General features: G+C 37.0%; 6 protein-coding genes and 1 pseudogene across 10 annotated transcripts in view; 3 read left to right on the top strand and 4 right to left on the bottom strand.

Moving 5' to 3' along the window:
* The first annotated feature begins 7881 nt into the window (after window positions 1–7881).
* Window positions 7882–10027, top strand: LOC113285639 (GDSL esterase/lipase At1g31550-like). Of its 5 annotated transcripts, none has more exons than XM_026534447.1 (5): window positions 7882–7926; window positions 8125–8221; window positions 8349–8990; window positions 9092–9365; window positions 9625–10027. In XM_026534447.1, exons 3-5 carry the CDS (start codon window positions 8877–8879, stop codon window positions 9996–9998), a joined length of 762 nt encoding a protein of 253 aa, XP_026390232.1. In that variant the 5' UTR covers window positions 7882–7926; window positions 8125–8221; window positions 8349–8876; the 3' UTR covers window positions 9999–10027. The 5 variants fall into 5 exon arrangements, with proteins under 5 accessions (XP_026390232.1, XP_026390234.1, XP_026390233.1 ...); XM_026534449.1 differs by lacking the exon at window positions 7882–7926 and having other exon boundaries at window positions 8038–8221; window positions 8349–8561; window positions 8839–8990; XM_026534448.1 differs by lacking the exon at window positions 7882–7926 and having other exon boundaries at window positions 8038–8221; window positions 8349–8561; window positions 8760–8990.
* A 2515-nt stretch (window positions 10028–12542) lies between these two features.
* On the bottom strand, window positions 12543–14910 carry LOC113290790. Its single transcript, XM_026540377.1, has 4 exons — window positions 14345–14910; window positions 13647–13958; window positions 13456–13537; window positions 12543–13357 (listed from the first exon to the last, which is right to left on the bottom strand). The coding sequence occupies exons 1-4, from the start codon at window positions 14908–14910 to the stop codon at window positions 12605–12607; spliced, it is 1713 nt and encodes a 570-aa protein (XP_026396162.1). The 3' UTR covers window positions 12543–12604.
* Window positions 14911–20097: 5187 nt separating this feature from the next.
* Window positions 20098–20590, top strand: LOC113288985. The gene is made up of 2 exons (XM_026538146.1): window positions 20098–20223; window positions 20313–20590. The coding sequence occupies exons 1-2, from the start codon at window positions 20119–20121 to the stop codon at window positions 20562–20564; spliced, it is 357 nt and encodes a 118-aa protein (XP_026393931.1). The 5' UTR covers window positions 20098–20118; the 3' UTR covers window positions 20565–20590.
* Window positions 20591–28285: 7695 nt separating this feature from the next.
* Window positions 28286–30613, bottom strand: LOC113285637 (late embryogenesis abundant protein ECP63-like). Its single transcript, XM_026534444.1, has 2 exons — window positions 28986–30613; window positions 28286–28541 (listed from the first exon to the last, which is right to left on the bottom strand). Exons 1-2 carry the CDS (start codon window positions 30345–30347, stop codon window positions 28308–28310), a joined length of 1596 nt encoding a protein of 531 aa, XP_026390229.1. The 5' UTR covers window positions 30348–30613; the 3' UTR covers window positions 28286–28307.
* A 4426-nt stretch (window positions 30614–35039) lies between these two features.
* LOC113285638 lies at window positions 35040–45884 on the bottom strand (annotated as a pseudogene).
* A 22380-nt stretch (window positions 45885–68264) lies between these two features.
* Window positions 68265–70364, top strand: LOC113287495. Its single transcript, XM_026536271.1, has 4 exons — window positions 68265–68692; window positions 68793–68869; window positions 69039–69150; window positions 70117–70364. Exons 1-4 carry the CDS (start codon window positions 68418–68420, stop codon window positions 70244–70246), a joined length of 594 nt encoding a protein of 197 aa, XP_026392056.1. The 5' UTR covers window positions 68265–68417; the 3' UTR covers window positions 70247–70364.
* A 490-nt stretch (window positions 70365–70854) lies between these two features.
* LOC113287494 (protein trichome birefringence-like 39) overlaps window positions 70855–71262 on the bottom strand; it is a 2244-nt gene continuing 1836 nt past the window's right edge. The window contains exon 5 of the mRNA XM_026536270.1: window positions 70855–71262. This exon is cut by the window's right edge and continues 115 nt beyond it. Within this exon, the coding sequence (XP_026392055.1) occupies window positions 71083–71262 (180 nt within the window). The 3' untranslated portion in view covers window positions 70855–71082.

The following is a 71262-nucleotide window of genomic DNA, read 5'->3' as shown; positions in this document are numbered from 1 at the left end:
CAAGAATCCCATAGTAATGCGTACTACTGCCCATTATTGAACTTCTTTGTGATTCACCAACAACATTCTTGTAAAATATACAAATGAGATTAGAATAATATTACTCCATGAATCCAAGTGCCCAAGTCCAAGAGAAGTGGAACAAGTGCAACGAAATGGAGCAAACACTAAAAAACAAGAGACAGGACAAATACCAATCTTAGCTCATCCAAATTCAATAATTATCACCTCCATTTTGAATAGAATTCAAACAGGAAGAGAATGCAAAAATAATGAGGACATTCCGAGTTCGGACGAAGAAGATACGGCCAAAACAAGTTTACCGAATATCGACGTCAAGTATCATACGGGTTTGCAAACGAATTTTCGTATCCTAGAGCAGTATGCAGACGGGGTTTGCGAACTTAAACCCCTGGATTTTGGTTTTAAATGATGTTATGCATACTTGGTATGTGTACCATGAAGTCCAAACATCCCGAACTAATGTTTTCAAACCTAAACATTTAAAAACCTTAAACACAGATCAAGTTAGGTAGAAATGAACGATAATCAAGGTACATGGATCATTATAAATACTCAAACAAGTAATAAAAACATAAAACTTGCTCAAGTTTATAGACATACCTTTTTATAAAAGTCCAATTGAATTCTACAGCCTTACCGAGTATAATCTGTGCGCCTCATTTGTCGTGCTTCCCTCACCGTATACGCATTTCTTGGTGAGGATGCACTTACAACACAAACAAGTTGTGCTGAGGTGAATAATGTCTTGCTCACTATGGCACCAAGAAAGAGTTTCTTTCCAATAACTCTTAAATCTTGTAGTGTTGAGAAACACCCAAGGGACTATTTTTATAAGTCTATCAAAGAACTTCAAGAGAACCCAAAAAGATTTGTGTTTTTGATTGCTTGTTTTCCAACTTATAAAAAACAGTTTCTGCAGATAGTTTTTAGTACTGCGAAGGGAAACTCTTTTGATAAAAAGAGACGTCCTAGATTCTTCATAAAATAAGACAGTACTACTATCTTGATAGGAAGTATCAGGAATTGAGCAACGAATCAATTCAGGCTTTGAGGTGATACACTCAGATGACTGAGATTTAAACTCCTATTGTAATTCGTTTAGTTTATCACAACTAATTAGATTACGCGGAGGAGGACCATTTCTCTCACTGATTAGTAAATTAATATCAACCTCAACATGAATATTATTCATCATCACTAGATTTAGCCTGTCAAGAGATTCTTGCTCTTTTTGGAGATATAACTCAACATCAAGAGATGAGCTCTCAAGCCTTTTTTCAATCCCTGAAAACACTTCTAGGGATTTTGAACCTGGTGGAGGCTTAGATAGAATTTCCTCTACAGATTTTATTAAATCAGTCATGGAAGAGAATTCTGAAATCCTTGGATCTGGTGGTGCATTTATTGAGATACCACTTTTGTCCATAGAGTCAGATCGCTACAAACACAGACTTATAAGGTCTTAAACGTGTTTTCCTTCTCTGATACCAATTGAAAAGGCAAGGGTCTAACAACCTCACCCAATATTTCGTTTAGCAATCTGTATGGACAAACTCCAATATAATTCCAAGAGAATCAATTAGACAGTCAGACTCAATCAATGGAAATATATCCAAGAGTTGTATCTCTGTTTCACAATGTAATCAACAAATCAAACATATAGAATCCGCGAGCCTGAGTATTATGTGAAACAACTTGAACGGTACCAAAGACCAATGTTTAAGTGTCAATAAATTTATATCAACAACCAAAGATTGGATAATCTAATTGATTGAACTACGCACAACCTGTGTTATTTCAATTATAGAAACAAATATAATACGGAAAAGAAATAACACAAACACCAGAAAATTTGTTAACGAGGAAACCGTAAATGCAGAAAACCCCAGGGAACTAGTCCAGATTTGAACACCACACTATATTAAGCCGCTACAGACACTAGCCTACTCCAAGTTAACTTTGGATTGGAATGTAGTTGAGCCCTAACCAACCTCACACTGATCAAGGTACAGTTGCGTTCTTTATTCCTCTGAATCCCAGCAGGACTCTACGCACTTGATTCCCTTAGCTGATCTCACCCACAACTAAGAGTTTCTACGACCCAAAGTCGAAAACTTGATAAACCAATCTGTCTCATACAGAAAAGTCTATTGCATAGATAAATCTGTCTCCCACATAAATACCTAAGAGATTTTTTCCGTCTTTTGATAAATCAAGGTAAACAGGAACCAATTGATACATCGAACTTATATTCCAGAAGAACAACCTAGTAATATCAATCACCTCACAATAATCTTAAACGTATGGTAGCGAAACAAGATATTGTGGAATCATAAACGATGAGACGAAGATGTTTGTGAATAATTTTTATCTTGCCTATCGGAGATTAAATCTCGAGAAAATCTTAAATAAGATAGTAATCAATACCATAGAAAACATAAATATCAGAACATCCAACTACAAAGAAATAGTTGGGTCTGGCTTCACAATCCCAATGAAGTCTTCAAGTCGTTAACCTACAGGGTTTTGGAAATACCTAAGGTTAAAGGAGAATCGACTTTAGTCGCAACTAGTATCACACAAGAGGTGTGGGGATTAGGTTTCCTAGTTGCTAGAGTTCTCCCTTATATAGTCTTCAAATCAGGGTTTTCAATCAATGTTACCTTGGTAACAAAGCATTCAATATTCACCATTAGATGAAAAACTGATTAGACTCAAGCTAATGTCTTTCAACCGTTAGATCGAACTTAGCTTGTTACGCACAAATGAAAAGTGACTTCATTTAGATATGAGTAACCGTACCTAAACATGTACACCTTGTTGTCTCAATAATAGTTAACCGAAGTTGGCCATATGAACACTTTTATATCAACCTTATTCATCTTAACCGTAACTAGTTCAAATGACTCAAATGAAACTAGTTCTAGAGTTGTTCAATTATTTATAGTCTCATAGAAGTATACAAGACATAGTTGAAGAAAAATCGATTTTGATTCACTCGAATCAATTCATGAACATTATAGCCACCGTTTGCAAAATATTTCATTCCTTAATATATAAATGTATTAGTTCATGAACAAACCGATTTTAGAACATAACCTACTCAAGTGTGCAAACGGGTACGCATACCTAAGTGGCCGGACTAAGTTTGGGTTCGCCAGTATGCGAATGGGTACGCATACCTTCCAAACTCAGTTGAATTTCCGGACATGAACCTTACGCCAGTACGCATACGGGTATGCATACTAAGTTCCCAGACTTTCATTAAACCAACCAGTGCGCACAAGAGTATGCATACTATGGTTCCCGGACTTGGAATAACTTGCAATAGTTAGCATACAAGTACGCATAATGTGTTATATCCAATCATGGTTATTTGTTCTAAACTCCCATTTCAATCATTGAAACATTCTTAGAAGACGAAAATACTTGTCTCACACAAACCATTAGATTCAAATTAATTTTCAAGTGATCGAATGATCAATACGAAACATTCTGAGTCTATATCAAATGACTGTCTTACACAAATCATGTAAGATGTTACCAGGCGATTTTCACATGATCATATTTTGACTTTCGTCAAGAATATAAGATGAACTTGGTTAAAGCGAAAGCTTACCAACACATATTTCGAGAAACATGTAAACGAGTTAAATTCCGCTCGAAATATCAAATGTGTATAATCGAAGTCTATATAGCTATACCACTTTTGTCTCAAATAGGATATAGAGTAGATAGACTTTTGAGTGATAGATGTGCCCAAGTCTCCGCATACCTTTTGTTGATGAAGTTTCACAAGCTCCTCTTAGTAGTTTTTCATCTTCAGTCGATGAACGCCGTGAAGTCTAATGCGCAACTACATTTTTTATCCTAATCAGAGACTTACCTATAAGTAGACTAGAAATCAGGACTTATAGTTTTGGCAATTAAACTTGACAACAAGATTGAGATAGCAACACTTGCGAGTTCGACCGAGCAGTGCTCTAACACTATGATTATGTATATTCTATGTATCCTGAGACCCGAATGAAAAAGAAGTTGACCTACTGTCCATGTTGGTAGCCTTAGTTCCACTACTTATAGCCATGAACGAGGTCTTTGCAGAATACTCATGTGTACCCATGTCACCAGTTGAAGACTTCTTGACCATATAACATTTCTTGTTTACATTTATGGCAAGAGCTGAATCTTCCACTGCCTTGTGTATTGCTCCCTTGCTGCTTTGACATGTAGTAGAAACTGTTGTATGAACCATCCCCAATTTTTGTTGATGATTGCTCAACATCTCTAACGAAGCCTTCCACTAAAACTGTTGCCTTAGTTGCAGGGATCACAACCTTACCTATTGTGCCTCCTTAAGAAGTTCTTTTTCTGATAGAATGTTCAAAAACCATGCACGAGTCACACTTTGGAGGCTTCCATTGATATTCTACTGGAAGCTCCTAAGTAATTTCCCCATCTATCATTAAGGGTATACTTTCAGGATATTTAAAATTCACATCTACCTCAATACAAATCCTAGCATAAACTAATCTTTCTCTCTCAAGAGGGAAATCGTCAGCTAGAGATTAATCTTAAACCTTCATTATCCCACATATGCAGAGGCACTCCATAAATCATCACCCAAATGGCTATCGTCCTAATACTTGATATCGAAGATTTGATCATGTTGGACCATGGCCTCAAAGTGAACAAACTCTTAGATATGTAGAAAGAACCTAGTTCTAAGACCCTCTTACGGTCTTCATCATCTTTAAATTCAAATACAAAAGCACTATTACTATGTAATTTAATACTTGCTCCCTTCTTGAACTTCCAATGTTTTGTAACAACCACTTTAACTGCTGAGAAGGATAGCTTTTTTCCAACACAATAACCCACTACATATTCTTCACAATGTTTAATTCCTGCCATGTAATCAACTGCAGAGTAATCCACCACCATATTTTTGTTTAAATCAGCAAGGGGTATGAACTTCATTGAGGGTTGAGGGGTAATTGGAATTAGGTATGGAAAAAGAATATTCCAATCTTTTGATTTAAGGTTTGAAAAGCCCCCAATTTCAGTTGCATAGGAACCAACAATTTCATCTTTCTTTCCATTTACTCTCTTTCTCGTGCACTACTAGATCCAAATTTAAAGGATTTAAATCCTTAACTGCATCTTCTAATCCCTTATGAACAGCCGCACCATTTTTATGGTTTGAATCTCTAACCTAAACTGAACCATAAGAGTGGGATAAATAAGTAAAGTCAGGGTTTGCGAAGGTTGAATTTTCAACGGTTGAGGTTAATTGATGAGAGAAAACCTAAATTTCTAGGTTTTTCTCAAATTTCTCCTCACATCTTCTCCTTCCTCACTCTTAAATTAAAAAATGAATAAATAAATTTTTGATTTTCAAACACTAACTCCAAATCAAATAATTAGTTTAACCTAATTACTAACACTATTTAGTTTAGTTAATTTTATCATTAATAATAATTAATCAAGAGCACTCTTTTTTTAGATAACAAGAGAACTTTATTAAAAAGAAACTAATCAGGATCCACAAAGTTTGACAGCAGAGTTTCAGTATGCTCAGAATCTATACCGAACTCTTCAATGGATAACTTATCCTTCATTACTCTCTTAGAAACTAGATCTTCTAATTGATTAGCATTTTTACTGGCATAACTAACTTTAACAGAAGTAAAAGACTCTAACAAAAGTTTTACATCTTTTAATAGCTTCCTATTCTCCCATCGAACAAGAGATGTGTTATTGTTAATTGAATTAACCACTACTTCAGCATCTGCCAATACATGAATTTTCTCCAGCTCCATAACTTTGGCCCAAATCAATCCTTCCAGTATTTCCATGCACTCTCCCGCCTCAGCATCTACTATTCCAGTTGCATAGGTTCCTTTGAACCCTAAACATTCACCTGCAGTATTATATAACACAATACCAGTACCACAATCATTAGTTTCCAGGTCAAAAGATGCATCAACGTAAAAACTAAATGTTGTAGTATCTATATGAGGATTATTATGCAGATTAACATGTGCATGCTCAACATGTAAAGAGACAGAAGTATCTGTAGAAGTGATGTTATCTAATATGTCATGTACAACAGCTGCAAAACTGAGCAGCTGATACTGAATTCTGGAAGCTGTGGCAGAAGGATTTAAGATTTTATCCTGAAAAACACAGTCACACCGTTCTTTCCAAATTATCCAGCAGCCTACCATTAAAATCTCCCTCCATTCTTCTACTTCATCATCACCAACATTTAAGACTCCCTGAAACCATGAGATAATCCATTCTCTAAAAGACTGACAATTACTAATACTTGATCAATATTGACATTGAGAGTTGTCCAGACCGCCTTAGCATGGTTGCAGCGGATTAGTAAATGAAAGAGAGTTTCATCCTCCTGTTTACAGATTTCACAATGGGTTTCAATATGTTGCATAGCTTGAGATAATCTGATTCTTGTGGGAACTATTTCTTTCAAACATTTCCATATAAAAAGTTTGACACGATGTGAGAGCTTCATCTTCCAAAGAGATTTCCAAATTTCTTTAGGGACAACATTCAAGGCTGCTTGTTGTTAAACTTTTACTTCCATAAGTTTTTTATAAGCACTCTTTACAATGAAGTTACCGTCTTTAGAGGGCTTCCATCTAATCATATCATCTTCTTGTGAAGAAACTTGCATCTTCTTGATTTTCTCAACAATTTCAGGGATGAATAATGTGCTAATAAGAAGAATATTCCATCTATTGGTCTCTTGAATAATCAGCTCACTGACAAGGACAAATTGTAGATGTGCGGGATGCAAAAGTGCAACTTTAACATCTAAACCAATAGTCCATCTGTCAACCCATATACTAGTTCCTTTTCCATTGTTAACCTCCATACAATAATTATCTTGAAGAATAGAAAGACCCAACTCAATTCCCTTCCAAGTCCAAGAAGAACTTCTCCTCTCATCTGTGATATGTAAAAATTCATCATTATTGAAGTATTTAGCCTTAAGAAGTTTAGTCAGCAATGATCAGATTGTTGATATATTCTCCATGATAATTTGGTGAGAAGAGCATGATTAAGTTTTTCCAGGTCTCTGAAAGCAAGCCCTCCTAAATATTTAGAAATGCACATATTCTGCCATAAAATTAAGTTCAAACCTCTGTTGGACTTATACCCCCACCATAACTTTCTTTGAATTGCATCCAATTCTTTAAGTAGTTTCTTAGGCATCTTGAAGGTGCTCATTTGATACATAGGAACATCATTTAGAACTGCTTTTACCATGGTTGTTCTTCCAGCCTGATGCATATTAATACCCTGCCAATTTCTAAGTCTTCTTTCAAAAGCAAATTGATTTTTTTCAAATGTTTTGACCTTAGACTTACCAATAAGAAGATACTTCTCATTTTCCTTCATAGAAATAACTGCTAGTATATTACTTAGAGTGTTGCAAACAGATGGATCCATGTTGTTGCTATAAAACACAAAAAATTTGTCAAAATAATGACTTGACCAGATTGGTAACTAAAATCCTGCAATATTTGGAGAAGATTATTCACACTGGTTAAATTAGTTTGAGTGAAAATGAGACAATCATCTGCAAACAACAAATGCTTAATAGGGGGAGCTCCTCTTGTGGTTGTAATGCCTTTAACTGTCTTAGAATCACGAGCAACTAAAAATATTCTGTAATCAAGAACACTCTAGTCATTAATAAAAATAGTTGGATAAGGGGCTTTGTTAACCACACTTTCTCCTCTTATGAACCCTAGCCCTATAATAGGCTTCTCGTTTTATAGATCGTATACACCCTTGAGCAATATCGGTAAGTATCATGTAACAATCTTATTTTTTCCACTCCCGGCTGTCACACCCCTCCCCATAAGAAAGGTAACAGAAGCCTTTTTTTTTTTTGTGCTGTTCTCCTCCTCGTACTATGGCTTCAAATAGTTTTCCATATCTGTATCTTTTCCTGATAATAACCTGTCTTCTTCTATTTACAACTGCTAATCCTGTATTAGGATTTTACAAATCCATTTTCAGTTTTGGGGACTCCCTCGCTGACACCGGAAATGTACTCTTCTCCAGCCCAGATGAATATGTCGGCAAATTACCTTACGGAGAGACCTATTTTCATCAAGCTACTGTCGGTTCTCTGATGGCCGCCTAGTTATTGATTTCATTGGTATGTATCAGATCCATCGTGGTTTTCCAAAAATGGAATCTTCAAAAAGACCTCAGTGATAATTTGGCAACAGTTTCTTTTAGCAAACCATTGTCGTAAGTGTAATAACCCTCTTTTGTCTGTTCAGCCAAATCTGTAGGACTGCCATTACTACCGCGGTATCTAGCAAGTAGCGGTAAGGATTTAAGACAGGGAGTGAATTTCTCTGTAGGGGGAGCTACAGCTTTGGATGCTTCTTTCTTCGAAGAAAGAAAGGTTTCAGTACCTAAGAATGCCTCTCTTAAAATTCAACTCAAATGGTTCAGAGAACTCTTACCTTCTCTTTGCATTCCATCTTCAAGTACGTTGGCTTTCTTTTTGCTTTTCTACTTTGAAGTTGATATAAATTTTCAAAGACTAAATCCAAGTTTCCTTTCCAGGGAATTGAAGTCCAAGTTGACTAATTGACCCATGGATACCAATTATTTTCGATTTTTCTTTTTGTTATGCTGCTAGTTTATTTTGCGAATTGATTAGCTTGCTGTGCAAATATGTTCAGACTCATGGCGTTGGTATAACACCTGCAGTCATTTCTGTGTTGACTTGATAATTACACCGTGTTTAATTCATCATTATAGATGATTGCCAAGAATTTCTGAAAACGTCTCTAATCCTGATGGGAGAAATCGGTACAAACGATTATAATCATCCATTCTTCCAAGGAAGAAGTCTAGGGGAGATTCAAACTTTCGTACCCGAAATCATCAAAGCCATTTCCTTCGCCATAAAGGTAATCAAAGGTATTTAAATGTGACCCCCAAACTTATTGTGCGGCAATGAATGTGTTACTGTACCAATTATGAATACTTAGCAATGGATTAATGACTACAGGTCTTGATAAAGGAAGGTGCTGTAACATTCATGGTCCCCGGAAACTTACCAATTGGGTGTGCAGCACTGTATTTAACTAAATTCAGGAGCCCTGAAATAGCCGATTATGATGAGATTGGTTGTATCAAGTGGTTAAACGAGTTCTCCATGTTCCACAACAAATTGCTTCAGAAAGAGTTGGATATTTTGAGAGTAATACACCCACACACCAACATTATTTATGCTGATTACTACAGTGTCATCATGAAGATTTACCAATCTCCCAAATCATTCGGTATATCTTCCTTCTCTTCCATCGATCTTAATTTAGACTAACAGGCGTTCATCCATTTTATAATTGCCTCGTGTTTCTTGATTGTGTTGATCCACAAGTGCCAACTGATGAAGTTGACAATGTTGATCGGAGATGACAATTAAGACCAGCGTTTTACTTCCCATTAGATTGGCGGTTTGCTGGTGTGCTTGTTTACCTAGAAATAAGTTCAAGTGCATCTTTGTGATTGTGGTCGATAGAAATTTCGGTTTTTGTGCAGGATTTGAGAGTGGGATTCTTAAAGCATGTTGCGGAGGTGAAGGTCCATACAACTGCAACAAATCTGTTCAGTGTGGAAGTGTTGGTGCAAGAGTTTATGGTGATCCATCAAAGCATGTGAACTGGGATGGTTTTCATTTGACTGAAGCCACATACAAAATTATAGCCAATGCTTTGATACAAGAACATTATCGGTTCTTCTTCCCTGCCACCCGTATCATCAGTAACACTACATACATTTTGATCTGTTCATCCGTACTTGTACCATTGCCAATCCTGATCATGATTTATAATAACTTCTCCAAGTATTATTACATTATATTCCCTGACAAGAAAGGGGAAGCCCGTGATGAGGAACTAACGCAATCCATGTAATTATCTTATATACTATTGTGGGAAATCAAATGCAGTACTCTTCATATATCTGAATTAGTTTGTGGTGTTAATTACTTTGTTTTTTCTTGGACAATATGGTGTTAATAATTACTAATTACTCCCTCCGTCTCTAAAAGATAGGCAGGTTTTTGTGCCTATCTTTTAGAGACGGAGGTAGTATGTAATAGTGGCCATAGGTTGCTCTTCATATGTTTACCATTTTCAGGGCCATCACAGTAACCATACTGGAAGCCTGGAGCGGTTCAGCCAAGTCCACAAGCACAATGAGCAGCTTCTGAAAGAGTTGGATGTACTTCAAGAGGTGTACCGACTGCAATGCCCTTTACCCAAAGGTGTAGCCTGATCACTCCAAATTTTTAATGTAAGATTGGCTAACTATCTGGATTCTGGGCTCTGGCTAGACCAAGCAGCTAGCTAAGTAGCATTAGTAGCACACTCATTCATCTCCCGTAGTTTTAGATTCTTCTTTAGAAACCACGCATAAATCCATCCACCTCAAAGATCCATCCACCTCAAAGCTGAGTGCACCTCCTTATTTTAGAAGGTTACTAGGTATCACCCGGCCTACGGCCGGGCTCAACCTTTTTGTCCTCAGCCGGAACGATCCTAGCATAGTTAGGTTAATATTATATACTCCTAACATGGTATTATGTTAAGAAATTTAAGGTTAGATTTAGCCGAGTTATGGAAGAAACTGGTATGAGATATGTGAACTGTAGGGCACTGACATCCTTATATTATTTAAGTTGATACCTCCGGCTTTCGCGTTATAAAGTTTAAGATTACATGCAGATGTCATGTAATGTTTCCCTGATATTTAAATCATTGGTTGACACACATAAAACACACAGAAGTTTTCTTGGTTAATTTGCATACTGATTGCATATTGATGCAACACCAATATTTGTAGTGTAGTTTGATGATATTATAAGTATATAATTAACATCATTCTTCAAAAAGAAAATTGGTGATTGTTTTACAGTTCAAATTAATGCAATTAGTAAGAACTGGAATTGGAGAATGTTGGAAGTTAAACCAAGATATGGATTTGGTTCGTGGATCAACATATGATGTTGATCCAGTCTGAATGGATCAACTACTGCAGTTGATGCAGTCAAGTTGGATCAACAGGAACTGTTGACACACTGTGCGATATTTGGAAGTCCGAGTTAACTAGAAGAGCAAGTTGTGTCGGTTGCTTGTTTTAGAGTTTTACTATATTTAGAATTTCTTTGTGTTTCTAGAAGTGTGCTTTACTTAGAGTTTGTTTTTATTAGGAAAGTACTTTGAGTGATTGTCAAGTTTGTGAGACTATAAGTAGACTGTTAAGCCATGAGAGAATGTACACCAAACTGATTATCAATGTAATTGTTTTATCGCTTCCGCGTTGTGCTCTCCTCTCTCTTGCTCGATCCTACATATAGTATCAGAGCAAGGTGAGAGGAAGGGAGAGGAGAAGGAGAAAGTGTTAGAGAACTGTTTTCATTAAAGGAGAAGAAGTTGTGTGAGTTGTGATGGTTTAACAAATTGGAGTTTGTCAAGCTGTGTTAGGGTTTGAGAAAGTTCACAAGTTTTAAAAAAAAAATTGTGTTGCATGAAATTTGAGCTGTGGTGTTGTGATGATAGAAAAGACCCAAGAAGTTCTGAGTTTGTTGCTGATGTTGGTGGTTGAAGCTCATCTGCAAGGATGTAGGTTCCATGAAGATGATACTGCTTGGATTCAGAGAGGTTCTGTCGATGAAGGTTAATAATGGGTTCGAAGAAGGAAAATATGATAGGTTAGCCGCGAAGGATTAATGTCTTGTTTTTAGAAGTTCAGGCATACAAAAAGCCTGGAGTTTGGAGCAAACAAAAAGCTGAGTCTGCTGATGTTGATTTAGTTAGGGTTCGGAGCAAACAAAAGATTGTGAATGACGTTCTGAAGTTTAGGTTTGGTTGATTTTCAAGGCGAGAAAAGAGGGATAGAGAAATCAACACTACAAGAAAACATGGCTTAAGCAACTAAAATCTTAGCAAGCACCAATAATTTTAGTCGCTTTAAGAATAAAGCTACTAAACTTGCGACTATCAAACTAGCGGCTCGGTATTAATATATATCCACTAATTTGAGCGACCACGTAGAGTAGTTTAGTCGGTAAAATGCTTTTCCCGGTAAGAATATAGCAACCGACGTTGTAGGTTTGGTAGCTACCTACTTCGAGCTAGAATGACCAGCGATTCAATAGGTATTTGGTTGGTCAAACCAATCTGAGCGACTAAATTTAGCGACTACCCGTTCATTAGAGAGATTATATGAGATTTTCCGGTATGTATCGGTTTCCACATTTCATTGTACCTAATTATCTGGTTTGTTAAATTTCTTGTTCTTTTCTCAGATTTTGATTTGAAAATGGGTCCAATGTAATGAGCATTTTTCAAATGGAATTCTCTTTTCATCAGATCAAAGAAGTAAAAGTAATTGTTTGCTTGATTTTGACGATACCAGTCTTCTTTTGTTTATTAAAAAAAAAGATACCAATTTCATTTACGAAGCTAAGCTTCTTTTACAGTTTCACGGCAGTATGAAAGAAAACAAACAACTAAAATTAATCCCAGTCCATCTCATTGTCAGACTCTTCAAATTCGAGCAAATCATCATCATCGCTAGTAGTATAAACACTTTCAACATCAGCATCATCTTCATCGACAGCTTTCCCTCGTCCTTGTTCTGGCGCAACGTAAGTGACGGTTTCTTCCGGAACATCACACCTATCCCAAACAAAATTGTCATCATCATCCTGCTGCGGTTCAAGTTGTACATCTTCCATAGAATAAGCCGAGTACAAATCCTGTGCTGCTTCACTAGGACTCAAATCTGTATTAATATCACGCACCGGCATATCATAATAGTTCCGAGGTTTTAGTTTTATCACTGTCTGCCACTGGGACTCCTCTCCTTCATTCACATACATAACTTGTGATACTTGAGAAGGTAACACATAAGGTTCATCTTGCCAACAACTTACGGTTCTATTAACAGCAGTAACAACTCCATGTTTATCTTTCCTGCATCCCCTATCACTATCTACATCCCGCCAATCACATTTGAAAAGAACAACACGGAATCCACCCACATACCTCAACTCTATAATATCAGTTAGCACTCCAAAATAATCCTTCTCGATGGTTACACATACTCCAGCGTTTTGTGTCGTTCTTCCCTGCTCCCAACGTTTTGTCTGAAAGCGGTACCCATTGACCGTGTAAATGTTGAAAGACAGAGCTTCTCGGCAAGGACCTCCGGCCAATGATAATAGTTCTTCACTCACCTGACTGGTCTCTTTGTGCAGTTGGTAAATCTGTTTGTTATAGAAAAAATCCCGCCGAAGTCAGAAATCATAAGAAGCCTGTGTGGCGAACAAAACATGCATGTTAATAGTATTGAATTGAGACTCACTTTACGTTCAAACCATCTAGGAAATTCTTCGGTGTGATTTCTATGTGCGTGGCTAGTTCCTTCAAGCATAGATTTGTGTTCTCTGTAAATTGCCATAATAAAATCATTCAAATACATGTGCACGAAAACAATCTCACAATCTAGCATTATTCACTGTACATAAGGAGAAAGAGCAAGTAGAGAACACGTACTCCTCATATTGGTGCACTTCATCACAATTCTTGAGAACAGCCAATTTCATTTGTTGGAACTCTTCCTCTGAAAACGAGGCCACACGTTTCTTACCTTGAAATTCACCGGATTGTCTGAAAACAGACAACTTATTAACTGCTGACTGAAATCGAGTGTTATCCTCGTTTCTACCAAGTTGATTAAACTTCGTAACTACACTATTCATATGGCGCTCAATTAATACGAGAGATTCTTCTATTATTTGCCCTTTCGCCATCGAGCCTTCAGGATGAGCTTTATTCCGCACATAACGCTTTAACTTCCGCAAGTACCTGATACATAGGATAGAAAAACTATTGTGTACCCCATAAACAAAGTTCAACTAAATCGACAGTAACCAAAATGAACTAGTGAAAGTCGATCAATCTTTGATATCAGTGTAACTATGACATATATAAAGCCTCATTTGGAAATTCATCCATAGCTAAAATCTGTGATATCACTTAGACAAATCGCATATGCTCCTGACTAAAGTAACAACCATTCACAAGCTATTTACATGTTCGATAGTATTATTCCACAATAGCATATATTATTAAATTTCTAAGTACCTTAAGTGTGTATATATACACTAACCGTAATAGAAAATCTTTACAAATACCATCAGATGACAGAAAAGATAAAATTTCCAAGGAAAATGACATTGATATAGTCGTACCTCTCAATTGGATACATCCAACGATACTGCACCGGACCACCAACCTTTGCTTGTTCTACTAGATGAATGGGCAAGTGCATCATCACAACAAAAAAAGATGGGGGGAATATCCTTTCTAACTTGCACAATGTGATTGCAATACTGTCTTGTAGTTTGTCTAAGTCAGCCATATTAAGGACAGTAGCACACAGAACTTTTAAAAACATAAATAACTCAGTCACTGCTTCACACACATCATCTGGCAAATTTCCACGAATTGCTATTGGTAACAAATGTTCCAATAGAACATGGCAATCGTGACTCTTTAGACCAATAAGCCGCCGCTCTTTAAGGTTCACACATCGAGAAATGTTTGATGCGTACCCGTCAGGAACCTTAATTTCCCTCAAAAGTTTACAAAATGAATCCTTCTCCTTGTTCGACATCACATATGAAGCGTTTGGCACCCTATACTTATCCCCTGTTCTCGTCGCCCATAAGTCCTTCCGTATACCCATCCTTTGTAGGTCCAATCGAGCTTTTATATTGTCTTTTGTCTTCCCATTGACCTTCAATATGGTCCCCATCACAATATCACAAACATTCTTCTCGATATGCATCACATCTAGACTGTGGAACAATAAAATCGTACTCACGTAGGGTAATTCCAGCTGGAAAATGCTAATTTTCTTCCAATTGTGATCAAAGGGTATCTTTTCTACTAGACTTTGTTGATTGGCGTTCTTACCAAACTCAACTTGCTCTAGCTGATCCAACTGCTCAAGTATTTCGGCCCCATTTAATAGCTTTGGTGGTGGTCGTTTCTCCTTTTTCCCATTGAAGGCTTCCTTGTGATCACGCCATTTATGATCCATGGGCAAGAAGCGATGGTGGAACATGTAACACCACTTACCTACAAATAACATTTGGACAGAATGATAAGAGTTGGGCATAAAAGGAAAGTAATCCAAAATAAGTAGTAGTTCCGCTGTTACCTCCATTGCTTAATCGAAGTGAACATGGGTCATTATTGCAGCACGGACATGCAAATTTTCCCTTGGTACTCCATCCAGAAAGCATGGCTAGGGCAGGGAAACCTTATGGTTTTTAGAGCCTCATAACAGTTCTTCGGTATTAGGGCAGTTGGAAATGCCTTGATCAGAAGACTCAACAGCTCGTCGAACCATTTGTTAGCCAATCCACCACAGGTATTAATACGAAGTAAGTGCACAGTAAAGGATAACCTTGAATAACTCTTACAATCAGGATAAAGGGGTTGCTCGGACTCCTCCAACAACCGGTAAAAAATAGCAGTATCGTAGTCCGAAGCTGCTCCAATAGCACCTAGCAACTCATCCCAATCGTCGTTTTCCGGCAAGTCATCTTCAACTGTTCTAGCAGTACCCAAAGGTTCCCTTCCCTCTGCCTCCCCATGGTATATCCAATTAGTATATCCTTTCGTGAACCCATGACGCAATATATGTAGATGTACTTCATCTAGGAAGTTTACGACTCCCTCGCGAAATGCCTCCTCACTCCTACCCATTTTAATCCAACTCTTATCCATGGATAATTCCTGCATCAAACAGGCACAAATAAATTGAAATGCCAAAATTGATAATCAAATATCGATGCCCTTGCCAATGAATTAAAATCTAGTTACATCAATGGCAACTGAAAATGAAACCCTAGGGTTTGATTAGAAATTACTAACAAACAAAATCCATGTTTAAAATCAGGGTACGAATATTTTTTTTTTACTGAGTGCAAAATTAGTAAAAAACCACAGATCTAAAAGAAATGGGCGTTTACCTGTGTTAAAAACACCTTCAATCACCAACGAAACCAAAACCCGTAAATATTAGAGACGAAAAACAAAGTCTAGGGTTATTTTTTACAGAATCTAAACTAAGGTTATAAATAATAGTATCAAGTGCAAAATTAAGGTTAAATTTCAGTACCTTGTTTTGCTAATTCTTCCGATTAGAGAAAAACATAAGGTAAATCAAAGGAAATGAGGGTTCTTGCTGCAACAAAAATTGGGTTTTACCACATCCAGGTCTTCAGATCGTGAAGATGAGAAAAGGGATTTTAGGATTAAAAGTATTGGTGCTGGAGAACCAGTCAAGGAGAGAAGAGAAGTGGAGATCAAAGGGTTTTTTTTTCCTCTGGAGTCTCGACTGGTAAAAGAAAGAATCACAAGAGCGAAGAGAGGAGGATTGAGCGAAGTGAATAGAGGAGGATGGAAGCGAGTCAAATCGTTAGGACTTTTTGTTTTGTTTTTTATTGAAGCACGTTAGTCATACGGATTGTGCAATTTTTTGGACGGTGGATATTGGGTTTCAGGTTTTCATACGGATTATAAGAAAGTGTGTTTCCTTTGTGCTTTCTCTTCATGCATTTGTGCTTTCTCTTTGTGTTTTCGGATTGAATTTCGACTAGTCACATAGGTCATGAAATAATTTAGAGTAGTCACACATGTCATGAAGTAGCTTTAGTTCACACACACAAATTCGTCATCTTCGAGAAAGAAACTTGCTCGGAGATCGAAACCTGACCAGAAGCGGACTACTATAAGTCTGAATGTTCGTAAGAAGGATGAATCACACCATTTACTGGTAAGATTCCATGGGAATATTCTCAGAAACCTTAAACACACCCTTTTCTGGCAACTTCGAGAAAGAAAGTGGCTCCGATTTCGAAAGCTGGACGGAAGTGGACTACTATAAGTCAGAAACTTCGTAAGAATGATGAATCCACCCATTTACAAGTAAGATTCAATCGAAATATTCTTTGAAACCTTAAACAAACCCTTTTATGGCTACTTCGAGAAAGAAAGTGGCTCTGAGTACGAAAGCTGGCCGGAAGTGGACTACGATAAGTTAGAAGCTTTGTAAGAACGATGAATCCACCCATTTACAAGTAAGATTCCATCGAAATATTCTCTGAAACCTTAAACAAACCCATTTTTGTCGACTTCGAGAAAGAAAGTGGCTCTGAGTACGAAACCTGGCCGGAAGTGGACTACTATTAATATGAATTCATTGAAATGAGAACCCTAAAATTAATATGAATTCAATTAAAATTGAAGAAATTGGACCCGCGAATAATCTAAATTTGACAAAATATGATATTCAATCAAATTTACATTTTACACTTATATTTTGTGCCCACATAATGCCGATCGACGTTTTTGCACATTTAGCCGATTTGCGTGCGCATTTTTTGGAGGGACGAAGGGTTATAGGGACATCCCATTTATGCCCACATAAATAAAAAGTCGTCAAATGCATGTACTAAATATGAAAAACCATAAAATCACTACGTTTAACGTAAAATGCTTCATAATTTGATATCAACTCAACTTATACTAAAAAATCAATTAAAGTGCGGAAAAAATATCGAGCATCATGTGGCCGGTAACCTCTGTATGTGCTTATTTGTATCATATAGATTTTTCCCCACCTAAAAATTACATCGCCATCTATTCTGGTCGCCAATCGTAGAATTGGAATATTTTATTGAACCGCAAATTACCCCGGCAAGTGATTCACATGACAAATAACATTTTGTTTAAATTTTAATAATTTGGCTGGGCGCCAAATTTTCCAACATGTACCAAACAAAATTTGGTTTAAATTTTGGTAATTTGGCGAGCCAAATTTCCCCCAACTTCTTACTCACAGGCCAAAAAAATTTGGTTCAAATTTTGTTAACTTTCCCGAGCACGAACTCTCCCCGCCAACATTCACTAGGCGAAAAAATATCTTAATAAAATAAAAGAAATCTCCCCGAGTAAATTTGTTTCCACCCCATGTGAAATGGGAACAAAAGTTATCGACTATATTCTCACCCGTATGAGTCGTATAAGTTAGAAGCTAGGGTTTCATCTTCACATTTTTAAGTTCTCGTTCTCTCTCTTTTAGGTTTAGGAGCAGCGGCTGCAGGAAAATCGAGAGTCTCTCTTCATTGCACTCTATATTCTTGGGTAAATCATTGTTCTTTACTTCGATTTTAAGTTCATGTTTCCTATCTGAGCATGCATACCTTTGATTTTAAGCTTTTAGATTCACTGTCTAGGGTTTAATTTGGGGATTCATCAAAAGTATTGATTTTTAGTTTTAGTTTTAGTCTTTGAAGTTGTCTTTTTGCTACTTTAAGCTTTGATTTTAAGCTTAGGATCTCATTTTGAGCAGGCATGTATGTTATTTTAAGATTCCACCGCCTAGGGTTCAGTTTGGGGATTAATTTTTTTTTCTTTTTTGTCTTTTGATGTTTGTTTAATTCTCTTTTACATTTGTTTTTGGGTTGGATGGAATCTTCCATTAACCTTTTTTTTTTTTTTGTTTTCTTCTTTCTCTGTAACTTCTCCTGTAACTTAAAAAGAAAGGAAGAACTCTAAATCCTTTGATTTACCTTATGTTCCATGGATTTTTACTTTGAAGTTCATATACCCTTGCTATAAGTTTTGGGTGTTGGTAAATGTGAAGTCTGCTTGTTGAGTGATTTCCCTATATTGTTTTAGAAATGGATAGAAATAGAGGGTTTTTTTCTTTTCTTTTTTTTGATGTATCTTTTTTGCTGCTTTAAGCTTTGTATAGTTCTCTTTTAAAAAAAAAAGAACATTTAAGTTTTATAGATTTTTTTTTGTCATTTATACCTTTGCTGTAAGTTTTGGGTGCTGGTAAACTTATGAAGTTTAGCTTGTTGAGTGATTTGCCTGATTTTTGTTTTCAGAAATGGCTAGACATAGAGGTGGTCACGCGAAACAAGTTTCCCGTGGTGATCCCATGACCACTCCACAGTACTCTTCTTCTCCCCCAACACAAGAAAGGGCGCCGACTAATATGCGATCTGTAAACGGTAACAATATTCCTTCCCTTTTCTCGTAGTTTCTCCCTTATTTTGTTCATCGTATCATTTCATTTTTTTTTCATATCTAATTGTTTTGTTTACGGGGTTACTGCAGCAATGGGTGGTACGTCTTTAAATGTATCAAAGTTCAGGAAGCGACCTGCTGCAGCAGTAACAACTCCTCAAAGGCCGTTAAAGAGAAGACAGTCAGTGATAGATATTGCATTACAAGCAGCTAGTACTCAAAGGCCCCAAAGTTTAATTCAAGCAAAACGATCATTGTTGTTGGGTGATGTAGAAAAGCGTCAATCATCTGTTCCACCACATAATGATGTTGAAGGCAACTTCAGTCAACGTTCTGCTTCTAGGCAGTTATCTCATCCACAGCGTCTTGAGTTTGAAAATCGTAGCAGGAAGCGTTCTACTTCAGCTTCTCAACCGACATCTGTGCACCACAGCAGTCCTCGGGTGTCTCCTCGACGACATACTCAGTTTGCTCGTAATGAACGTGATTCAACACCTCGTAGGAGTCCTCTACGACGTACTCTATTGGCTCATGATGCATGTGAATCAACACCTCGTAGGAGTCCTCGATTGTCTCATCGACAACAAACTCAGTTGGCTGAAAATGAAGATATATCACCAGAGTTAAGTCGTCGAGGTTTTTCGCAGGAAGCTTCAAATTCTCCCGTGGAAACTGATTCTGCCCATCCACCAGCTATAAGTAAAATCTGTTAACTTCTATCTATTCTGTCACAGTTGATAGTTAACACGATTATCCTAAAAACTGATTTTGTTGGGTGATGTCCGTTTCTTGCATAGAGACTAGGGGTATTACCACCCTTCCTAAAGTTGCAATTAGAGATACTGACACGGATAAACTGAAAGTGGAAGTTTTTAAAAAGAGCTTGGTGGGTACATTCAGCCTTGAATGTATTCTCATGATAGGAATGTGGGTGCGCCAAAGTGACAACTTCCCTTTGACTGTGCGTTTGTTTAGAAACATGCCTGAAGAAAAGATAGCAAGAGTATCTAAACTTGTCAGGGTAATACTTAATTCACCGTTTCTATTTTTTTCTAGTTCTTTGGAATTTTTTGATCACTGGTCACTATTTAACTTTTTTTTTTGTTCTAGGATTACTATATCTTAGTACCTGATGATGAAAACGCTGAAGAGGCTATTAGAACACAAATGAGGTTGGCTTATGTTAGATATCGATCTGAGTTGGCGGCGTACTACAGAACGTTTGATAGTCATGAGGAAGCTTTGCGACATCCATCCCCAAGAATCCGCAATGTTGATGATTGGGCTTATATGTGTGACTTCTTTAACACTAATGTAAAGTTTAAGGTATATAAAATTTTCTGGTCTTACCCTTTGCAATGAATTGACATTTTAGATAATTATATTTTATGTGTTAACCTTTAACATGGAGCTGCGGTGTCCAGCTAGTTGCTTGTAAATCTGATTATGATTTCTCTATCATAAGAAACAGTAAAAAGCTATATTTTTGGTGAAGGAGTGTCTCTTAATTTTTATATTTAATTATACTCTGCATCTGAGAAATCAAGGGATGCACGTAAGGCACAAGTTCTAAACCATACCAATGGTACAGAGAGTTTCGCCAGAAAAGCGTATGATAGGGTAAGTTTTAAATTATTCATTGATGCCTTTTCCTTGTTCTTCATGTGTTAATTACTTTTAACGGTGGTAAACTCACAAGTTCTATTTCATTAGGCGCGCAAAAATCTCCCGATTGATCCACTCAGTATGTTCATGGTAACCCACAAGGCTAAGAAGCTTGGTAAACTGTGTGAAGATTGGCAGGTACGAATCTCTTTCACTTACTAGTAATAAATTTGAATAATGCTTGAGACTTACTGTTGGTCTAAATGTGAACTAAGCATCCCAAGCTACAAGGTCCAGATACGCAGCATGTGTCATTTGTTACTGTTGGTCTGATGGCAATGTGTAGCTCAAATTTGTGTAGCTTTTTGGCTATGCATTTCTTACTGTTGGTATGATGGCAATGTTTTCATTCTTCCTAAGACTTTTATTAGCAGATGTTGCAATATTTAACTTGAATCCGTTTGGAGATGGTCGCAAAAACTTTATCTTTTTAGGCAATAAAATGAAACTGCAAAGAAAAAAAGAGATAGTGCAGATATAATAGACACATGCCTTTTCACTTGGTTAAGTTCTCTTCAACTTGTAACAGACTCACAGACATGCCACTTATTTGGGCACTGACTCTTACCCCTTAGAATTGTCTCATGCATATCTTCTAGGAAATTTAAATTTGTATAGGGTAGTATTTGATCAATTTATCTTTTGATTTTTTACTCTAGTTACTGCATTTTGAATGAAAATTCTGCTTATTCTATTACTGTAGTTTTGTTTTGTTGTCTTTTCTTCATTTTCTTCATAGTAGCTACATAAGCTTGAATTTTGATTTAGTTGCTTGTTTTTACAACTTGTATGCAGAAAGAGATGAACCAGATCAGTGAGCAGGTTCGCCGAGGAGAAGTCAACCACACACCTGAGGAAATATATGCAATGGTTGTTGATCCACGTCGTATAGGGGCTAAGCGTACTCGTAAGTCAAAAGTTTCTGCCCGCTTCAGTTTATATGAGAAAAATGAAGCACAAATGGTTGCTCTTCAAGAACAGTTGGACTCTGAAAAGAAGAAAGTTGCGAAGCAAGACAAAGAAATCTCAAAGCTTCAAAAGAGGGAGCGTAATCTCAGAGAGTACTTGAATGATGTTTTGCAGACGCTTGGTTGTCAACCTGTGCCAGATGATTCAGAAGATGAGTCCCAAGATGAAGGTGAACATGAAGTTGATGATCGATTTACTTGGGATGATGTGCAAGAAGATGAAAATGGCTATGCTAGGGACGATGATGATTTGCAAGAAGATGAGAACAATTATGTTGGGGACGATGATGATTTGCAGGCAGATGGATGTGCTAATGATAATTAGGAGAATGAATTGTCAGGGGAGGATGAATATGATGAATGTTGAATGTGCAGTTTTATTTTGGTGAACATACAGGTCCATTGCCTTCACTGGCTCCTTTTGTTACTTTTTTGTGTGGACCTGTATGGTTCTTGTTCTTTTCGGGTATGGATTGCAAACAATTTGGTTAACTTGATGGTTTTTGTTTTTTTGTAACAAGTTAATTTGCTTGGGTGGGGATACTGATACCACGTGTAATTAAGGAATGGTTTTAATTAATTGGAAGTGGATAATTATAATTATGAAATCTTAATTAGTAATTACCTTCAGTATTAATTTTTAAATTGTAATTAATTTTCGGATTTCTAAATCAGGAGTACAAAAATTTGGTTTAAGCAACCAACTTCAGGCCATGTATAGGTATTTTAAATGCTCTTGGGTTGCTTGGTCTAGCTATGAAGCAATCAGAATTTATTTTAATTACTCAAAGGGTACTTGGTCTAGCTAAGAAGCGATCGGTATTTCACTCTCTAGTTTTGGTTGGTCTATCTATGAAGCGATCGGCGTTTCACTTGCTCAAGTATGGTTGGTCTAACTCTAAAGTGATGGTTATTTTGCTTGTTCTAAGCATGTCGGTCTAGCTATGAAGCGATGATTATTTTGCTTGCTCTAGGTGAGTCGGTCTAGCTATTAAGCGATGATTATTTTGCTTGCTCTAGGTGAGTCGGTCTAGCTATGAAGCGATGAACAAAGGAGATGCTACATGATAGTTGGTTGATTATTAAAGCAATTGCCTAGCTGCTCTAGACCTATAGAGATCCTACCTTTTGCAACTTAAGAGCGAGAGCCAAATTAAGTCGCTCTAAGGGTTAGAGCGATTCAATATGGGCTTTTCCAACCAAAACTGCCAGGTTGCTTAATCCAGTTTTTCTTGTAGTGCAAGTTTACTGCCCGGTTCTTGTCGGAAGATAAAGAATTGGAGAAGTTGCAGACGAATTTGGGTTGGTGTTTGAATGTTCTGAGCTTATATTAAACAAGAATTTGCTGTCGTAATGATTGAAAACACGTATGGTGGTTGAAGTTCAGCGAACAAGGAGTGGAGACCGGGACCACTGCCCTAGCTTGGTTCTATGGTTAGTTCTGGCTCTCAGCTGCCGTTGCTACAACAAATTGAAAAAAAAAAAAGAAGTTTCGTGGTCACTGCTCAGGTGTATTACTGCTCGGCCTTTATCATCTTACAAACTCGTGAAGTTTTTGAGTTGTTGTTTTTTTTAGAACTCGGAAGGTATGGATGCTGATGCTGAAACTGCTGCCTAGGTTTCGCGGATGTGTTGTTTCTTGGAGGCGAGGTTCGCTAAGGTATTACAGTTGATGGTAATGGCGTCTTATTACATGATGATCAATGGAAGAGAAGCTGCTGGTATCGAACTCCAGTGATGGAGCTCGACAAAACAGAGGGTTTAGAAGAAGATGAAACCGAGAGCAAAAAAAGGAAGGTACGGCTAGAGAAATCAGTGACGTACCATATTGCTGCCCTATTTTTTATGGGTGCGTTGGCAGGGAACTGCAGTGACAAGAACTCGTACCCAAGATGGTCACAAGGCAACAACAAAAAAAAAGGAAAGTGTTATTGGAAGATTATAACAGTACATGTGTTGCAAAAGGTTAGTGTTACAGATAAATGTTACATAAGAATATGTTACAGAAGAGCTGTTACAATTTAAAGAAGCGTGATAGAATAAAGTGTCACAGTTGTGACAGCGACAAAGGTTTGTGACAGTGGAGAAGTGTGACAGTTTCCTGGAAGAGGCGTTGCAGAAAGCAGTTTTGTGAAAGGTGATAATATGATGTGTATGTTGGTGACGGTGAAGTGAACAAGTTTAAGGTGAGTGGTTGATTCAAAGGGTTAAGCTATGGATTCGAAATAGACGCACTAGAAGATCAAAGTTGGTATTGCAGTCAAGAGGACTGATACAGTTTGATAAAGTTGATCGAGTTCAGAAACTTGGAACGACAAAGAAAGTTGGGTGGTGATGTTTGAGCTTAAGGGAGGATGGTAGGAGTTTAAGCTCAAACATGTTGGAAATTGAAGTGTGGTTAAAGAGTTTGTGAGAGAAACTTGGAAATCATACAAAGTGTGGCAGACTTTGTGTTAGCTATTGCTTGTGGCAGAAGTGTAACAAGAGAAAGATTGTGAGAGAATCTTGAAAAGAACAAAGAAGTGTGAAGGTTTCGCAACAATAGCGTGACTAGAACGAGAGAAGAAGAAACAACATTAAGGTTGTGAAGAAAGAGAAGTTAATCACCAGGTGGTGATGAGAGAGTGTTGAGTTTGAGACGTCACAAGGTTGTGAGCGTGAAACAAGATTGTAGGCGAGTAAAGTCTACAAGTTGAGTGAAGCAATCCCAGTGGGGATTTGGCTAGAGTTGTGTGAAGCAATCCCAGTGGGGATTTGGCTTAGTGAAGTGAAGAAATTCCAGTGTGGAATTTGAGAAGTGAAGATAACAATAGTGGGTTAAACTCCCATGAGTTGTAAACTGAAATGATACCTGTTAATATCGACAAATGAGGTGAGCCGGATCATTACAGTAGTGATAAAGAATAAACAAGAGATGAGTTTGATCTACAATGCTCAGTGAAGAAAGTTGAAGATGAGCTACAATGCTCGGTGTTGTGCTAAAGAATTTGGTTTTGTGTTTGGTTAGCAAGTTGTATAGAGCACAATGAGGTGTTTCTAACTTGTTAAGGTTTGTGTTCCGCTGCGATGAAAAAGAATGTGAAGTGGGTGTTTGATGATTGAGATGAAGAAGATTGGTTTGTGAATTGAGTTTGATAATGATGACAAAATTCAGGTATGAGAAAAGACATGAACGTGTTAACGTTTATCAATGGAAGAAGAGGAATAGAAAGTGATAAAAGACAAGGACGTGCAAACGTTTATCAATGGAAGAAGAGGGTTACGGAATTATCGTTGAATGATATCTTGGTTTAAAGGAAGATGTTAGAAGTTAAACCAAGATATGGATTTGGTTCGTGGATCAATATATGATGTTGATCCAGTCCGAATGGATCAACTGCTGTAGTTGACGCAGTCAAGTTGGATCAACAGGAATTGTTGACACACTGTGCGATATTTGGAAGTTCGAGTTAACTAGAAGAGCAAGTTGTGTCGGTTGCTTGTTTTAGAGTTTTACTATATTTAGAGTTTCTTTGTGTTTCTAGAAGTGTGCTTTATTTAGAGTTTGTTTTTATTAGGAAAGTATTTTGAGTGATTGTCAAGTTTGTGAGACTATAAGTAGGCTGTTAAGCCATGAGAGAATGTACACCAAACTGATTATCAATTTAATCGTTTTATTGCTTCCGCGTTGTGCTCTCCTCTCTCTTGCTCGATCCTACAGGGAAACAGAATTTATTAACTGGAATTGGGGAAACAGAGCTTGTTAAGAATCCCGTCCCGTCGTAGCACCTTAACTCAAATGATCTTTAACTTGGAATTTTCTAATAACCTGCAAGCAAATCAAACTATGTTCTCACAACCCTAATGTGAGTATTTGTAGAAAGGTAGGATTGACTACGTTGTTTTGAGATAATTGTCTATAAATATGCTGAACTGTGCTGATTTTCTATTAGTTTGTTTATCAATTGCCTACAGGTTTCCTAATAAAAATTTAGGTGTTGTAGGGTTGGGACTTGGGAGGAATAACAGTCAGATTACTTGTCTACGTGATCAATCTCCTTGCCAGAATAGGGATAAATATGTAATTACTTGTCTATATAGCAAGAATAGTGAGGATCGATGCAAACTTGATCATCGGAAGACGATCTTACCCTGATGAATCTCCAATTATTGTTATTGTTATGTTAGATTTTTTAGGTATCCCTAACGGTGTCGTTATTGTTGTATCCAAAAGAGGAGAACAATAAGAGAAAACATAGAAGGTAAAGAAGCTTAAAATGATGGATAGACAAAGGAATGCCAGTACTATTTCGTCCCATCTAATCACAAACTCCATCATGGGATTGCTCGCCTGACCACACTCATATGAGCATTTAATAATGTATTTACGCACCAAAAAGATGATCCGCGTTCATGCCTTTGCTTCGATTAACATATTTTTCTTGTAGATTGGTATCACTTAGAGAAGTCAAGTTAAAAAAAACCTATCTTGAGTTCGATGGTTTCGATGGAAAGATTGCAAGCTTTCAGGTAAAGCCTATAAAGAAAAGAAAGAAGATCAAATAATACAGATTGGATATTTTTTTTCCCACGACATCTAAAAGGTAGATATACTGCAGCTATTTAGGAATTGACCTTAATCCATCGCCATTGTTTATGATCCATCCAGAGAAGAGACCTAAGGTTTTAGCTGAGGCCAAAACATAGTTATGGTCAGAGCTAGGATTAGCGAGAATTAGCTAAGATTAGGGATAATCTTAGTAGTCCATCCTAAAAAGAAGCCATGACTTAATTTGAACATACCTGTTAATGGAGAACCCTGATGTGATATTGACATTCACTGCAACTGACAACCAAACAAAAATCTTGTTCCATCGAATCCCTGTGAAAATTGTTTAGAATCCCAAATTAAAGGATTCTTAGTTTCCGTAAAGAATATGACGGTTAGCTAGGATGAGCCACACTTATGGTTAGTTACAGACATAATTAAGCATACATGGGGCAGAGCCTTGGTTATAGTTAGGCGAAGAAGAAGAGTATTTGTACCAAACCAAATGGGATTAGCCCAGTTGGCTAGGGGTTGAACTCCCAAGTGATAGGTTAGGAGTTCAATTCTTTCTTTTTTCTGATTAGAAAAAAAAAAAACTTTTTTAGTCAGGGAAGAGACGTAATTTGGCCAAGTTTTAATCTCTGCCGTCAAATATTTTGGACGATCTCAGCCGCTCTTTGAGGTACATACACACCACATTTTCTTAGACTATTGATTACTGGGGCGTCACATTTCAATAAAGTTGCGTCACCTAATAGGACGATGAATTCTGGGACAAAGTTTTTGTGGGAAGAAAAACTAGAGAGAAGAAAAAAAATTAGTCAATCACACTGGTCGTAAAATAAACTTCTGCGGTTAGAAATAATCCAAACCTGGACGTAAAATCACTTATACGGTTGGAATGAAAAGGAACCTGGATATAAAATGAGCTTCTACGGTTGGAACTATCCAAACCTGGACGTAGTTCATTCCAACCTGGACGTAAAACTACATGCAAATAAAATTTCTACGGTTGGAATTAATCCAAACCTGGCAGTGATTTCTTCTACAGTTTTTAAGTTTTATTTTAGTTATTCGTATATGTGTTAGGATATCCCATAACCACTTTTTTGGACACTAAGAATCCAAGTGAAGCCCCTCTATTGGAGTGTAACGCCCCAATAATAGCCTTCAATCCGGCCTAATTTGATAGTCAAGACATCAGAGTGAGTGCCATCTTAGTCTTGTTTCTACATTAAATGACTTGAGTTCAATTGTTCAGAAGCTGGCTTTAAGGTTCTTGTAATGTCTACTGTAATCTGGCAGCATAGACTCTTTGTGTCATCATAAGGTTTAGTGTTTCGGGGATCTACCAAGAACTGTAGGCTTAACCCAAGTCTATCTTGGTAATCGAGTGCGTGCACCTCCTGTCAGTTTCCTAGCCCCAGGTGATTAAACCCTGAGCCACATCTTCGTCTATTTCAACGAACTAATCCTCCAATCTTTTGTTCCCTATTCGGTTGATCTTAAAAAGGTTCATTCATTTCTGCATATACAAGATTTGTGCAGCAGTACTACTACAATAATAACGGTCCAAAAGTGCCATCCCAAAAATGGGTGCCACAATAAGAATTCTTCAAGAGGGAGGCAACTCTTGCGTCTCTTGACTTTTCTATCTGATACTTAGAATGGTCTAATATTGTAAAGCTAGATTGACAAGCATTGATGCAAGCACAGGAAAACAAAGATCAAACTTCAGGATAAAAAATTCCATCAAGTTAAATGAGGATGCTTAAACTCAGTACTACTTCATATTCATAGATGGAATACATATGCATAACAGACTGGGCATTCATCCACGTTCTCCAAAAACAAGACAAAAACAGTGCAAAAAAAAAAAAAAGCAGAACAATTCTACATGAAAAACTTTGTACGTACTCCCATGAACTTTGTAATGCAGAATAGCTACTGTTGGTGCTCATGATGTTGGTGCTCCAATTCAACGTCGCCAAGAACCTTGTGTTGCTCCAGTTCAGTTTCCGGACCAACAACCATCTCTTTAGCATTCTTGGCTATTTCAGCCAAGGTTTCTCCAACAGCTCCCAATAACTGGGCGGGTTGAACTTCTACTTTTTCCCCCGTTTCTTCAATACCCTCAACATGCTTCTCTGGTCCCTTATCTTTATCCTCTGTTCCTCTCTGCATAAACAAAACAAAATCCCAAAAGTCCATCATCATTCCGCATTTTCTATCCAGATGTCGTTTTAAAGTCCGAAAAGTTGTAGCCAATTTCATAGTTTAGACTTCACTGGTTCAGCAGTGCACAATTCATGTTTGGGTTCCTTAATTTTGTTAGAAATGACCACCCCTATCCCATCCTCCATCTGCACCATCTGAATTGACTTATTAACATTAATTAAAACGGACGGAACGAGTAAGTGAGGGACACATAATAGACACCGGCCGGTTTTGTAAAACCCCATCTCCGCAGCAGGGACATGCTAAATGAAGACAATACATAACAGTATTCAAGACTTCTTTAATGTGACTGGGTTTCACTCAGAATCTCTATCTAAATTCTAGGCTACATTTACTTCCAAGAATAAGCAATTAAAGAATCAAATAAACTAAGATAATTCTTACCTCAACACCGGAGTATTTTTTGGTTTCTTCAAGTTTACTGCTTGCCTTCTCTGTGACGCCAGAAGGTTTGTTGGTTTCCTCGAGTTTCTTGCTGGTTTGCTCCACGGCACTTCTAGTGATATCAGCAGCTGCTTGTTTAGCTTCAGATGATTTCTGACCAGCATAACCCAAACCCTTCTTACTTGCTTCTATGGTAACGTCTTTAGCAGCAACAACTTTCTCACCAGCATAATTAACGGTCCTTTTGCTGACATCAAGGGCTGTATCTTTAATGTCCACAGCTTTCTCGCCAACATAATGAACCGCAGTACTACCAGTACTAACTGCCACATATTTAGCTTTCACCCCTGCTTCAACTGTTAAATCAACAACAGCTTTACCAACACCTAAGCTCATTTCTTTCGCTTCTACTGCTTTCTCACTTGCAACAGTTGCGGCTTTTTTAGTAACATCAACAGCTGCATCTTTAGCTTCAACAGCTTTCTTTGCTGTGAAATCCTTTGCTTGTCCAGCTGTTTGCAGTGTATAATCTAATGCAGTTTTCCCCACACCCAAAGTTGTATCTTTAGTTGCTGATAACCCTTTCGAAGCTTTTTCTGCTGCGTACCCTAATACTTGTGAACCTTTTTCAATGGTGGTATCTTTTGCTGCAACACTTTTATCAGCAACATATGTTGAAGCTGCTCCTAACCCATGGACGACACATTCTTTTACGTCATGTAGTGCTGCAGAACCAGCTTGTTTAGCTTTTTCATACCTCTCTTCTGCAGCTCTAATGGCCTCCATCGAGTTCTGTTGCGCTTGTTGCCTGTATTGTCCAACTTCCTCTAGAGACTGAGGATTCTTCACATCCTCCTCATGATGATACTCTTTCTTTGATGCCTTATCATACCTTTCCTCTGCACCTCTAATGGCTTCCATGGAGTTCTGTTGTGCCTGTTGTCTATGTTTTCCAATTTCCTCCAGTGATTGTGATTTCTTCACACCTTGATCATGAGGACCTTCCCCTTGTGTGGCAGTAGTTTTCTGTATTTGTTTATTTTTGGTAGCAGAATCATCTTGGGTGTTTTGATGTTGTTTTTTTCTTTGGCTAATGTTTGAATCCTCGAATTGAGATTTAGATTGAACATGTTCTTGATCAGTACCTGCTTTCTTCATAGTATCTCTCTCTTTTCCAGTATGAGGTTCTTTGATTTTCTCAGTATGAGATTCTTCATCACTCTGATGTAGGCTAGGTTGATTTGCTTTCTCAGCAAGAGATTCGAAATGGGTAGCAAGTTTTGCGACTCTAGGTTCTTCATGATGTTCTTGCTTGTTGCTAACTTCTGTTGTATCTTTCCTAGTGACTTTCTCAGATGCCATTGCTAATTTCTGGATGTTTTCTTATGCTTACAAGTTTGAAATCTTTGATCTGTATGAGCAAGGCGTTTCAAGATGGTGGGACAGAAATGCGTTTCTAAATTATTTTTTTTTATGAAGCTGATGATAATATTTTGAGAAGAGGATGAGAAAATGTGGAGGGAGAACACAAGAGAAGAGGGTTATAAAGAGGTAAGAGTTTGCTTAGTTGGGGGGTTTGTAAAACGAAAGAATGGACAAGTGTCGCAAAGTTTGTGCAACGTGTTTGTGTTTATGAAAGTAGGGAAGTGACTCAGCTAGTTCTAGCATTGATTAGAATTCTTTATACATATCGACTAGACAACCTTATCTGCAGGGTTCCAGATTATGTAACAGCAATGCTACGTACTTGGCTAAAGGAAGGTGCTCTAAAAACCAATAAAATGTTATATTTTGGATTCCAGAAATTGTTAAAATTAACCAAGCAATGCATTGTGAACTCAATAATTGTTAAACTATCACTTTTAGTTTTAGGTGATCAATCGTTATTTAGGTGAGCGATTTAAGAGTTAAGAATTTTACCGGACAGAGCCTATGATGTGCCGTTCAGGAAGAGCAATAACATTAGTAATGGCAACTGTAAGATAAAACTTAGTTTATATAAAGACCATTCTCTTTATTGATGTTTAGAAAATCTCTCAAAACTAAACACAAGCTCTAATCTTGCTCATATGATCAATCACAACTTTGGTGATCATATATATAGAACTATGAATTTCTTTTCCTAGTCTTATTACCTTATTACATGTCTTTCCTTTTCTTAGAACTAGATGACTTCTAATTCCCTTAGAATTATATCAATTTCCTAATCTTGTCCTAACCAGCTTGTTAGTGACTTCTATGTTGAAGTTTAACCAACATTCTCCCCGTTAAGCTTCAACCTTACCCGTGACATATCTTGTACTCCAATCAATTGTCTCATTTCTTCAAACTTGATCCGAGCTAATGCCTTTGTCAATATATCTGCTTTCTGCTCAGTTCCTGGTATGTGTTCAACGTTGATGATCTCCTTCTCGATACATTCTCGTATGAAATGATACCTTTTGTGAATGTGTTTCGTCTTCCCATGAAACACTGGATTTTTAGTGAGTGCAATTGCAGACTTATTATGAATCTTGATGAGAACTTTTTCAGGTTCTCTTCCTTTGATTTCACCCAACAGTTCTTGAAGCCATATTGATTGTTTAGCTGCTTCTGTTGCAGCCATAAACTCAGCTTCACAGGATGAGAGGGCTACAGTGTCTTGCTTCTGTGAACACCATGTAATAGGTGCTTCTCCTAGATAAAATATATGACCATTTGTACTTTTTACATCATCTTGGTCAATATTATGACTGCTGTCACTATACCCAACAATTCTTTTTAATCCTCCTCGACCATACTTCAATCCACAGCTGATTGTTCCTCTTAGATATCTCAATATCTGCTTTATTACATCCCCATGAGACTTGCGTGGACTCTGCATATAACGTCTTGATACTCCCACAGAGAAATCCAAATCTGGTCTTGTGTGTAATAAGTATCTTAGGCATCCAACATTTCTTCCATAACTCGTTGAATCAATCTCTGCTTCTTCTTGTGCCTTTGAAACTTTAAGTCCAAACTCCATTGGTATCTTAGTTGGATTACAAGTTTCAAGTGCTGCTTCTTTCAGAATTCTCCTTGCATAAGCTTCTTGTTTAATCTGAATCCCATCTACTCCTTGATGGACTTCTATGCCAAGGTAATAAGTGAGTTTTCCGAGGTCTGACATCTCAAACTTTGATGACATTTCTCTCTTGAACTCATTGATCACCTTAAGGGAGTTGCCAGTCAAAAATAGATCATCTACATAGACTGCAATCACAAGAAGCGTTCCCTTTTCTTCTCTTCTGTATACTGATGTTTCTTTAGAGCACTTAACAAATCTGATTTCTCTTAAGATTTGATCTAACTTTGTATTCCAGGCTCGAGGAGCTTGTCTTAGACCATATAGAGCTTTTGATAACTTATAAACCTTATGCTCTTGTCCTTTTACTTCAAAACCTTCTGGTTGTTCAACATACACATCTTCTCGCAATTCACCATGTAAGAATGCTGTCTTAACGTCTAAGTGGTGAATTTCCCATGAGTTTGATGCTGCCTATGCAATTAATAAGCGTATTGTTTCAATTCTAGAAACTGGTGCAAAAACTTCATCAAAATCTATGCCTGATTCTTGTACATATCCTTTAGCTACAAGCCTTGCTTTGTATTTATTGACAGTACCATCAGCATTCCGTTTTATTTTGAAGATCCACTTAAGACCAATCAGTTTTACCCCACCTGGCTTATCAACTAGAAACCAAGTCTTGTTTCTGTTGATTTAAATAATTTCTTCTCTACATGCTTGTGTCCATTTAGTCGAGACCTTTGCTTCCTGAAAATTCCTTGGTTCATCATTAACAGAAAGTAGCATTATCTCACATTCTTCTGTAGCTTGAAGAACATAATCCTCCAGATACTGTGGCTTTTGTATCTGTCTTGTTGATTTTCGTAGTGGAATGGGTTGAGTTATTTCATCGATCTCTTCTTCTTCTACTACTTCTTCGTTATTCTCAGTGTTTTCATTATTCTCTTCTTCTTCTTGATTAACATCATTGTTTCCATTGGTATTGATGATTATGGGTCCTTCGCCTTCATCAATTACTTGACCCCCATCTCATTTGAAACATTCTTGGATCCCTACTTGGTCCATCATTAGTTTCTTTCCAGTTCCAGTTTGCTTTTTCATCGAATACCACATCTCGACTCACTATTACTCTTTTTGTTGTTGGATTGAATAATCTGTAAGCTTTGGATCCAGGCTCAATTCCTAGATGCACAAGAGTCTGAGATCGATCATCCAGTTTCTTAAGAGTTGCAGAATCAACTTTTGTGTATGTTTTGCAACCAAACACTCTTAAATGATCTATGTTTGGTTTTCTCTTTCGCAAGCTTTCATATGGAGTCATGCCTTTCAGAGCTTTCGTAGGTATCCTGTTTATTAGGTATGTGGAGTGTCGTACAGCTTCTCCCCATAGATAATTAGGTACCTGCATAGCCTTTAAAGAACTTCTTGTCATCTCCATTAGAGTCCTGTTTCTCCTCTCCACCACTCCGTTTTTTTGTGGTGTATATGGTGCTGTGAGTTGCCTTTTGATTCCATTTGACTCACAAAACTTGTTGAACTCTACGGAAGTGAACTCTCCTCCTCTATCAGTTCTAAGCATTTTCTCATTGAGTTCAGAAAAGTAGTGTCTCTTACCAGTCATGTGATTGTTGGCTCCATTATCTAAATACCAGATTCCTTCTTCTCCATCCTTTGATTCGTAGTTCTTTGGTATTAGGTTCCATTCGTTTAAGAATACAACTTCGTGCATGAAAAGAGTTGTATCTGCTTCTCTTGTTTCATTCTTGTTTGTTCCTTCCATCTTTTGTATTCTTTCAGGGCATACAGAGGAGAAGTGTCCTGGTTTATCACATCTGTAACAAATAATATTTGATCTATCCTTCTTTTCTTTCCCTTGGTTTTGATCATTCTGACTTCTTGTTCTATCTTGTGAGTTAAACCTTCCTCCCCTTCCTCGGCCTCTGTTTCCTCTACCACCTCTTCCACGACCTCTTCCTCTTGTCGCAGAGTTTTGTTGGTAAGAGTTTGTGTACAAGAGTTTTCCTTGAGTTTCTCCATTGTTTTCTTCATCAAGGATTCTTTCTTCATATGCTTTCAATCTTCCAATTATATTTTCATAACTAGTCTTCTTTAAATCTAAGACTTGTTCGAGAGAAACTATGATATGAATATACTTGGATCTTAGTAAACTATTGAGAAACTTCTTTACCAGTTTATCTTCATCAATGGATTGTCCAAGTGACGCAGCTTTTGAGGCTATCTCTGATAGCTTTCCTGCAAAGCTATCAATAGTATCAATGTCTTTCATCTTCACTCTTTCAAATTCAGACATTAAGGTTTGCAGACGGGCTTCTTTAACTCGATCAGCTCCGAGATTACGTGCCTTTATTGCATCCCAAATTTTCTTTGAAGTTTCCTGTTCACCAACTCGTAGAACAAGACATTCTGGTATTGCTTGAAAGAGTAATCCAATGGCAACATTGTTTTTGTCTGGGTCCAATGTACCAGGATCAATTGTTTCCCAAACTTTGTAGATTTTCATCAGTACCTTCATTCTCATGGCCCATACTGTGTAGTTTGTGGTGTTGAGGATTGGAACTTGTATTGATGGTGGCGTGAACTTTTTTGCACCCACAATGGTAGTTTCGTTTTCCATGGCTCAGAAACAAGCTCTGATACCAATTAATGGCAACTGCAAGATGAAACTTAGCTTATATAAAGACAACTCTCTTTATTGATGTTTAGAAAATCTCTCAAAACTAAACACAAGCTCTAATCTTGCTCATATGATCAACCACAACTTTGGTGATCATATATATATAGAACTATGAATTCCTTTTCCTAGTCCTATTACCTTATTACATGTCTTTCATTTTCTTAGAACTAGATAACTTCTAATTCCCTTAGGATTACATCAATTTCCTAATCTTGTCTTAACCAGCTTGTTAGTGACTTCTATGTTGAAGTTTAACCAACAATTAGTTTTCCGAGTGAAAGACATGGCAAACTCTGGACGCTAAAGTTGGAACACTAAGTATGATTGGTTAATATAATTAAGAATTATGTGCGTTAAAGAGATCAATCATTACGTTACATTACCACAGACTCGAGGTTTCACCTGTGTCTTCCTAATTGAGGGCCTCTTCATTGGAAATGACATTTCTATCTCCACCATTTTCCTTTGCACTGCTGCTTCTTCGGTTCAGCAGGAAAGTACTTTATGCCGACGAGATCACCAACTTGGTTGATAACCTCAAGCGCTGTTAACAGGTCCTCCCTGGTGTGAGAAGCAGATATGCAAATCCGTACCCTGGCCAACATCAATTGTTTTATTGCTGGGTAACCAACTGCGACAACAGCAACATTTCTCTTAAAGCACTCTCGAGAAAAAGCAGAGATTTTTGCTGGATTGTAAACCATTATGGGCATTACCGGAGAGTCATTATCTCTTATAACCTGAAATCCCATCTTCTGCAACTCAGATCTGAAGAAGTTGTTGTTCTCACGAATTCGTGCAAGTTTTTGAGCCCCTCTACTTGTTTCATCTTCCCCAAGAATAACCTTTATGGAAGATAAGATTTGCTGTGCAGCAGGTGGTGAAATTGCGGTTGCATAAAGATGAGCAGGGCAGGTTAACTTTAGATACTCAATAACCTCCTTGGAGGCTGCAATGTGTCCACCGCATGATCCAAATGATTTTGAGAAAGTCCCCATCATTATATCCACATCAGCAGTATCCACTCGTAGAAACTCACAAACTCCTTTGCCGGATTTCCCTATTGCCCCGATACTGTTGGCGAAATGCGGAGATGTGATGGGTTTATGGAAATGAATTTAGGAAGAGAGGTTGGTTAATTGAATGATAAGTGAGTCTTATATTAATTGGAAATGAAAATGATACAATGGAACTTTAGTGTCGCAGCTTTGGCTCACTCAATTTCTTACAAGAAAGTCACTTGGACTTGCACTTATCTCTCTAGCTCTCACTCTTTCTTTATCTAACTCACATGAGTTTTCAGATGGATTTCAAATGAACCCATCGTCACCTATTTATAGGATAAGTTGACCGACCAAGAGAACTGTCTAGACACTGAAGATTCTAGACTAATGTGGACTGATTTTACAACAATAGTCTAGAGACTAAATTCTATGGAGAAACACGTGCCTAAAAACTTGGAAAAATCTAGAGAAAGAATTCTCTAGAAAACTACAGAAGATGCTGGAGAAGGAAGCCCCGTACTCTAGATCTCCCTTTGGGCCGGATAAATCTATTCTTCTGGGCTTTTCATATTTAACCCATATGCACTCTTTAACACCACAAATTAACTTATATTTTTAACACCCCCTCTTAATTTGTGATGTTAAGTTTTTCTCTAAAATGATTGAACTTATCCACCGTGACTGCTTTTGTGAAAATGTCCGCATTTTGTTCTTGCGTTGGACAAAATTGGAGCTCGATTTCTTTGTTTTCGACCAGCTCTCTGATGAAGTGGTGTCGTAGCTCTATGTGCTTCGTTCGTCCATGAAAGACTGGATTTTTTGTCATTGCAATTGTAGACATATTGTCACAGTAGATAGTTGCCGGCTGCGTTTGCCTTTGTTGTAGGTCGGTCATTATTCTTCTCAACCATACTGCTTCACATGCTGCACTTGTTGATGCTATGTACTCTGTTTCGGCTGATGATAGTGCCACCGTACTTTGTTTTTTAGAACTCCAAGAGATAACTTTTGTTCCCATACAGAAAACATAGCCGGATGTGCTCTTTCGGTCTTCAATAGAACCTGCCCAATCGCTATCTGTGAAGCCAATTAAATCATTATCTTGTTCTCTTGTATATTTGATGCCAAAATCCTTTGTTCCCTTGATATATCGAAGAATTTTTTTTGCAGCGGCATAATGTAATTTGCTTGGCTCGCTCATAAACCGAGAAACAATGCTGGTTGCATTGACGATATCTGGCCTTGTATTTGTTCAGTAGATCAGTGAGCCGACTAGACTTCTGAATAAGGTTGGATCAACTTTTGCCGCTCCATCATTTTTTACCAACTTCTCATTGGTACCCATTGGAGTTGCAATTAGTTTACAATCCATCATTTTGAACCTTTTCAGTAAGTCTTCTGCATATTTTTCTTGGGAAATGAATATTTCTTCCGGAGATTGTTTTACTTGAATACCAAGAAAATATCGCATAAGTCCTAAGTCTGTCATCTCATATTCTCTCATCATCTCCTTCTTAAATTTTTCTCCCATGTCTTGTTTTGTGATGGCGTAAATTAAATCATCAACATAGAGACAAACGATTAGGAAATCCGTACCTTGTTTTCTTATGTAGAGGGATGGCTCACTTGGACTCTTTTCGATTCCATTATCTCGGAAATACCTGTCGATTTTGCTGTTCCATGCACGCGGTGCTTGCTTGAGGCCATATAGTGCTTTGCGGAGACGATAAACCATGTTTTCTTTTCTTTTTCGGACATATCCTTGAGGTTGTTCAACGTACACCTCTTCTTCAAGTTCTCCGTTTAGGAACACCGACTTTACGTCCAATTGGTGGACCTTCATTTTTAATTGAGCTGCCAAGGCTAACACCATCCGGATTGTTTCCATGCGAACGACTGGGGCGAATGTCTCGTTGTAGTCGATTCCTGGTTGCTGGGAATATCCTTTTGCAACTAGCCTTGCTTTGTGCTTTTGAATTGACCCATCTTCATTATATTTTGTCTTGTAGACCCATTTCAGACCAATTATTTCTTTGTCAATTGACTGATTAACGAGCTCCCATGTCTTATTTTTCTCGATTACTCGCATTTCTTCGTCCATGGCGTTTCTCCATTTTTCTTCTTTTGCCGCTTCCTCATATTTTTGAGGTTCTAGTGTTATAAAAGCACAATTAGATACATTATAAATATCTCTTAGGAAACGCACCTTTCTAGATGGGGCACTTGATTCAGATGAACTTGGACTTTGTTGTGTTGGACTAGGAGATCTCGGGCTTGCTGGTGGAGTACTTTCTTCTTGACGTGGCTGATCTGGCTCGTCTTCGATGAGTAGTGGCAACTCGTAGTTGTCTGCTTCATCATTCCAATCCCATGATTTGAATTCATCAAAAATAACATCTCTCGAAATTACCAGTTCCTTTGTATCTGTCTTTAGAAGTCTATATGCTTTAGACTCTTCGCTGTATCCGATGAATATTAGCTTTTCTCCTTTTTCATCGAACTTTTATCTATGTTGGGATGGAATATGTGAGTATGCTACGCAACCAAAAATTCTGAAAGAAGTTACCTCGGGCCTTTTTTTATGCCAAGCTTCATATGGAGTTTTGTTGAGAACTGCTTTTGTTGGCGAACGATTAAGGATGTAGACCGCCGTGTTGACTGCTTCTGCCCAGTAACTGTTGGGTAGCTTCCTTGCTTTCAACATGCTGCGATCCATTTCAACGATCGTACAATTTTTTCTTTCCGCGACGCCGTTTTGTTGTGGAGTGTATCGGACGGTAAGCTCCTTCTTAATACCGTTTTCTTTGCAGTAGTTGATAAACTCATTTGAGGTAAATTCTCCACCATGGTCTGTACGGAAAACCTTTAGTTGGTGACCACTTTGCTTCTCTGCCAACGCCTTGAACTCTAGGAATTTAGGGAATGCCTCGGACTTTTTCTCGATAATATACACTCACATCATCTTGGTATAATCATCCACGAATAGGAGAAAATATCTTTTGTTGTTGAGTGAAGTTGTTCTTGTCGGACCGCAGATATCGGCGTGCACCAATTCGAGGGGCCTTCTTGCTCTCCACGATTTGTTTGTGAATGGAAGTCTATGGAACTTCCCAAGAATACAACCTTCACATATTTTATCTCCACTGTTGATATTAGGAAGACCAATTACCATGTTCTTTGATTTTAGAACCTTCAAGGATTTGTAGTTGAGATGCCCGTATCTCATATGCCATAGATTGCATTTATCTATATGATTGGTACTCATTGCACAATTTTCAATTGGTGGCATAGATAAAGGAAAGACAAAATTTCCTGACATTTTTACTTTCGCCACCAATTGCTTGTTAATTTTATCATAAATTGTGCATTCTCCGTCTTCGAAATGTAGTGAGTACCCTTTTCTTATAAGTTGTCCAACACTTAATAAATTTTGAGCTAGGCCAGGAACATAAAGAACATCAGATATGTATCGAGTTTTACCTGACCTTGTACGTACGGATATGACTCCTCTTCCTTCAACATTCTGAAACTTTCCATCTCCGAGATTGACCGGTGGAATCTCTTGCTCCTCCAATTTTACGAAATATTCTTTGTTTCCTGTCATATGGCTGCTGCATCCGCTGTCGACATACCATATACCTTGCGCTTCTTGTTGCGAGGTGAGGCAGGAATAAAATACTTGTTTTTGAGAATCATTTGTCTCGGAATAGTTAGCTTCGTTAAGCCAACAATCTTTTTCCATGTGATTTAATTTATCACATTTGGTGCACTTATATTTACAATTTTCGGTTGCATGGCCAAACTTTTTGCAAACATTGCAACGGAGATTTGAGGAGTAATTTTTTCCGTACCTTTGGTTGTTGTTTCTATAACCTCCTTTTCCTCTTCCACGTCCGCGGTAGAAATTTTTGGGCCCTTGATTTGATGTCGACCCTTTCTCGTGAGGTGATGTTGATGATGATCCCCCTCTAGAGCTTTCTTTTCTGGCTTCCGTATTTTTCTTTTCGCTGAAATTTATTTTTGTTTGAAACGCCTACTCCAACAGTTGCTCCGCGAACCTATTTATCCTTTTCTCGTGCGCCTCGAGTAAACCCATTAATTCGTGTACCGAGAGAGTCGATAAATTTTTGGACTCTTCAATGGCAGCGACGATGTGATCGAATTTGAACGGTAAGCTCCTTAAAATCTTTTCTACAACTCTTTTATTTTCTATGGTATCTCCATAACTACTAATTTGATTTACTATACCAGTAACTCTTGAAAAGAAATTCTGGATAGTTTCATTTTCTTTCATAAGTAGATTATCAAAATCTCGCCATAAGTTTTGTAGTTTAATGGAGATTACCTTTTCTGATCCTTGGAATGCTACTTTGAGAATATTTCAGGCCTCCTTCGAAGTTTTCGCCACCGAAATTCGAGGAAAAATAGTTTTGCTTACCCCTTGTTGTAGAAATAATAGTGCTTTAGCATCCTTCTTCTTGTTTTCCTTGTACTCCTTTTTCTCTGCATCCGTCCATGACGATAGAGCTTCTGCCGACTCGGGTACCTTATAACCATCTTCTACAAAATCCCATAAATCTTGTGAAATGAATAATGTTTTCATTTGTAAACTCCAATAATCATAACTCTCACCATCAAAGATTGGAATTAGACTTTGGGCATAATTGAAACCTTGAATACTTTGGTTAATTTCCATGGGTAGAGTTTTAGGATTACTGGGTTAGGTTTGCTCTGATACCAAATTTGTTGGCGAAACGCGGAAATGTGATGGGTTTATGGAAATGAATTTAGGAAGAGAGGTTGGTTAATTGAATGATAAGTGAGGCTTATATTAATTGGAAATGAAAATGATACAATGGAACTTTAGTGTCGCAACTTTGGCTCACTCAATTTCTTACAAGAAAGTCACTTGGACTTGCACTTATCTCTCTAGCTCTCATTCTTTCTTTATCTAACTCACATGAGTTTTCAGATGGATTTCAAATGAACCCATCGTCACCTATTTATAGGCTAAGTTGACCGACCAAGAGAACTGTCTAGACACTGAAGATTCTAAACTAATATGGACTGATTTTACAACAATAGTCTAGAGACTAAATTTTCTGGAGAAACACGTGCCTAAAAACTTGGAAAAATCCAGAGAAAGAATTCTCTAGAAAACTACAGAAGATGCTGGAGAAGGAAGCCCCGTACTCTAGCTCTCCCTTTGGGCCGGATAAATCTATTCTTCTGGGCTTTTCATATTTAACCCATATGCACTCTTTCACACCACAAATTAACTTATATTTTTAACAGATACTGTGGGCCTCATCCAAATAAGTATATGCCTTATATTTCTTGCAGACTGCTATAATCTCAGTAAGTCTGCAAAGATCCCCTTCCATGCTGTATATTCCCTCTACAACCACAATTATCTTTTTCCAAGGTCTATGTGTTAGCAGCTGGCCATCAGCATTTCCTTCTCCCTCAGCAATTGCTTCTCTCAAAACTTTTTCCAAATGGGATGGTGAATTATGTTGGAAAGCTCGAACTGAAGCTCCCGATACTCGTGAACCATTAACAATGGAGTTGTGGTTCAAGGAGTCACTAATTATCAACCCACCCTTCCCTATAAGGACTGGAAGTACGGCAGAGTTTGTGACATACCCCATACCGGTAACCATAGCAGCCTCTTTTCCAACAAAGCTAGCAACACATTCTTCCAATTCCGCATGCAATGTTGTTGTTCCGCCGTCCACACGAGTGCTGCATGTGGTTGCAGAAAACTTCTTTAATGACTCGATTACACGTGGTGTACAGTATTCATCCGATGCTGCAAACCCGAGGTAATTGTATGATCCTAAGTTGAGGCATCATTGGAGTAACGCTCAACCACTTCAATCCAAGAATCAGGAGCACTTGCTATTGGTCGATTGAAACAATCTTGCACACGACGATACAGTCGTCTAGTAAAGAAATCATTCATGCAGATTGGTGCATAACCATGAAGATTATTACTAGCACTCCACCATTCAATGAAGTTTCTAAATAAATCTCTAATATGCCCAAAAGCAATTAGTAATCCATAACTGAATGGCGTCGTTATAACAGTTGTTTTTGGAACTGGTCCATGAAGATTATTAACCCTCCACCATTCAACGAGTTCTCTATATAGACCTCTCAGATGTCTAAAAGCCAATAGTAATGCGTTACTGAATAACGTTGTTCTGACAACTATATATACAATTCTGATCGTACTCCAAAAACATGCAATTCTGATCATCTTCTTTTAAATCACTCTATCCAAATCTCTATGATTCTAACTTAAATAAAAAAGTTAGGAAATTCTTAGCAGATTTGACGATTCAAATCGAGAATCTTAGGTCCTGTTTGATATAGTTTTCAAAAACAGTTTTCTGTTTTTAAAAACAGAGAAAACAGAAAACAGGAGAAAACGCGTTTGGTAAGGACATTTTAAGAAAATGTTTTCTATCTGTTTTCTGTTTTTAAAAACAAAAAAATGAAAACAACAAATTATTGTTTTCTGTGTTTTCTCTTTTTTTCTTTTCTTTTTTCTTTTCTTCTTTTCAGAACAAAGTAAGAGATGGGGAATGACTGCAAGTGAGTCATGGCTAATATCACTATCTCTTAGACGAATCTTTACATTTGATCCGATTTAGTTGGTTTTCCTTGTTTTCAAAAACAGTTTACCAAACAATTTTTAGAAAATGAAAACAAGGAAAAAAGGTTATGTTTTTAAAACAGTGGAAAACTATTTTTGAAAACTGTACCAAACAGGCCCTTATTTACTTAAGATCTCTCTGGACAATATTTTTGGGTATAGAGAAAGAAAACAGAAAAATATATAAAAAATAAAATTCTTTTGATAACACGAGAGAAACCTAGTAAGCAGCTAAGTAAAATAACAAAAGAAACTTACACAAGCTTATTTCACGATACATAAAGCAGAAGAAAAAAGAAAAGAAATCAGAAACCAATTAACAATTGAATTCTTTATTTTTGTTAGTTCTAGACTTCTAGTCCTAGTAGGTCTTCAATTTCTATTCTACTCGGAAACTGAGAGCGAAAACGGGCACGCGCGCTGCACGTGAAGTTATGATGAGCTACACGGAACAAGCCAGTAATGAAGTGCATGTATGTGAAAGAAAACCCTACTGTACGCCCAGATAGAAGAAGTTAGCCAGAGATTATGCGGCACACATGCAATCCAATTCGTTAGCAAATAGTTCCATCAGTGTATTCTCTATTTGCACACAACAACAACTACCCATTCTCTTCCAGGAGGTTGCTGAGAATTTGATTCTTTACTAACCTTGCTGCTTGAAGATATGTTCAGCAAAGGTCTGGCTTGTTTTCTCTAAATGTAAGAAACATTACCATCCAGATGTGCATAGTTGCAGCAAATGACACCTGTATATACAGGTTGAAGTATTGCACTACGTAACAGAACTACTATTATTCAAATGGTAAGGTATACCAATCTGACACACACGACTCAGAAGTTTTTAGTAACTGCATAGCAAAACCAATATCCAAATTCTGTCTCTCCAGCATAGCCAATATAGTGAAATACTAATGATGTTACCGGAGCCTCACCAATTCAGTAGGCAATTTTCCTTTTATCAGTACATCTTTTCTCAAAATTCCGGGAATAAAATTCACCATTCAAAACTCGGGTAGGTTAAGGGGTTGATGGTTGGAACATTAGTTGTTGTACCTGCCTAAGATTTAGTACCTACAAGTTTTCATTGGATTGTCATGTGAGCTTTGAAGCTACATTGCTTTTCTTATGACATCTTGTTGTCAAGAATATTATGTTGTGGTTAGTAACAAAAATATTGAAAATAAATTGAATAATCACAAGAAATACTTAGCTTGATTTGCATCAACTTGGTGGATGAATCATGTCGAGTAGCATGAGGAGCAAAAATTGATAGAGGCACGTATATGATACGCTGTTCTAAAGACAATATCGCCTGCTACTCCTCTAAACAGAGAGATGTTATAGCTTCATTGGCGAGTTGCCTCCAGGATACAACTATCGTTAGCATTCCTTCTTGTAGCATACAAGAGAACGCCCTAAGAACTTGGCAGTGAAAAACGACTCAGTGAAACCACCTTGTTTCACTCAAAAGAAAACTCATAGAGAAAAATGGAAGAATAAAACTTGTTTTCTCATTTTCTCTCCTACTATTTTTCCACTAAAAAGAGATGAGTTAATGTTGAGTTGTTTTTCTCTCAAAACATGAAAACCAAACCATGAAGGAGTTCATTTTGTTTTTCTCTTTCTCTATTGAAAACATGGGAAGGAGTGAAGTTCTTTTTCTCCTATACTCTCTACTCTCTCCTTCTACTTCTCCAGCTCTTAAAATGAGTTGAACACAATTTCTTTATATTCTTTCAAACGTGAAAAGCAATGAAAAAAATCTCAACGTTAAAAACAATAAAGATGTTCTCATGCATATGACAACAAAATTGAGAAGATTCTCATGTAGTTTTTAAACTTGTGTCAGTTATCAAAAGAAATGTCATGCGTAAAACAATGAAAATATTCTTTTTATTAACAAAAGAAATATCATGAAAGCACTAAACAATGAGAGAAATCAGACAAAGTTGTACCATGAAGAAGCAAGTGGAAGACAAGAATATTCCCAAAAACGAACCAAATTGGCATCATGTTTTATTTATTCACAAAAACTGAATTTTTTCCAACAATCCCCCACATGAATGATAAAACATATCGATAAAACAAGAGAAAAGAGAAGACATCAAAATAGGCCAAGGTGTCGTAAAGATTGAACCTTAGCTTAGTGAGAAGTTACCGAAACTGCTTGTTGTAACGGTGAACACAATGTCTTGAACCGCCAACAGTGAATGCACTTCAGAAATAACAACCACACTTGATGTCTCCACCGAAAGCTGCCAAGCTCTTGCGATTGTGCCCGTTTTGGCCTTGGGCTAAATCCCGGTTTAATGAATGTCTCTAGAAAATCATCTCAAATTCTCATAGGAAGCGGCCCCACTTCCAACATCCACATAGGTGAGTCCATTAAGAGTGTCCCGCCACACCCCGCTTCAAACAAAGCCATGGAACCCATTAAGATCTGAACAGATCATCCTATCTCATGCAGGTAACACTATCACACAGTTACACCATAGGGAGGGACAAAGATAGTGTTGTCTCGACATCACCATTAATTAGTTGTCTCATTGAACCTTGATCCTGGAGCTCCATTCACAAGGTTGAGTATCCTTCATGGTGGTTTATTTTATGAGCTTAAGTATCATCCCCCTTGGTGTAGAGATACCTACCTTTCTTTATAAACCTTTCGTCAAAGAACTGCAATATTATCCATGGACCTTACAAAGTCAAGAGAGATAATACCAGTAGAAAGTAGTTGTTTCACTATCTCGTTCTTTCTCTAAAGCTAACTCTGACTCCATAGTGGATCGAGCTATACTTGTTTGTTTGTATATCTTTCATGACACAGACGCACCTCCAAGTGTGAAGATATACCCACTAGTGGATTTTGACTCATCTGAGTCCTACATCCAGTTGGCATCACAACACCCTTATGTCGCAACAGGATTCTTCCCAAAAATTAAGCAAAAGTCTGAAGTGCCTCTCAAGTAATGCAAAACTCTGTTGAGAGAATTCATGTGATCCTGCTCAGGGTTGCAAGTGTACCTGCTAAAACTACTCACAACATAATCAATACCAAGTCTTATACAATTAATCAATTTACATAAGACAGCTAATTACTCAAGAATACTTAAAATTTGAGAAACACTGTCACCCTTGTTTTTTATCAAGTTAAAAGTGGGTTCACAAGGAGTAGAAGCAGGTTTAGCCTCATCGTGATTAAATTTCTTTAATATGGTTTCAGCAAAATGAGATTGACTAAGACTATATTCATCAGACGTGTCTCTGACTTTTACCCCTAAGATTACATCAATAGGGTCTAAGTGTTTTATGTCAAAGTTCTCATTCAACATGCTTTTAGTGGTATTAATAAAAACAATGTTACTGTCTAATATATGCAGGCATACAGTAACATAAGCATCATCCTCAGATTTAATGTAAACACATTTATCAGATTTAATGTAAACACATTTATTAGATTTATTAATCTTAAACCACTGGATATCATTACATGATCAATTTTTTTTATGCCTCTGTTTAGGTGCTTGTTTAAAACCATATAGAAGTTTAATCAATTTGCATACTTTGTTCTCACAACAAAAACCTTTAGGTTGGTACATATAAATTTCTACATTCAATTCACCATTGCAGTCTTAACATCCATCTGATGTATATATTCAAATCATGAATTTAAGCAATGGTAATCATCATCCTAACATAAGTGATTCTAGTGACAGGTGAATTAGTGTCAAAGAAATTTATTCCTTACTTTTTGGTTATAACCTTTAGCTATACCTAGCTTTGTGTTTCTCTACAGTTTCATATGTACCAAGGTTTATTTTTGAAGACTATTTAGGAGAACACATATCTTCCTTATAGGTTCATTGTTCAGACTCTATCATAAGAGTCACAAAGACGAGGCTAAATTTTGTCTCAGTTCTAAATCTCTTACATCTACTAGTTCGGTCTCAACATCTTGAAACAGGGTTGACTAGTCGAAGGAACATTTAAAAGATTGTCATGGACCTTTTTTCGAGGTCCAATTCTCAAAGGAAATATATGTTCAAAAAACTAAGCATCTCTAGATTACACTACAGTGTTCATACCAATGTTATCAATGTCAAATCTTATGACCATTAACCTATATGCACCAGTATGCTTAGGATAGGTTAGGAATTCACAATCCATAATCTTAGGTCAAAATTTTGATTTTCTTGGGAGGAGAAATAGACAATACACCCCCCACATTTTAGGTATACAGGTTAAGAACACAAAGATAGGTTATGCACCTTGCACAATCTTCTTGGAAGATTAAAATAAATATTTTTTGTTTTACACCCCCACAGTTATCGAGATTTCTCAAAATGTTGTTATATTGTGTCATTTAACACACATTGTATAATAAAATTATGGTATTCTACCAACATTATGACTTAACATGTTCATGAATTCATTATAAATTAATAGCATACAAGTTTTATTTTATCTATTAATTCCTCATGTTCTATTATGCTAACATTTCAAAGCATTACATGAACTTATTTCCAAATATCATATGTCATAGTAAGGAAGATAACCATTGGAAATTATATTTAGAGCATAATGCACATGTGGAGAATGAAGATGTCCATACCTGAAATCTTTTTAACTATTTTTTCCTTCAACTTTTTTTGATAGTTGAGTTTCTCAATGAATTTCTTTCATACCTTAGTACTTTTGGTAGAAGACATACACGTTTCTTCTGGAGCACGCATTCTAGCATTCCCAAAATTAACCAACCTTCTTGTTAGATCAAGTTATTGTACCTCAACATTAGATTCAAGCAATCATTAGTAGGTCACAAAATATTTGTAATTAAAACCAAATGCTTTGCGTATTCGCAAATCAATTTAAACACACAATTTTCTTGTTGCATCACAATTATTAAGCAAATATGTGATTCATGCAAATTATGATTTTACTCAAAATATATATGATCCAAGTAATTTTGAACATAAACAAAATTGATATACAACTTGTCAAAATCATATTATTCCTTGACAAAGTAATACAAATTTACCTCTACAAAAGATTATTGCTCATGTCATAGGAATCGTTTGCTAGCTACATGCTTAATTTATCATGAGAATTAAATTTCAACTAAATATCCTCTAAGTAATCACTACTACAGGTTCTCATGATATGCTCAAAGTGATATCACATCACTAATCAAATGTTGCTAGACATAATCAAGAGATTGCACGCATTTCATATTTTATGGACAGACATGCACAACAATTTTCCAAATTCCTTATCTCTCAAACCGCATATCCAAATTAGATAAATCAAAAAGGGGGTTAAAGATAAGATCCAGAACTAAATATCTTATTTAGATCAATATTTCCAAAAACTCATAGTTATGCCAGAAACAATTAATTTTTCAGCAGAGTTTTTTCTGCCTGTCAGAAATTTTAGAAACATTTTACAGTCTTGTAAAATATGTAAAAAATACTTTTACAACTCCAAAAATCATAAAAATTGGTGGGGTGAAAAATAAATATGTATACTAGTTGTTGTAAAAATCATTCAACAAAACTCTTCTTGAGTTAAGAGATAAATCCAATAATTCTACAACTCAATATAACTTTAACTTTTGTTCTTTATCAGAAAAAATAGCTTTTGCTTTTTGTCAGAAATCATCTTTTGTTTTTAACCAGACAGCTTTTTCTTTTATCAATTAATAAAAAAAATAGAAAAAACAAAAAAACAAACAAACCCATTTTTTCTAAAAAAAGAGGAACATATTTAGTTTTCCAAAGTTAGTCAAACACCAACCATAAAAAAAAACCAATCAATCATTTAATTTATATTATTGAAGCCAAATGCTTTATGACTCTCTCCTCTATACTTAGTAGTTTTATTGATCAAACATTATGTTCTCTTTATTATTGTTACAAAAGATAGAGAAGGATATTTCTTTAGATTGTTGGGGTTAGTAACAACAATATTGAAAATAAATTGAATAATCACAAGAGATACTTGGCTTGATTTGCATCAACTTGATGGATGAATCATGTCGAGTAGCATGAGGAGAAAAAATTGATAGAGGCACGTATATGATACGCTTCCCTAAAGACAACATCGCCTGCTACTCCTCTAAACAGAGAGATGTTATAGCTTCATTGGCGAGTTGCCTCCAGAATACAACTATCGTTAACATTCATTCTTGTAGCATACAAGAGAACGCCCTAAGAATTTAGCAGTGAAAAACGACTCAGTGAAACCACCTTGTTTCACTCAAAAGAAAACTCATAGAGAAAAATGGAAGAATAAAACTTGTTTTCTCATTTTCTCTCCTACTATTTTTCCACTAAAAAGAGATGAGTTAATGTTGAGTTGTTTTTCTCTCAAAACATGAAAACCAAACCATGAAGGAGTTTATTTTGTTTTTCTCTTTCTCTATTGAAAACATGAGAAGGAGTGAAGTTCTTTTTCTCCTCTACTCTCTACTTTCTCCTTCTACTTCTTCTGCTCTTAAAATGAGTTGAACACAATTTCTTTATATTCTTTCAAACGTGAAAAACAATGAAAAGAATCTCAACGTTAAAAACAATAAAGATGTTCTCATGCATATGACAAAAAATTGAGAAGATTCTCATGTAGTTTTTAAACTTGTGTCAGTTATCAAAAGAAATGTCATGCATAAAACAATGAAAAGATTCTTTTTATTAACAAAAGAAATATCATGAAAGCACTAAACAATAAGAGAAATCAGACAAAGTTCTTAGGAAAAGTTGTGCCATGAAGAAGCAAGTGGGAGACAAAAATATTCCCAAAAACAAACGAAATTGGCATCATGTTTTATTTATTCACAAAAACTGAATTTTTTCCAACATATTAAGCAGCTAGGAACCAAAAAAAAAAAGGAAATATTGATTCAGCGAACATACCGAAGCAAAACGAATGCATCATTAGTTTTGTTTAGATAGTCTCAATTGGTATTTCATCCAACATACCGAAGCAAAACGAATGCATCATTAGATTTGTTTAGATAGTCTGGCATTCCTTCCTTCCCGGCAGTTTATTATTGTATGGTGGTAGTCTAATGCTGAAACAATCAGAACAATTTAATTCCAGATCATTTATCTGATGAAAGAAATATTAAGCAATACATGAATTTATAAAAAGTTACCTCGGGGTAAGATGCTTCTAAGTTGAGTCCTTGAAGCAAAATGAAGATGAAGATATCCCATACTCACTCTAGATAACTAAATAAGTTATAGAGGTACAAATTTGAAATTAATCCACTGCGGAAACGGAATCGAAGAAGAAGAACCATTGAAGAAATTAAGAAGAAACTTTTGTTTTTATTTTAGACAGCCAAACAGGAGATATGGGGATATGTCACGAAATTTTGTTAAAAGCAGAGGGTACCACGTTAGCATCTCCTTGGAGATTGGTAAAGCCGCCAACAGAATCATGTTCCTATCCGTTGGATTCAAATAAGTTTACCCCAAATCCTTGTCCACAACACACGAAGAAGAACCCGAATCAGCCAAGAGAAGGACATGAGTAACTCAGTCTTTCATTCTTCCATTTCCTTTTATAATTCCTCCGATTTTCGGAATCCAACCAGTATTAGTACTACCAATCGGTGTATCAACATTCGATCTCTATCTAATATCCGGATTAGGTTTCTTGGTTTCTGTAGTTGCTAAAACTCTAACAACCACACCCAAAGAATCTGATACCTAAGATGGAGATCTACTAACAAGTAAGAGATGAAGTGCATCAAAGTAAACATGAACACAAGAGGTTTTACGTGGTTCAGCCATTAATGAAGCCTACGGCCACGGGGTTTCACTATGATCGGAGTGTTACTTGAAGATCCATTAATGGAAAATCCGTTAATGGAAGAAGTGTTAGACACAAGCTCAAGTGCTCTCGGGTCTTTCGTGTGGAAGAAGAAGGATCCCCCACAAACATATCTCTCTTTCCCTTATAAAGGTTAGGGATACAAATCGAGTTACAATAGTGCCCCTATGGCTAAGGGTAAGGTCTAGTGATAAGGTCTTATTCCCTAAAAACAGTTGCATCATACTAATCTACTTCTATCCTGATATCTTGACACGTGTTCCTTAGATATTTTTCCACTACATTTATGCCCCTTTTCTTGAGGTTTGATCGAAGAGCAATCCTTAAGAAAATCCTTCGGATCTTGCGTCTGTGTTGTTGTTGATCACCTGCTTTTTTCCGATCTTGGCTTCATGATTCTATGTATGTTATCCAACCTGGTTGTTGCTGGACTATCAACTTGTAGCGACTTGGGCTTTCAGTCGGGATGTGAGTTTTCTGAATCTAGGATTCTTAGTAGCGTGCCCCCCGACTAGGCGCTTCACTGTATGCGGTTCCGATCTCGTTGTACTTCCCAATTTGTTCATATGTTTCAACTATACCCGATGTCGTGTACTTATTTCCTTTTTAGTCGGCTCTGGCTTTTTCCGATATTGCAGACGAGTTCGAACCATGTTGTTATAGATGATCGGTTCGTAGTCTTTTAAGAATTATCCACTTGCGTTCTATTCTGTTGTTGAGTTTCTCTTCTCGGTTTTAACTGGCTTTCTTTTCTGATACAAGCCTGATGGTGTCTGCCTCTGTTGTGGGTCTTTTGTTTGGACGAGCTGCCAACTTCGACCTATTGGTGCATCGAATGAACGTTGTCATCGGCCTTACAATGTTGCTGAAGGAAATGAGCCGAAGAATACAAACTGCGTGCAGAAGTATGCATACTTTCCCCTTTTTATGCGAAGTTTCAAAACAATTCTTGACTCGAAGGTGGCTGGTTGTTGTCGTCGTGTCATGGTATTCTGACAGACACATTTTTGTGTCTGATATAATCTCAATTGTATATATTGTTAGTGCTCGATTTTTTATTTATTTTGGGTTTTTATGTCTTTGTAGGTGTTTTTGGAAAAATAAGATTTTGCAGCGAAATTGGCTCGAAAAGTGTTTTTTTGCGTTCATGGGAGGACATTTGCTATTCGGACCCTCACTTTGGATAAGGGGTAACCTAATTACTAAGGGGCATCCAATTTCCAGGCATCTTCTAATCGCACCCCTACTCTGGATAAGGGGCAACCATCTTCAACATTCAAAAATCAGGGTTTGGCGAGAAAAAAAGTGTAGTTAAAGAGCAGTTTTGGAAATCGTGATTTGGAAGAGTTTGAGGTCGATTAAACCTCTGATTTTCATAGGATAGACTCCTTATGGGTCTAGGAATATGATATGGGTGTTTAAATCGATTAGATTGGTCTCAAACGACGGATTTTTCTCACAAAAAGAAAATATGGAAAGTCACGTGTGTGACCTGTTTTAGGGAATTTTAGAGTGATTAAAACGCTGTAAACCTTCCCAAAGATTTGTATCTATCTAAGGAAGAGTTTAGAATAAAAAGGAAAGCTCAGAAACGCGTAGAAATCCTAAAACAAGAAATTGTCGCAACTTGGCCGTGAAGAGAAGGAAAGAGATTTTGGAAGATTTGGGAGAGATTTAATCGGTATTTTTGATATAAATAGATGTCTTGGGTCATATAGAAGAGTTGTCGAGAGTTTGGGAACCTAAGGAGAGACAGAGAAGAATAAATCAGAGCTTTACCAAACTCTGTTTCTGCTGCTGCTGCTGTTGAAGAAGAAGAACAGCTGAAGAACATTGACCCTCGGTAGACAGTCGCAGAAAAGTGTCGCTGTTTAACAGCTGAAGAACATTAAGCTGTTCAGGGCAGTCTTATTCTGGGGCCTTAAAATCAGCGACAAAGCAACAGTTTTTCTGTAACAGTTCCATTGTAACAGCTGTTTTGCAACACCAATACACTGTTGCAAACAGTCTGTGTTATTACTTTTCACTCTTTTAATTATCTTTTGAGCAACAAACACATATTTTGAGATCATGATTAATATGAGGAGCTAAACCCCAACACTGGGATGACGGAGGAAGCCATATTTCATACGTGTGGTAATTATATTTAATTCTTTTTATGACTTTTTGCATTAATTTAATCGTTTTATGATTTTTCTTAATTAGTTGTGAAGTCGTATGATGATGTATGCTTGGTCTAAGTGCTTTTGATGCATCATGCTAGTGATTTACAGTTAATCTTTTTAAAATCTTCCCTGGAAAATAATTAGAGTCAATAAACAAGAGCTATAATTGTCTAAGAATTGATTTTTGAACCACATGGTATGAGGTTTGGTGGAATCCTGAGTCTCAGTAATCTCTCGACATTGTGACAAAGCTTGTGTATATATTTTATTTATTTTTATTGTTTTCTATTATTAAGTCTGAAATTGAGTCTACACAAGTCCGAGTTGAACGAACTTTATTTACCACTTAGAAAACTACATCAATTTTTGGCGCCGCCGACGCGGATTTGTATTTAGATTTGTTTTAGGTTTATTTTTTTTTTATTATTTTTTTTTGTTCTTATTTACGCGTTTTGGTATTTTCGATTCTTTTCATATTTGGAGCGAAGCTACAAGGAAAGAAAAGTACTATAAAAGGAAAGCATCGCCAGAGAAGGAAACAAATGAGGAATATGAAAGGAGTGAAGAAGAAGATTTTTTATATAGTTATTTTGTTTTATTTTTAGAAACTGTAAATAGGGTTTTATTTTTGTAATTTTCCTTTTCCTTTTTGGACATTTTTATTTTTGGACTTGGACATTTTTATTTTTAAACCCTAAGGAAGGGTTAAAATTAAATATAAACTGTTTGCAGGGAAGGACGACAGTTACGATACTGTCTCGGCCCCTCGGGTTCGTACACTGACATTGGAGTCGGTGGCCTGAGTCGACTTCAACGGTTCATCGCCCGTCTGGTACGGGAGGTAAGACTCTATCCACCCACGAATCCCCTGTCAGTGGGTTTTATTTTGTGTGACAACTCACACCCCTGCAGTAGAATGTCGAACTGGTATTACAATAGCCAATACAACGAATATCCGACTGAGTTTCAAAATGGACGTTACTACTTTGACCATAGTGTGAATAGTGGTTGGGAACATCAGCCTTTTGAAGATTATGGTCCATACCATGGTGAGCCCAATTACTATCCACATACGCACCGGTCATATGAGCAAAATTCTTATATTTCTCCTTTAGAAGAGTCTCTCAGGAAGTTAGAAGAGTCGACACGTAGGATAGCTGAGATGAATAACTTAGTTTGACGAAAGAAAACTTTCTTTAGAGGAATCCCTCAAGCTGATAGCTGAGACGAACGAAAGAATTGCTCGAAATAATCTTAATTTTCAATATATGTCTCCAATAATACCCTTGAAAATGAGGATAGTTATTTGCATAAACAGGATGACGAGGATAAAATTGGTTACACTACTTGTTTAGATGAGGTTCAACCATTTTCATGTTATATATGATTATGATGAGGATAGTGTTGATGAAGAATTTGAAATAAATAGGCATAGTGATCAGGAATTTGCTACTCCAATGAGCTTAATAATATATATTATTTTAGTTCAAATCCAAATAATTTTAATAATTATTCACCTATTCAAAAGGACGAGGATTTGACTAGAGATACCCCCGTTTTAGACGATGTAGTATTTCCTGTTTACGAAGTCGATAATGGTTTAGAGGAACGAGTTTATTCTGAGAATACTGTTTTAGTCCCAAGACTTAGAAACATTAGTCTTAGACGAAGAATGAACTCGTACAGCTTTTAAATATGAGTGAGGATGCATCACCTGAGTATAATCTACACGAAGAAATTGACCATTTTCAGGATTCTGATGATCTAGAAATTAGGGAAATTGTAGCTAGTCTATCTAGAGACACCCAAAACTCTAAGTTTGGGGGTGATTATCATTCTCCTTGTGCCTTACCTTTAGCTCTTACAGAGATCCCTCACTTGGGACTTGACATATGTGCCTCAACCATTTTACAAGATTATCTTCATACACGTTTTCCTGAACCTAGTGATGTCCACAAGAAATTTCAGTTATTAGAAACCCATCCTCTGGTTGATGTGGTTTACCCAGGCTATGATACCCAGATTGACTTTGTTTTCCCACCAAATATTTTTCTTCCAAATGTGGGAATGTTTATTTTCAAATGTGTCGAATATTAAGTTTTGAGACTAAACCTAATTACTTTAGGAGATTAGAGTCGACATACTTGTTTAAGGAAGATCACCACTCTCATTGTGGTCAGCTGTGTAAGTCAAATCTGATTGACTTAGAGGATCCTCAATTATTCAGGTTATTATTATGTGCTTCTAAGTTTTTATTTGAGTTTTTCCAGACTCTAGAACCTGAACATTTGGATCTAACCTATGAGGAAATGCAACCCATGAAAATATTTTATTTGGACCCAGTTATAGATCCTGAACCTGAACCACAACTAGATGTAGCTGTCTTAAACAGGAAACTAGACAAGGGTTGCTTTATTTGTTCATTTTCTTGGCATGTTGCAGATTCCTTTTACTTGTGATAGCTCTATTTGGTTTTGATGACCCACAGATATTTCGGCTATTACTTTATGATTTTATAAGGTGACTAATCCTTTCTTAGTCTGGCTGAAGACATTAAACTTAGCACTTCTTGGGAGGTAACCCATTCTCATGCAACACGGTAATATCTTTCCTTATCTCTTTTGCTTCAAATGGTAACAGTTTCTCCTTGTTCATGCTTTTAATTTGATCTTTAGAACATTGAGGACAATGTTAGATTTAAGTTTGGGGGTATAGGAGAAACTTTTTAGTTGCACAATTAAACTCCAGAGCCTAGAAATTTATGCTTATTAAGGATGGCACTAACCAATCTAAGTGGATGGAAGCATTTTGGTTGTAGGAGTTGAGGAACCAATCTGACTAGATGGCAACATCTAAAGAGTCTATTCATAAAAGCACAGAGCTCAGGTGTTAGAAATAACATGATAGTTTCACCATATCTCGTTGAGTCCTTTTCACTTCTGTTTTTATTTTGTTTTGTTTTTAAACTATGTTTCTCTAAGTGATTAGGTGGGGCTCACGATTCAAGTTGTTACCAATGCTAGGGTGAATTAGAGTGATTGAGATACAAAAAAAAAAAGACCAGACCATCAGACCAACTGGAATAAATTCAATAAAGTCGACCACTGGAACCCTTGTATATGCCAGTTGTGTTGACCTAGAGTTAGGATTATCAATCACTGGTTCCCTTGTATATGCCAGTGTGTTGATATTAGTCAGACTAGTATCTCAGTCCATTAGGATAGGTTCATTTTGGCGAGGCCTTCAGACAGATATGAGAAACACCGTTCACCTAGTAAACATCAAAACCATCTATGTTTTTCTATATCCATCTTCTTGATCTATCCATGTGATTAGTTTTGACTCCGGATATTGATGTCCATAGTGCACTATCTGAGTAGAGCTCTGTCACTTCATATGAATTTTAGTATGCTTGAGTGCAAACTCGTGTACAACAATTGGAATTTCACATCAGGGTACTTCCTCCTGTAGTCAATAAGTATGCCAACCAAGGAGATTCTTTAGTGCCTTCCAAGGTTCTGTGTAGATAGCTAGGGTCTGGAGTAAAAAGGTTTTGTGGGTATACCTCTGGTAAGCCCTCCGGAGACAACACTCCGCCACTAGGGACACCTAGGGGTTTAAAGGCTTATTGCATACGCTAAATGCAATCGACGATGCCTGCGACAGTGAGTTAGGATTTTATTTCTATTTTATTTTTGCTCGAGGACTAGCAAATAATAGGTTTGGGGGTATTTGATAGACACATTTTTGTGTCTGATATAATCTCAATTGTATATATTATTATTGCTCGATTTTTTATTTATTTTAGCTTTTTATGTCTTTGTAGGTGTTTTTGGAAAAATAAGATTTTGCGGCGAAATTGGCTCGAAAAGTGTTTTTTGCGTTCATGAGAGGACATTTGCTATTCGGACCCTCACTTTGGATAAGGGGTAACCTAATTACTAAGGGGCATCCCATTTCCAGGCATCTGTTAATCGCACCCCTACTCTGGATAAGGGGCAACCATCTTCAACATTCAAAAATCGGGTTTTGGCGGGAAAAGAAGTGTAGTTAAAGAGCAGTTTTGGCAATCATGATTTGGAGGAGTTTGAGGTCGATTAAACCTATGATTTTCATAGGATAGACTCCTTATGGGTCTAGGAATATGATACGGGTGTTTAAATTGGTTAGATTGGGCTCAAACGACGGATTTTTCTCACAACAAGAAAATATGGAAAGTCACGTGTGTGACCTGTTTTAGGGAATTTTAGAGTGATTAAAACGCTGTAAACCTTCTCAAAGATTTGTATCTATCTAAGGAAGAGTTTAGAATAAAAAGGAAAGCTCAGAAACGCGTAGAAATCCTAAAACAAGAAATTGTCGCAACTTGGCCGTGAAGAGAAGGAAAGAGATTTTGGATGATTTGGGAGAGATTTAATCGGTATTTTTGATATAAATAGATGTCTTGGGTCATATAGAAGAGGTGTCGAGAATTTGGGAACCTAAGGAGAGCCAGAGAAGAAGAAATCAGAGCTTTACCAAACTCTGTTTCTGCTGCTGCTGCTGTTGAAGAAGAAGAACAGCTGAAGAACATTGACTCTCGGTAGACAGTCGCAGAAAAGTGTCGCTGTTTAACAGCTGAAGAACATTAAGCTGTTCAGGGCAGTCTTATTCTAGGGTCTTAAAATCGGCGACAAAGCAACAGTTTTTCTGTAACAGCTGTTTTGCAACACCAATACACTGTTGCAAACAGTCTGTGTTATTACTTTTCACTCTTTTAATCATCTTTTGAGCAGCAAACACATATTTTGAGTTCATGATTAATATGAGGATCTAAACCCCAACACTGGGATGACGGAGGAAGTCATATTTCATACTGTGGTAATTATATTTAATTCTTTTTATGACTTTTTGCATTAATTTAATCGTTTTATGATTTTTATTAATTAGTTGTGAAGTCGTATGATGATGTATGCTTGTTCTAAGTGCTTTTGATGCATCATGCTAGTGATTTACAGTTAATCTTTTTAAAATCTACCCTGGCAAATAATTAGAGTCAATAAACAAGAGCTATAATTGTCTAAGAATTGATTTTTGAACCACATGGTATGAGGTTTGGTGGAATCCTGAGTCTCAGTAATCTCTCGACATTGTGACAAACCTTGTGTATATATTTTCTTTATTTTTATTGTTTTCTATTATCAAGTCTGAAATTGAGTCTACACAAGTCCGAGTTGAACGAACTTTATTTACCACTTAAAAAACTACATCATATTCCTCGTAACTCTACTGTCGTAGAATCGTACTGGATAGCCTCATTAACAGTTGTGGATCATGACCTTTGCCCCGATCTATCTATCTCCCTTGGAAATAGTTGGAGCTAGCTTCGCGATGCTTGCTAGTTTCTTTCTGAAGTATATGAAGTATTTCTGAACTGACTAGGCTCTTGACGATCTGGTCATGCACTCAGCATGTTTGATGTTGTCGCAATCACACCTTGGTAATCAAGGCTCAAACTTTGTCTGGTTCAGTTGTCGTCGTTTCTTGACAAATCATAGTTTTTGAAACTCTTTTACAAGAACGAGGGTACCTGCTACTCATGAAATGATAGCTGCTATATCTCAAGTATGTTTGCGATACACACTCAAAACTATGTTATTAGCATAAACATCAAAGTGCAAAAACGTTAATCATGAGCTCGGAAAGGATCAACTCCTGTGAGAATAAAGGTACGACTAATTAATCAAGGCCTAAGACTAGAAAAATAAGATCCAGGTTTAATGCTTAGCTTGCTTTTATGGAACGAAACCAAGCTGGCTAAAGGTTAGCAAAGTTCAAAAAACGAAAAAGCAATTAAAAAGTTGTAGGTTGTGCACCTTATTATCCTATTGTCAGAGTTCTATCATAATCCATTTTGATGAGATTCTCGGTATGCCCCAAGAGGTTCTAATTTAATCTTAAATTCGACAGCATAAGGGGTCTTTTAATTTCAGCACTTTTATGGTCAAGCTTGTTTTCATAGGACTCTTAAGGATGTAAACGATTGTTCTCGTACTCGCGATTTTATTCACTAAGCATGCCCGTGGTATAAATCAGCAAAACATTTTTCATTTAAAGTGAAAAGACATATGAAAGTTACTCAAGTTATCTATATGGCATGTCAAATTGTCGGGTGTCTGTCTACTGCGGTCGCTATGGTTATGCGAATGAATCAACAAGTAAAATACATAATAGGGCAATTTCTCGTGGTAGATGGTACTTATCTTTCTTTCTAATCAGCTGACAGTCTTAGCACCCCCTATTTTCTTCTAACGATGAGGGTGTTCTAGTGCCCCTCCAAATCATTTTTCTTGCGTCAGTATTTTAATTGTATGATTGTTGTTGAAGGGACTGCGCAAAGGAATACAATCCACCCTGTCCTAATACGCGTACTTGCCCCTATTCATTTGTGTAGTCCCGAGAAGAAAATCGTGACCCTGCCTTAGCTCATACTGTTGACGATGAGGTTTCATATGTTGATGATTTGGTAGGTCCTCTGTCACTATTGTGTTGCCCCTGTTACTGATACATCGCGTTCCCCTGTGGGTTCCCAAATGAATCCTCCAAGTACCACTTGCCCCTGACAAGTTATGTCCATTACAAAATGTGTGACGCACCTGCAGCTTTCATGAGTGTTCGTAGTTTAGCGTACATGTTTTCCTGTAATACTAAGCATTTCAAAGTAGGCATTAGTTAATATTCCATATCTGTCGAACACACTCAACAAGGAGGGTCATCGGGCCCAATGCCATGTCCCGAGTGAGGTATCTCATCATTGGTTCTTTGACCCAATGGAAGTGTATTAGGTATTGCCTAGGTTCTATATCCCGAATATCCTGGGTGCCATCAAACGACTATCCCGGATCAAGTGACCAAGTACTCATGCCTTGATAATCGATCACACTTGCGATGGGAGAATGTTGTATGCTCGACTATCAAGTACTCATGCTTTGATAATCGGTTGTTGGTTTCCAACCACCAAAACCCTTAGGATACCTCGGCACTTGCACCCTTCCACTGCCCCGAGTATCGAATAGCCAGTCGATTGTAAGCCACCTCGGCACTAGCACACTGCCACTTCCCCGAGTACGAATGACCATTCGAGTGTAAGTCACCTCGGAACTTCCACACTGGCGTTGACCCGAGTACGAATGACCATTCGCGTGTAAGTCACCTCGGAACTTCCACACTGGCGTCGCCCCGAGTACGAATGACCATTACGATTAGCTCCTGGCTAGTTCAGGACTCTTATATCACCTCAGATCATTCCGTATGAAGACCCGAGTACGAATGATCCGTGTGTTACAATACGCTAACAACCCAAGGCGTCCCCCAGATTATTTAGTCACCAAAATCTCGTGTATTGGTGACCTCGACTCGATAGTTTTGGTCGGGACCAAAACTTTTGGACCATCAAGGGCCATTCCATTTGATGACCTGCGTACGAATAATCTGTCGCTGCGTTTGTCACATCACCTTCTTACCGTTGTACGTTTGATCCAACACATATTACTTTCTTCATATATTCAGTTTCAGTATCACTTGGCTGCCATAATTTGCAAGTTCTTTTCTGGATGTTAGAGTTACCGGTTATCTCGTGACTCATTGCAGACTTGTGACTTTACAAGTTGGCACAAATTTACTGTCAACCTCCGAACTCTGCCCCGTAGTTATTTATATTCGAAGAATGTTTTCTTTCCGTTGTTTGTCCTGGTTTATTCCGTTTCAGGTTTCACCCCCGGCTACACGCTTCGACAAGGTGAGATAGCGTCTAACTAGTAATCAGGCTTGGTGTCTTCGAAAGATTTCGATAAGCAGTCAGTTGTGTTATTTCCCGAAGTTGCAGTCGGCCCTTGCAGCGAGGTAATCGATTCCGTACTGATGATGCCCGAGATGATTTATTGTCCACTGATCGAGGGTATGCTCAAGTTGTTTCATGTAGGCCCGGAATTACTTGCTCCCGATTTGTTGAAACGGAAAGGAAGTAGTCGTGAGTTGTAACTATGGAGAAGCATTTGCTCCTTGTTCGTTCAGCGTCACACACTAGAGGAATGTCTCAGTCACACGTTACTCCAAGTATCACCGAATCTCCCACGCCTGTAGACTAATTGGGAAGAGAAGTGATTGTTGTTATTTCGGTTCACGACCATTCCAAGATCGATGCTCGCCATCATGTCACTGTCATATCTCGCCCGATTAACCGCAAAGGTCCCTTTTATTCTTGCTATAAGAAAACCGATCGCGACATTCGGAAATAAAATTCTCAATTTCTGAAGCTCTTTGCTGGACTCGTCATGTGGTTTCAATCAGCGTCTTCTCAAGAGTTTTTGCAGATGTTACTCAAACTATCAGCAATTAAAGATCTAGAGACAAGAGGGAAAGGACTCTCCCCTTTCTTAGGTGTCGTTCGTAAGTTGATGAGCCTTGCAAGCTGGAATCGACAATGTGATCAGTTCGAGTTGGTTGCTATCTCGATGATCATTCGCAACAAAGAAGTGTTCACTGCTAGAACCCGAAATGTATTGGATATTCCCCGACACGAGTAGGCGCAGCAGCTTGGTATATTTCTTTGTCCCGAGATGACTGATTGTTGTTCATAGTCTGACTGGCATATCCTAATGAACTTCGTAGACTTAAGCAAACTGGATCATTCTGTCGTGCCTTCATTGTGCAGATTCTCTAAGCAATCAGGATCTTCATGTTTGGACTTTCGAGCTTCTGAGTTTCTTGCAGAATTCTTGAGTTCATTTTAATGAATTCCTATGGACCGGTGACATTCCTTAGAGTATTCCAAGTAAGTAATAAGCAAAGGGAGTCAACAGATAAGAGAAGTAAAGTTTGATGTCCAATTTGTTGTTTCGAGACAAGCTTATCTGGGAAATCCTTGACTTGTTATATCTGGAGCTATCCTGAATTTTACTTCTGCATCGCGGCAAGCTTTTGTGTGTTGGGATGCAGCAGTTAGGAAAAGAGTTCTCAGTTGTCTCCCGAAGAGGATGATAGCCCGATACAGGCTGGTCACAGACGTTTCTAGTTCGAGATACTGGAGTCCGAGTAGATTGTATGTGCCCAAATTGACCTGGCGTGAGTGGGTGCATCTTAAGATGCCTCGAGATACTGGAGGCCTCGGTTAATTACTATTGTCACAAGCGAGCTTATTGACCATCATCGTGTTGATTGGTGTTGCACAGTCTGATTTGTCTGAGCTATGTAGAGCGCATCTTGACCAAAACTTTCCCTAAAATTTTGACAGTGGACACTGTACGTTAAGAATGATAACCACTAATATTAGGGAAACAGAAATTAGATTCTTGAATTCATAGCGGATAAGCATGGATCGATGTTCACGGTCTATTTCCAAACTTTATAGTGAGATTGAGACATCATCCTCGTCCTATGCCAACACATATCCTATAGTTCTCATTTTATCGTTGTTAGGCATTAAATAAAGCTTGAAAACTCAAAGCTGTGGGAAGTACAATCAATTCATGTCTTACACAATAAACAACAAGAATTCATTTTTTCAAATCTCAGATAAGTGCAGAAGTTTGTCATGTTTCCTATCGTCGGTTTGGTCTCGTTCGATTAAGCTGAATGTTATTTCTACCGAGGTGTGAGATAAATGTTTTTATTCAAGGTAACGACTATCAAAGATCAGAGTCGGGAGTGTAAGAATCCTCCCCTTTTATGAGTTGCTCGCAGTCTGTCTGGCATAATGATTCGGGATGAAGTGAACCAGATCATTTTGTTGTGCATCCATCGTACAGATTCTTTAAGCGATCAGTCTTCTTGTTTGGCTTTTCGAACTTCTTGTTGTCCCGAGACGAGCTATCTGGAGCCGAGGCCGCAGTTTAGAGCAGTGATCGAGGGTTTGATCCAAGGTGGGCATATATGAGTAAAGTATGTGAGTCCTAGTTGATCGTGTGGGCAGTTCTTCTCCATATATTGGGTGGCGACCAGAGATGGATTCTCACATTAATAACAAGTTATCATTCTCGGGTTGTCACTTCTCGAGCTGATATTTTTCGAGTTAAATTTTCCTTTATGCTAAAGTTCTTACATCACCATGCATTTCTTTCATGGCCCAAGATATTAGTGACCATTTATAGTATACAAACATCTATATCGTCGGAACTTTTTTTCACAAAATCAAGTGATTTTTCTGTCATCTTTGGAGATATTTGTATGTATATCCATAGCGATTGGTGATAAACTCCAGTTCACTATCTCATTATTGCAGTGGAACTCTGTTCAGTCACAACACTGATCATTACTATGGTCCCAAATATTGGGTCTTATTTTTCTGATCATCACGACGATGGGACAGTCGAATGAGCTTTGCTCCTTATCATAACGTGATTGCGTAGTCCTTTATGACCTCTAACGAGTGGTTTCCTCTTAGTCCGTCATGGTTGAAGGTATACTCATTATAAACGTTGGCTTAGATGGCACGAAATGACATACCCCAAGGTTGGGCTGATCTGAGATGGTTGATCACAAGAGATTGTCTATAACAGCATTCCTCTGAGATAGTTTCGCCGAAGGTTCAATATATTCCATCCCCATCATCACTTTTTTGCAACAACAAGCTATTTTAAGTGAGCATCCACGAAAGAACTTAGCCCAGGTTGCACATTCGACATCCCAATAATAATAGTACCACTAACGACATCGCCCGTTTTCCCGAAAGCTTAGCCAAAAACTTGGTACTTAAGGTTTTCAAAATAACATGATTTATTTTAACAATTGCATGCAAAATCAGATTTGGGTTATTCACTAGGATTTGAATGTTATAAACAAACAAATATGAATGTTACAAGCGATGTATTGAAAGGACTAAGTGCAAGAGACGGATGTAACTTAGCTTTTATTTCCAATGGGTGATGTCATGGCATGCGCTTTCGTAAGCGACACCCCTTGACATAGGACGTCAGCTTCGATCCTTACTCCTACTTCAGAGATACATTTGATGTCGCCGTGAAACGTCCTTATGCTAGAATTCTATACCCTATGTTGTGTAGCTGTCCCATTTCGTCGCATGATTCGAGCAGGTTCTCCCAGTACAGCTTCAAAGTTGAGCTGTCACGTCGGTTGTGTTGGGCAAAATTATCACATCCGAGATGGTGATTCAAGGTGATCCGATGTAGGAAGGATATGTCAGTCAGAGTTGATCGTCTATTCAGTTCTTCTCCTGGTGATGGGTAGTGACCGGAAGTCTGTGAGACAAGAGCTAAAGATTGTATGGAGGTAGCCAGAGGTGATTATACTCCGAATTAGTCCGATGTAGTCTGAGGTGAATGGCAACAATCCCCATCCGAGATGATCTTACACGATGCACCTCCAAGTGTAAAGATGTACCCACTAGTGTATTTTGACTCATCTGAGTCCTACATCCAGTTGGCATCACAGCACCCTTATGTCGCAACATGATTCTTCCCAAAAATTAAGCAAAAGTCTGAAGTACCTCTCAAGTAGTGCAAAACTCTGTTGAGAGAATTCATGTGATCCTGCTCAGGGTTGCAAGTGTACCTACTAAAACTACTCACAACCTAAGTAATGCCAAGTCTTATACAATTAATCAATTTACATAAGACATCTAATTACTCAAGAATACTTAAAATTTGAGAAACACCGTCACCCTTGTTCCTTATCAAGTTAAAAGTGGGTTCACAAGGAGTAGAAGCAGGTTTAGCCTCATCGTGATTAAATTTCTTTAATATGGTTTCAGCAAAATGAGATTGACTAAGACTATATTCATCAGACGTGTCTCTGACTTTTACCCCTAAGATTACATAAATAGGGTCTAAGTCTTTTATGTCAAAATTCTCATTCAATATGCTTTTAGTGGTATTAATAAAAACAATGTTACTGTCTAATATATGCAGGCATACAATAACACAAGCATCATCCTCAGATTTAATGTAAATACATTTATTAGATTTATTAATCTTAAACCACTGGATATCATTACATGATCAATTTTTTTTTATTCCTATGTTTAGGTGCTTGTTTAAAACCATATAGAAGTTTATTCAATTTGCATACTTTGTTCTCACAACAAAAACCTTTAGGTTGGTACATATAAATTTCTACATTCAATTCACCATTGTAATCTTAACATCCATCTGATGTATATATTCAAATCATGAATTTAAGCAATAGTAATCATCATCCTAACATAAGTGATTCTAGTGATAGGTGAATTAGTGTCAAAGAGATTTATTCCTTACTTTTTGGTTATAACTTTTAGCTATACCTAGCTTTGTGTTTCCCTACAGTTTCATCTGTACCAAGGTTTCCTTTTGAAGACTATTTAGGAGAACACATATCTTCCTTATAGGTTCAGTGTTCAGACTCTACCATAAAGTCACAAAGACGAGGCTAAATTTTGTCTCAGTTATAACTCTCTTACATCTACTAGTTAGGTCTCAACATCTTGAGACATGGTTGACTAGTCGAAGGAACATTTAAAAGACTGTCACAGACCTTTTTTCGAGGTCCAATTCTCAAAGGAAATATATGTTCAGAAAACAAAGCATCTCTAGATTGCACTACAATGTTCATACCAATGTTATCAATGTCAAATCTTATGACCATTAACATATATGCACCAGTATGCTTAGGATAGGTTAGGAATTCACAATCCATAATCTTAAGTCAAAATTTTGATTTGCTTGGGAGGTGAAATAGACAATAATACCCCCCCCCCCCCCCCCCCCCCCACACACACACACACATTTTAGGTATACAGGTTAAGAACACAAAGATAGGTTATGCACCTTGCACAATCTTCTTAGAAGATTAAAATAATTATTTTTTGTTTTACACCCCCACAGTTATCGAGATTTCTCAAAATGTTGTTATATTGTGTCATTTAACACACATTGCATAATAAAATTTTGGTATTCTACCAACATTATAACTTAACATGTTCATGAATTCATTATAAATTAATAGCATACAAGTTTCACTTTATCTATTAATTCCTCATGTTATATTATGTTAAAATTTCAAAGCATTACATGAACTTATTTCCAAATATCATATGTCATAGTAAGGAAGATAACCATTGGAAATTATATTTAGAGCATAATGCACATGTGGAGAATGAAGATGTCCAAACCTGAAATCTTTTTAACTATTTTTTCCTTCAACTGTTTTTGATAGTTGAGTTTCTCAATGAATTGCTTTCATACCTTAGTACTTTTGTTAGAAGACATACACGTTTCTTCTGGAGCACGCATTCTAGCACTTCCAAAATTAACCAACCTTCTTGTTGGATCAAGTTATTGTACCTCAACATTAGATTCAAGCAATCATTAGTAGGTCACAAAATATTTGTAATTAAAACCAAATGCTTTGTGTATTCGCAAATCAATTTAAACACACAATTTTCTTGTTGCATCACAATTATTAAGCAAACATGTGATTCATGCAAATTGATTTTACTCAAAACATATATGATCCAAGTAATTTTGAACATAAACAAAGTTGATATACCACTTGTCAAAATCATATTATTTCTTGACAAAGTAATACAAATTTACCTCTACAAAAGATTATTGCTCATGTCGTAGGAATCGTTTGCTAGCTACATGCTTAATTTATCATGAGAATTAAATTTCAATTAAATATCCTCTAAGTAATCACTACTACAGGTTCTCATGATATGCTCAAAGTGATATCACATCACTAATCAAATGTTACTAGACATAATCAAGAGATTACACGCATTTCACATTTTCTGGACAGACATGCACAACAATTTTCCAAATGCCTTATCTCTCAAACCGCATATCCAAATTAGATAAATCAAAAAGGGGTTTAAAGATAAGATCCAGAACTAAATATCTTATTTAGATCAACATTTCCAAAAACTCATAGTTATGCCAGAAAGAATTAATTTTTCAGCAGAGTTTTTCTGCCCGTCAGAAATTTCAGAAACATTTTACAGTCTTGTAAAATATGTAAAAAATACTTTTACAACTCCAAAAATCATAAAAATTGGTGGGGTGAACAATAAATATGTCTACTAGTTGTTGTAAAAAGCATTCAATAAAACTTTTCTTGAGTTAAGAGATAAATCCAATAACTCTACAACTCAATATACTTTAACTTTTGTTCTTTATCAGAAAAAATAGTTTTTGTTTTTTGTCAGAAATCATCTTTTGTTTTTAACCAGGCAGCTTTTGCTTTTATCAATTAAAAAAAAAAACCATTTTTTCTAAAAAAGAGGAACATCTTTAGTTTTCCAAAGTTAGTCAAACACCAACCATAAACAAAATCAATCAATCATTTAATTTATAATATTGAAGCCAAATGCTTTATGACTCTCTCCTCTAAACTTAGTAGTTTGATTGCTCAAACATTATGTTCTCTTTATTATTGTTACAAAAGATAGAGAAGGATATTTCTTTAGATTGTTGGGGTTAGCAACAACAATATTGAAAATAAATTGAATAATCACAAGAGATACTTGGCTTGATTTGCATCAACTTGGTGGATGAATCATGTCGAGTAGCATGAGGAGCAAAAATTGATAGAGGCACGTATATGATACGCTGCCCTAAAGACAACATCGCCTGCTACTCCTCTAAACAGAGAGATGTTATAGCTTCATTGGCGAGTTGCCTCCAGGATACAACTATCGCTAGCATTCCTTCTTGTAGCATACAAGAGAACGCCCTAAGAACTTGGCAGTGAAAAACGACTCAGTGAAACCACCTTGTTTCACTCAAAAGAAAACTCATAGACAAAATGGAAAAATAAAACTTGTTTTCTCATTTTTTTCTCTTACTATTTTTCCACTAAAAACAAATGAGTTAATGTTGAGTTGTTTTTCTCTCAAAACGTGAAAACCAAACCACCAAGGAGTTCATTTTGTTTTTCTCTTTCTCTATTGAAAACATGAGAAGGAGTGAAGTTCTTTTTCTCCTCTACTCTCTCCTTCTATTTCTCCTTCTCTTAAAATGAGTTGAACACAATTTCTTTATATTCTTTCAAACGTGAAAAACAATGAAAAGAATCTCAACTTAAAAAACAATAAAGATGTTCTCATGCATATGACAACAAAATTGAGAAGATTCTCATGTGGTTTTTAAACTTGTGTCATTTATCAAAAGAAATGTCATGCATAAAACAATGAAAATATTCTTTTTATTAACAAAAGAAATATCATGAAAGCACTACAAAGTTCTTAGAAAAAATTGTGCCATGAAGAAGCAAGTGGGAACAAACCAAATTGGCATCATGTTTTATTTATTCACAAAAACTGAATTTTTTCCAACATATTAAGCAGCTAAGAACCAAAAAAGAAAAAGAAATATTGATTCACCAAACATACCGAAGCGGAACCAAAAAAAAAAATATTGATTTAGCAAACATACCGAAGCAAAATGAAGGCATCATTTGTTTTGTTTAGATAGTCTCAATTGGTATTTCAGCCAACATACCGAAGCAAAACGAAGGCATCATTAGATTTGTTTAGATAGTCTGGCATTCCTGCCTTCCCAGCAGTTTACTATTGTATGGTGGTAGTCTAACGCTGAAACAATCAGAACAATGTAATTCCAGATCATTTATCTGATGAAAGAAATATTAAGCAATATATGAATTTAGAAAAAGTTACCTCGGGGTAGGATGCTTCTAAGTTGAGTCCTTGAAGCAAAATGAAGATGAAGATATCCCATACTCATGCTAGATAACTAAATCAGTTATAGAGGTACAAATTTGAAATTAATCCACTGCTGAAACGGAATCGAAGAAGAAGAACCATTGAAGAAATTAAGAAGAAACTTTTGTTTTTATTTTAGACAGCCAAACCGGAGATATGGGGATATGTCACGGAATTTTGTTAAAAGCAGAGGGTACCACGTTAGCATCTCCTTGGAGATTGGTAAATCCGCCAACAGAATCATGTTCCTATCCGTTGGATTCAAAGAAGTTTACCCCAAATCCTTGTCCACAGCACACGAAGAAGAACCCGAATCAGCCAAGACAAGGACATGAGTAACTCAGTCTTTCATTCTTCCATTTCCTTTTATAATTCCTCCGGTTTTCGGAATCCAACCAGTATTAGTACTACTAATCGGTGTATCAACATTCGATCTCTATCTAATACCCCGATTAGGTTTCTTGGTTTCAGTTCACTTTGCATCTCCAACAAATCCCCACCTAAATCAGCCATGACAAGCGAACAAACTACTTCTGCTAAACCCAACTTCAATAACTCCATGAATTTATTGTTTGTCGAGATGGGTGTTGGTTATGATCAGCATGGGTCTGTTCTGTTCCCTCTCACTCTTAACTGTATCTATCTTGAAATCTCTCTTACTGTTTTCTAATATATATAATATCCTGTTTATAATTGTTATACACAGACAAGACATTACATCTGCGGCAATGCGGGCTTGTAAAGATGCGATTTCGTCTAATTCGATTCCAGCTTTCCGAAGAGGTGCTCTTCTTGAATTTTAATTTTTTTTTTTTTTTTGCAATTGCATGTGTTTTTGTCTTTTGATTTGTGATTAAGTTAGATGACTCATGTTTAGGTTCCATTCTGGTATGGTTAGGGTTTTGTTGAACTTGCTAATGAAGTTCTCTTTATAATTGTTTATATGTTTTAGGGTCCATACCTGGTGTTAATTTTGATCAAATGAAGCTTGAAATCAAACTTGGAGTTCCTCGAGCTGTACAACAATCTCTGGATATCGAACGCGTCAAATCAGTTTTTCCATAGTGAGTATTTGCTGTTCTACATTCAATACTATTCACCAATTTGTATTCTGTGTCCCCCAAATTATGATAGTTCTGAACAGTAAAAAGATTGCATTGCTTGTGGATAACCTGGTATCTTCTAAGGCCTAATCTGGATTATACTTGCCAAACTTCGGATAAATTTTCTTTTTTACTGTTGAAAAAGAGATGGTTGTAGCTAGTAAGTAAAATGTAATTATTCTCAAGAACTTCTTACAGAATGCGGTTGTCTACTGTAGACAAAATGTTCTGTTGAAACCTGTTTCCCAAGGTAGTAGGTGTTCACTTGATGTTCGCCGTTTTCATCATTTAAGGATTGGATATCAAAAATTGACAGTCCACAATATGATTAGGACATGCCACATTTTTGTTAGTAAGTTTGATGTTAATTAGGCAACCAGATTGATCTTTGGTAAAGACCACCCTCACCCAGGTTATCTATCTGATTGAGTGTTCTTGATTCTCAGCTTACGGTGCTATAAAGGAAATGTAGTAGAGGTTGTATCTTTTCACTTTGAGTATCATCAAATACTGAACTTTTAGTACCCCAAACAATCACCAAGAACTTTCGAAGTCTATCTTTTGCTGCAATTTTTGCATGTATTAGATTCAAATTCCAATGGCATTTCAGTGATCATAAGAAACACAAGAAATTTTGCTAGTTTTTGTAGGTTAGGTAGTAGCTAGAGTAGGATAAGTAAGAGCTTAGGCGAACTCAGAGCTTCAGTTGTAATTTTTATTGCCCTTGGACGTAAATTTCTTACCAATACTTTCACATCTTTGGGTAGTTATGTGAAAATACGATCATTTGTTGTCAGTCACTTGTCATTGTATTATTTACATGTTCTTGGAATGCTCTTATAGTTGTGAGCTTGGTCAGTCTGTCACTGACCACCTTACACAATCTTATGAAAATGGCGTTACTGTAGCTTCAATTTTTCATTGCAGTGGCAAAATTCTTAGCGTCGATGTTGTGGATGGCGGACTAATATGCTCAAGTGGTGTGCTTGTCGAAGAAATGGGAGATAAGAATGAGGACTGCTATATAGTTAATGCTGTTGTATATGTGGGATACTAGTCTTCCTTTTCCTCTTTTATCAGTATATTATAGGTAAGCTTTTCAATCACCTATCCTAGAAAGTATGTGTGAACATTTATGTTTTGGGTTAATTCAAGTGTTCAAGTATTTGTCAGAAGTTGCACTTGCTTGTCTCTTATATTGGCCATTATGTACTTGATTTCCTATGTTGCCCTACTCATCTTTCAGCCACAATGCTCTACATACCGTTTGTTTTTACTCACTGAGCCACTCAAAACTCAACAACTTGGGAAGCCAGTTGTGTATCATTGTACTGTGAAAAACTTATAGCATGTTAAATAGGTGAGTAAAATGATTGAATTTGATGTTGTGTTTCTGCATCAAATTATCCAGATTTAAACTATTTCTCTTGGAGTTACCTTAACATTAGATGCAGTTAATGATACAATGGCAAACATTGTTGCATCTTAAACCATCATCATGTAGATTCTCATTCTCTACTCTAGGGCATCTCCAGGAGTAGAGTACAACACAATAACGTGTAAGGGTTAGATTTGGCCTCTTTAAGAATGCTTCACCACAATAGAGTTTCAGTTTAGACCTTGTATTTTCTTTTCTTGGTTTGGCTTTTATGAACATTCAGTGACAACATTCTTTATTTCACGTTCACGTAAACTAAACCCTGAATCTTCTTAGGTAGCAAACCACTAAGTTCTCCAATTTTTCCAATTGATGGCATGAATAATATACTTTACAACCAATGAACATCCACCTCCTTATCTGATTCTAAGGAAAAAATAGTCAATATTTCCCTTTACAACAAGAATGACAGGACCGGTTTCTCCCAAGTATAATATTTGAATTGCTCCTCCTCATCAGAGGACAAGAGCTGCATAGAGAAGTTGGTTCCAAGTATCTGGCAGTCCAGGAAGACACCAATGACTGCAGTCAACTCCACTGTGTTTGCCGCTGTAAGCCGTGGGATGAGCATCTTTTCTTAGCTGCGAGAGTTGAGTAACGTCTAGGAGGTACACTGGTTTTTTAATTCTGCTGAA

This window comes from Papaver somniferum, chromosome 6 (assembly GCF_003573695.1).
Source record: "Papaver somniferum cultivar HN1 chromosome 6, ASM357369v1, whole genome shotgun sequence".
Lineage (NCBI taxonomy): Eukaryota > Viridiplantae > Streptophyta > Magnoliopsida > Ranunculales > Papaveraceae > Papaver > Papaver somniferum.
The sequence above is the reverse complement of the archived record's forward strand: the minus strand, read 5'-3'. Positions and strand labels throughout refer to the sequence as shown.

Coding starts and splice junctions, on each gene's coding strand:
- LOC113285639 (XM_026534447.1), top strand. CDS start 8,877: ATGGGAGAAATCGGTACAAACGATTATAATCATCCATTCTTCCAAGGA. Junction 8,991..9,091: donor CCATTTCCTTCGCCATAAAG/GTAATCAAAGGT, acceptor TAATGACTACAG/GTCTTGATAAAGGAAGGTGC. Junction 9,366..9,624: donor CCAATCTCCCAAATCATTCG/GTATATCTTCCT, acceptor GTTTTTGTGCAG/GATTTGAGAGTGGGATTCTT.
- LOC113290790 (XM_026540377.1), bottom strand. CDS start 14,910: ATGGGGACCATATTGAAGGTCAATGGGAAGACAAAAGACAATATAAAA. Junction 13,959..14,344: donor TGGATGTATCCAATTGAGAG/GTACGACTATAT, acceptor CCTATGTATCAG/GTACTTGCGGAAGTTAAAGC. Junction 13,538..13,646: donor GAAGTGCACCAATATGAGGA/GTACGTGTTCTC, acceptor GGCAATTTACAG/AGAACACAAATCTATGCTTG.
- LOC113288985 (XM_026538146.1), top strand. CDS start 20,119: ATGATAGGAATGTGGGTGCGCCAAAGTGACAACTTCCCTTTGACTGTG. Junction 20,224..20,312: donor GAGTATCTAAACTTGTCAGG/GTAATACTTAAT, acceptor TTTTTGTTCTAG/GATTACTATATCTTAGTACC.
- LOC113285637 (XM_026534444.1), bottom strand. CDS start 30,347: ATGGCATCTGAGAAAGTCACTAGGAAAGATACAACAGAAGTTAGCAAC. Junction 28,542..28,985: donor AAAAATACTCCGGTGTTGAG/GTAAGAATTATC, acceptor TTGTTTATGCAG/AGAGGAACAGAGGATAAAGA.
- LOC113287495 (XM_026536271.1), top strand. CDS start 68,418: ATGAGTAACTCAGTCTTTCATTCTTCCATTTCCTTTTATAATTCCTCC. Junction 68,870..69,038: donor GATTCCAGCTTTCCGAAGAG/GTGCTCTTCTTG, acceptor TATATGTTTTAG/GGTCCATACCTGGTGTTAAT. Junction 69,151..70,116: donor GTCAAATCAGTTTTTCCATA/GTGAGTATTTGC, acceptor TTTTCATTGCAG/TGGCAAAATTCTTAGCGTCG.